Here is a 70,471-nt window from a genome sequence, read left to right on the forward strand (position 1 = left end):
CTTAGCTATTAGGCCAGAGTATGAGTCTAAGACCTTAGCTATTAGGCCAGAGTAAGAGTTAAGACCTTAACCAGTAGGCCAGAGTAAGAGTTAAGACCTTAACCTGTAGGCCAGAGTACGAGTCTAAGTCCTTAGTTATTAGGCCAGAGTAAGATTTAAGACCTTAACCATTAGGCCAGAGTACGAGTCTAAGACCTTAGCTACTAGGCTAGAGTACGAGTCTAAGACCTTAGCTATTAGGCCAGAGTAAGAGTTAAGACCTTAACCAGAAGGCCAGAGTAAGAGTTAAGACCTTAACCATTAGGCCAGAGTACGAGTCTAAGACCTTAGCTATTAGGCTAGAGTACGAGTCTAAGACCTTAGCTATTAGGCCAGAGTAAGAGTTAAGACCTTAACCAGTAGGCCAGAGTAAGAGTTAAGACCTTAGCTATTAGGCCAGAGTAAAAGTTAAGACCTTAGCTATTAGGCCAGAGTAAGAGTTAAGACCTTAACCAGTAGGCCAGAGTAAGAGTCTAAGACCTTAGCTATTAGGCCAGAGTAAGAGTTAAGACCTTAACCATTAGGCCAGAGTGAGAGTTAAGACCTTAACCAGTAGGCCAGAGTAAGAGTTAAGACCTTAACCATTAGGCCAGAGTACGAGTTAAGACCTTAGCTATTAGGCCAGAGTACGAGTCTAAGACCTTAGCTATTAGGCCAGAGTAAGAGTTAAGACCTTAACCAGTAGGCCAGAGTAAGAGTTAAGACCTTAACCATTGGACTAGAGTACGAGTCTAAGACCATAGCTATTAGGCCAGAGTAAGAGTTAAGACCTCAGCTATTAGGCCAGAGAAAGAGTTAAGACCTTAACCATTAGGCTAGAGTACGAGTCTAAGACCTTAGCTATTAGGCCAGAGTAAGAGTTAAGACCTTAACCAGTAGGCCAGAGTAAGAGTTAAGACCTTAACCTGTAGGCCATAGTACGAGTCTAAGACCTTAGCTATTAGGTCAGAGTAAGAGTTAAGACCTTAGCTATTAGGCCAGAGTAAGAGTTAAGACCTAAACCAGTAGGCCAGAGTAAGAATTAAGACCTTAACCTGTAGGCCATAGTACAAGTCTAAGACCTTAGCTATTAGGCCAGAGTAAGAGTTAAGACCTTAACCATTAGGCCAGAGTACGAGTCTAAGACCTTAGCTGTTAGGCCAGAGTAAGAGTTAAGACCTTAGCTATTAGGCAAGAGTACGAGTCTAAGACCTTAGCTATTAGGCCAGAGTAAGAGTTAAGACCTTAACCAGTAGGCCAGAGTAAGAGTTAATACCTTAACCAGTAGGCCAGAGTACGAGTCTAAGACCTTAGCTATTAGCCCAGAGTAAGAGTTAAGACCTTAGCTATGAGGCCAGAGTCAGAGTTAAGACCTTAAACATTAGGGCAGAGTACAAGTCTAATACCTTAGCTATTAGGCCAGAGTGAGAGTTAAGACCTTAACCTGTAGGCCAGAGTAAGTGCTAAGACCTTAGCTATTAGGCCAGAGTAAGAGGTAAGACTTTAGATATTTGGCCAGAGTAAGAGTTAAGACCTTAGCTATTAGGCCAGAGTAAGAGTTAAGATCTTAACCAGTAGGCCAGAGTAAGAGTTAAGACCTTAACCATTAGGCCAGAGTACAAGTCTAAGACCTAGCTATTAGGCCAGAGTAAGTGTTAAGACCTTAACCTGTAGGCCATAGTACGAGTCTAAGACCTTAGCTATTAGGCTAGAGTAAGAGTTACGACCTTAGCTATTAGGCCAGAGTAAGAGTTAAGACCTTAACCAGTAGGCCAGAGTAAGAGTCTAAGACCTTAGCTATTAGGCCACAGTAAGAGTTAAGACCTTAGCTATTAGGCCAGAGTACGAGTCTAAGACCTTAGCTATTAGGCCAGAGTAAGAGTTATGACCTTAACCATTAGGCCAGAGTACGAGTCTAAGACCTTTGCTATTAGGCCAGAGTAAGAGTTAAGACCTTAACCTGTAGGCCAGAGTAAGAGTTAAGACCTTAACCAGTAGGCCAGAGTAAGAGTTAAGACCTTAACCAGTAGGCCAGAGTAAGAGTCTAAGACCTTAGCTATTAGGCCAGAGTAAGAGTTAAGACCTTCGTTAATATGTCAGAGTACGAGTCTAAGAACTTAGCTATTAGGCCAGAGTAAGAGTTAAGACCCTAACCATTAGGCCAGAGTACGAGTCTAAGACCTTAGCTATTAGGCCAGAGTAAGAGTTAAGACCTTAACCAGTAGGCCAGAGTAAGAGTTAAGACCTTAGCTATTAGGCCAGAGTAAGAGTTAAAACCTTAACGAGTAGGCCAGAGTAAGAGTTAAGACCTTAACCAGTAGGACAGAGTAAGAGTTAAGACCATAACCTGTAGGCCAGAGTACGAGTCTAAGAACTTAGCTATCAGGCCATAGTACGAGTCCAAGACCTTAGCTATTAAGCCAGAGTAAGAGTTAAGACCTTAACCAGTAGGCCAGAGTAAGAGTTAAGACCATAACCATTAGGCCAGAGTAAGAGTTAAGACCTTAGCTATTAGGCCAGAGTAAGAGTTAAGACCTTAACGAGTAGGCCAGAGTAAGAGTTAAGACCTTAACCAGTAGGCCAGAGTAAGAGTTAAGACCTTAGCTATTAGGCCAGAGTAAGAGTTAAGACCTTAACGAGTAGGCCAGAGTAAGAGTTAAGACCTTAACCAGTAGGACATAGTAAGAGTTAAGACCATAACCTGTAGGCCAGAGTACGAGTCTAAGAACTTAGCTATCAGGCCATAGTACGAGTCCAAGACCTTAGCTATTAAGCCAGAGTAAGAGTTAAGACCTTAACCAGTAGGCCAGAGTAAGAGTTAAGACCTTAACCATTAGGCCAGAGTACGAGACAAAGACCTAGCTATTAGGCCAGAGTAAGAGTTAAGACCTTAACCTGTAGGCCATAGTACGAGTCTTAGACCTTAGCTATTAGGCCAGAGTAAGAGTTAAGACCTTAGCTATTAGGCCAGAGTAAGAGTTAAGACCTTAGCTATTAGGTCAGAGTACGAGTCTAAGAACTTAGCTATTAGGCCAGAGTAAGAGTTAAGACCCTAACCATTAGGCCAGAGTACGAGTCTAAGACCTTAGCTATTAGGCCAGAGTAAGAGTTAAGACCTTAACGAGTAGGCCAGAGTAAGAGTTAAGACCTTAACCAGTAGGCCAGAGTAAGAGTTAAGACCTTAGCTATTAGGCCAGAGTAAGAGTTAAGACCTTAACGAGTAGGCCAGAGTAAGAGTTAAGACCTTAACCAGTAGGACATAGTAAGAGTTAAGACCATAACCTGTAGGCCAGAGTACGAGTCTAAGAACTTAGCTATCAGGCCATAGTACGAGTCCAAGACCTTAGCTATTAAGCCAGAGTAAGAGTTAAGACCTTAACCAGTAGGCCAGAGTAAGAGTTAAGACCTTAACCATTAGGCCAGAGTACGAGACAAAGACCTAGCTATTAGGCCAGAGTAAGAGTTAAGACCTTAACCTGTAGGCCATAGTACGAGTCTTAGACCTTAGCTATTAGGCCAGAGTAAGAGTTAAGACCTTAGCTATTAGGCCAGAGTAAGAGTTAAGACCTTAGCTATTAGGTCAGAGTACGAGTCTAAGAACTTAGCTATTAGGCCAGAGTAAGAGTTAAGACCCTAACCATTAGGCCAGAGTACGAGTCTAAGACCTTAGCTTTTAGGCCAGAGTAAGAGTTAAGACCTTAACCAGTAGGCCAGAGTAAGAGTTAAGACCTTAACCATTAGGCCAGAGTACGAGTCAAAGACCTTAGCTATTAGGCCAGAGTCAGAGTTAAGACCTTAACTATTAGGGCAGAGTACGAGTCTAAGACCTTAGCTATTAGGCCAGAGTAAGAGTTAAGACCTTAACCTCTAGGCCAGAGAAAGAGCTAAGACCTTAGCTAGTAGGCCAGAGTAAGAGGTAAGACTTTAGCTATTAGGCCAGAGTAAGAGTTAAGACCTTAGCTATTAGGCCAGAGTAAGAGTTAAGACCTTAACCAGTAGGCCAGAGTAAGAGTTAAGACCTTAACCATTAGGCCAGAGTTCAAGTCTAAGACCTAGCTATCAGTCCAGAGTAAGAGTTAAGACCTTAACCATTAGGCCAGAGTACGAGTTAAGACCTTAGCTATTAGGCCAGAGTATGAGTCTAAGACCTTAGCTATTAGGCCAGAGTAAGAGTTAAGACCTTAACCAGTAGGCCAGAGTAAGAGTTAAGACCTTAACCTGTAGGCCAGAGTACGAGTCTAAGTCCTTAGTTATTAGGCCAGAGTAAGAGTTAAGACCTTTGCTATTAGGCCAGAGTAAGAGTTAAGACCTTAACCATTAGGCCAGAGTACGAGTCTAAGACCTTAGCTACTAGGCTAGAGTACGAGTCTAAGACCTTAGCTATTAGGCCAGAGTAAGAGTTAAGACCTTAACCAGAAGGCCAGAGTAAGAGTTAAGACCTTAACCATTAGGCCAGAGTACGAGTCTAAGACCTTAGCTATTAGGCTAGAGTACGAGTCTAAGACCTTAGCTATTAGGCCAGAGTAAGAGTTAAGACCTTAACCAGTAGGCCAGAGTAAGAGTTAAGACCTTAGCTATTAGGCCAGAGTAAAAGTTAAGACCTTAGCTATTAGGCCAGAGTAAGAGTTAAGACCTTAACCAGTAGGCCAGAGTAAGAGTCTAAGACCTTAGCTATTAGGCCAGAGTAAGAGTTAAGACCTTAACCATTAGGCCAGAGTGAGAGTTAAGACCTTAACCAGTAGGCCAGAGTAAGAGTTAAGACCTTAACCATTAGGCCAGAGTACGAGTTAAGACCTTAGCTATTAGGCCAGAGTACGAGTCTAAGACCTTAGCTATTAGGCCAGAGTAAGAGTTAAGACCTTAACCAGTAGGCCAGAGTAAGAGTTAAGACCTTAACCATTGGACTAGAGTACGAGTCTAAGACCATAGCTATTAGGCCAGAGTAAGAGTTAAGACCTCAGCTATTAGGCCAGAGAAAGAGTTAAGACCTTAACCATTAGGCCAGAGTACGAGTCTAAGACCTTAGCTATTAGGCCAGAGTAAGAGTTAAGACCTTAACCAGTAGGCCAGAGTAAGAGTTAAGACCTTAACCTGTAGGCCATAGTACGAGTCTAAGACCTTAGCTATTAGGTCAGAGTAAGAGTTAAGACCTTAGCTATTAGGCCAGAGTAAGAGTTAAGACCTAAACCAGTAGGCCAGAGTAAGAATTAAGACCTTAACCTGTAGGCCATAGTACAAGTCTAAGACCTTAGCTATTAGGCCAGAGTAAGAGTTAAGACCTTAACCATTAGGCCAGAGTACGAGTCTAAGACCTTAGCTGTTAGGCCAGAGTAAGAGTTAAGACCTTAGCTATTAGGCAAGAGTACGAGTCTAAGACCTTAGCTATTAGGCCAGAGTAAGAGTTAAGACCTTAACCAGTAGGCCAGAGTAAGAGTTAATACCTTAACCAGTAGGCCAGAGTACGAGTCTAAGACCTTAGCTATTAGCCCAGAGTAAGAGTTAAGACCTTAGCTATGAGGCCAGAGTCAGAGTTAAGACCTTAAACATTAGGGCAGAGTACAAGTCTAATACCTTAGCTATTAGGCCAGAGTGAGAGTTAAGACCTTAACCTGTAGGCCAGAGTAAGTGCTAAGACCTTAGCTATTAGGCCAGAGTAAGAGGTAAGACTTTAGATATTTGGCCAGAGTAAGAGTTAAGACCTTAGCTATTAGGCCAGAGTAAGAGTTAAGATCTTAACCAGTAGGCCAGAGTAAGAGTTAAGACCTTAACCATTAGGCCAGAGTACAAGTCTAAGACCTAGCTATTAGGCCAGAGTAAGTGTTAAGACCTTAACCTGTAGGCCATAGTATGAGTCTAAGACCTTAGCTATTAGGCCAGAGTAAGAGTTACGACCTTAGCTATTAGGCCAGAGTAAGAGTTAAGACCTTAACCAGTAGGCCAGAGTAAGAGTCTAAGACCTTAGCTATTAGGCCACAGTAAGAGTTAAGACCTTAGCTATTAGGCCAGAGTACGAGTCTAAGACCTTAGCTATTAGGCCAGAGTAAGAGTTATGACCTTAACCATTAGGCCAGAGTACGAGTCTAAGACCTTTGCTATTAGGCCAGAGTAAGAGTTAAGACCTTAACCTGTAGGCCAGAGTAAGAGTTAAGACCTTAACCAGTAGGCCAGAGTAAGAGTTAAGACCTTAACCAGTAGGCCAGAGTAAGAGTCTAAGACCTTAGCTATTAGGCCAGAGTAAGAGTTAAGACCTTTGTTAATATGTCAGAGTACCAGTCTAAGAACTTAGCTATTAGGCCAGAGTAAGAGTTAAGACCCTAACCATTAGGCCAGAGTACGAGTCTAAGACCTTAGCTATTAGGCCAGAGTAAGAGTTAAGACCTTAACCAGTAGGCCAGAGTAAGAGTTAAGACCTTAGCTATTAGGCCAGAGTAAGAGTTAAAACCTTAACGAGTAGGCCAGAGTAAGAGTTAAGACCTTAACCAGTAGGACAGAGTAAGAGTTAAGACCATAACCTGTAGGCCAGAGTACGAGTCTAAGAACTTAGCTATCAGGCCATAGTACGAGTCCAAGACCTTAGCTATTAAGCCAGAGTAAGAGTTAAGACCTTAACCAGTAGGTCAGAGTAAGAGTTAAGACCATAACCATTAGGCCAGAGTACGAGACACAGACCTTAGCTATTAGGCCAGAGTAAGAGTTAAGACCTTAACCAGTAGGCCAGAGTAAGAGTTAAGACCTTAACCTGTAGGCCAGAGTACGAGTCTAAGACCTTAGCTATTAGCCCAGAGTAAGAGTTAAGACCTTAGCTATGAGGCCAGAGTCAGAGTTAAGACCTTAAACATTAGGGCAGAGTACGAGTCTAAGACCTTAGCTATTAGGCCAGAGTGAGAGTTAAGACATTAACCTGTAGGCCAGAGTACGTGCTAAGACCTTAGCTATTAGGCCAGAGTAAGAGGTAAGACTTTAGCTATTTGGCCAGAGTAAGAGTTAAGACCTTAGCTATTAGGCCAGAGTAAGAGTTAAGATCTTAACCAGTAGGCCAGAGTAAGAGTTAAGACCTTAACCATTAGGCCAGAGTACAAGTCTAAGACCTAGCTATTAGGCCAGAGTAAGTGTTAAGACCTTAACCTGTAGGCCATAGTACAAGTCTAAGACCTTAGCTATTAGGCCAGAGTAAGAGTTACGACCTTAGCTATTAGGCCAGAGTAAGAGTTAAGACCTTAACCAGTAGGCCAGAGTAAGAGTTAAGACCTTAGCTATTAGGCCAGAGTAAGAGTTAAGACCTTAACGAGTAGGCCAGAGTAAGAGTTAAGACCTTAACCAGTAGGCCAGAGTAAGAGTTAAGACCTTAGCTATTAGGCCAGAGTAAGAGTTAAGACCTTAACGAGTAGGCCAGAGTAAGAGTTAAGACCTTAACCAGTAGGACATAGTAAGAGTTAAGAACATAACCTGTAGGCCAGAGTACGAGTCTAAGAACTTAGCTATCAGGCCATAGTACGAGTCCAAGACCTTAGCTATTAAGCCAGAGTAAGAGTTAAGACCTTAACCAGTAGGCCAGAGTAAGAGTTAAGACCTTAACCATTAGGCCAGAGTACGAGACAAAGACCTAGCTATTAGGCCAGAGTAAGAGTTAAGACCTTAACCTGTAGGCCATAGTACGAGTCTTAGACCTTAGCTATTAGGCCAGAGTAAGAGTTAAGACCTTAGCTATTAGGCCAGAGTAAGAGTTAAGACCTTAGCTATTAGGTCAGAGTACGAGTCTAAGAACTTAGCTATTAGGCCAGAGTAAGAGTTAAGACCCTAACCATTAGGCCAGAGTACGAGTCTAAGACCTTAGCTTTTAGGCCAGAGTAAGAGTTAAGACCTTAACCAGTAGGCCAGAGTAAGAGTTAAGACCTTAACCATTAGGCCAGAGTACGAGTCAAAGACCTTAGCTATTAGGCCAGAGTCAGAGTTAAGACCTTAACTATTAGGGCAGAGTACGAGTCTAAGACCTTAGCTATTAGGCCAGAGTAAGAGTTAAGACCTTAACCTCTAGGCCAGAGAAAGAGCTAAGACCTTAGCTAGTAGGCCAGAGTAAGAGGTAAGACTTTAGCTATTAGGCCAGAGTAAGAGTTAAGACCTTAGCTATTAGGCCAGAGTAAGAGTTAAGACCTTAACCAGTAGGCCAGAGTAAGAGTTAAGACCTTAACCATTAGGCCAGAGTTCAAGTCTAAGACCTAGCTATCAGTCCAGAGTAAGAGTTAAGACCTTAACCATTAGGCCAGAGTACGAGTTAAGACCTTAGCTATTAGGCCAGAGTATGAGTCTAAGACCTTAGCTATTAGGCCAGAGTAAGAGTTAAGACCTTAACCAGTAGGCCAGAGTAAGAGTTAAGACCTTAACCTGTAGGCCAGAGTACGAGTCTAAGTCCTTAGTTATTAGGCCAGAGTAAGAGTTAAGACCTTAACCATTAGGCCAGAGTACGAGTCTAAGACCTTAGCTACTAGGCTAGAGTACGAGTCTAAGACCTTAGCTATTAGGCCAGAGTAAGAGTTAAGACCTTAACCAGAAGGCCAGAGTAAGAGTTAAGACCTTAACCATTAGGCCAGAGTACGAGTCTAAGACCTTAGCTATTAGGCTAGAGTACGAGTCTAAGACCTTAGCTATTAGGCCAGAGTAAGAGTTAAGACCTTAACCAGTAGGCCAGAGTAAGAGTTAAGACCTTAGCTATTAGGCCAGAGTAAAAGTTAAGACCTTAGCTATTAGGCCAGAGTAAGAGTTAAGACCTTAACCAGTAGGCCAGAGTAAGAGTCTAAGACCTTAGCTATTAGGCCAGAGTAAGAGTTAAGACCTTAACCATTAGGCCAGAGTGAGAGTTAAGACCTTAACCAGTAGGCCAGAGTAAGAGTTAAGACCTTAACCATTAGGCCAGAGTACGAGTTAAGACCTTAGCTATTAGGCCAGAGTACGAGTCTAAGACCTTAGCTATTAGGCCAGAGTAAGAGTTAAGACCTTAACCAGTAGGCCAGAGTAAGAGTTAAGACCTTAACCATTGGACTAGAGTACGAGTCTAAGACCATAGCTATTAGGCCAGAGTAAGAGTTAAGACCTCAGCTATTAGGCCAGAGAAAGAGTTAAGACCTTAACCATTAGGCCAGAGTACGAGTCTAAGACCTTAGCTATTAGGCCAGAGTAAGAGTTAAGACCTTAACCAGTAGGCCAGAGTAAGAGTTAAGACCTTAACCTGTAGGCCATAGTACGATTCTAAGACCTTAGCTATTAGGTCAGAGTAAGAGTTAAGACCTTAGCTATTAGGCCAGAGTAAGAGTTAAGACCTAAACCAGTAGGCCAGAGTAAGAATTAAGACCTTAACCTGTAGGCCATAGTACAAGTCTAAGACCTTAGCTATTAGGCCAGAGTAAGAGTTAAGACCTTAACCATTAGGCCAGAGTACGAGTCTAAGACCTTAGCTGTTAGGCCAGAGTAAGAGTTAAGACCTTAACCTCTAGGCCAGAGAAAGAGCTAAGACCTTAGCTAGTAGGCCAGAGTAAGAGGTAAGACCTTAGCTATTAGGCAAGAGTACGAGTCTAAGACCTTAGCTATTAGGCCAGAGTAAGAGTTAAGACCTTAACCAGTAGGCCAGAGTAAGAGTTAATACCTTAACCAGTAGGCCAGAGTACGAGTCTAAGACCTTAGCTATTAGCCCAGAGTAAGAGTTAAGACCTTAGCTATGAGGCCAGAGTCAGAGTTAAGACCTTAAACATTAGGGCAGAGTACAAGTCTAATACCTTAGCTATTAGGCCAGAGTGAGAGTTAAGACCTTAACCTGTAGGCCAGAGTAAGTGCTAAGACCTTAGCTATTAGGCCAGAGTAAGAGGTAAGACTTTAGATATTTGGCCAGAGTAAGAGTTAAGACCTTAGCTATTAGGCCAGAGTAAGAGTTAAGATCTTAACCAGTAGGCCAGAGTAAGAGTTAAGACCTTAACCATTAGGCCAGAGTACAAGTCTAAGACCTAGCTATTAGGCCAGAGTAAGTGTTAAGACCTTAACCTGTAGGCCATAGTACGAGTCTAAGACCTTAGCTATTAGGCTAGAGTAAGAGTTACGACCTTAGCTATTAGGCCAGAGTAAGAGTTAAGACCTTAACCAGTAGGCCAGAGTAAGAGTCTAAGACCTTAGCTATTAGGCCACAGTAAGAGTTAAGACCTTAGCTATTAGGCCAGAGTACGAGTCTAAGACCTTAGCTATTAGGCCAGAGTAAGAGTTATGACCTTAACCATTAGGCCAGAGTACGAGTCTAAGACCTTTGCTATTAGGCCAGAGTAAGAGTTAAGACCTTAACCTGTAGGCCAGAGTAAGAGTTAAGACCTTAACCAGTAGGCCAGAGTAAGAGTTAAGACCTTAACCAGTAGGCCAGAGTAAGAGTCTAAGACCTTAGCTATTAGGCCAGAGTAAGAGTTAAGACCTTCGTTAATATGTCAGAGTACGAGTCTAAGAACTTAGCTATTAGGCCAGAGTAAGAGTTAAGACCCTAACCATTAGGCCAGAGTACGAGTCTAAGACCTTAGCTATTAGGCCAGAGTAAGAGTTAAGACCTTAACCAGTAGGCCAGAGTAAGAGTTAAGACCTTAGCTATTAGGCCAGAGTAAGAGTTAAAACCTTAACGAGTAGGCCAGAGTAAGAGTTAAGACCTTAACCAGTAGGACAGAGTAAGAGTTAAGACCATAACCTGTAGGCCAGAGTACGAGTCTAAGAACTTAGCTATCAGGCCATAGTACGAGTCCAAGACCTTAGCTATTAAGCCAGAGTAAGAGTTAAGACCTTAACCAGTAGGCCAGAGTAAGAGTTAAGACCATAACCATTAGGCCAGAGAAAGAGTTAAGACCTTAGCTATTAGGCCAGAGTAAGAGTTAAGACCTTAACGAGTAGGCCAGAGTAAGAGTTAAGACCTTAACCAGTAGGCCAGAGTAAGAGTTAAGACCTTAGCTATTAGGCCAGAGTAAGAGTTAAGACCTTAACGAGTAGGCCAGAGTAAGAGTTAAGACCTTAACCAGTAGGACATAGTAAGAGTTAAGACCATAACCTGTAGGCCAGAGTACGAGTCTAAGAACTTAGCTATCAGGCCATAGTACGAGTCCAAGACCTTAGCTATTAAGCCAGAGTAAGAGTTAAGACCTTAACCAGTAGGCCAGAGTAAGAGTTAAGACCTTAACCATTAGGCCAGAGTACGAGACAAAGACCTAGCTATTAGGCCAGAGTAAGAGTTAAGACCTTAACCTGTAGGCCATAGTACGAGTCTTAGACCTTAGCTATTAGGCCAGAGTAAGAGTTAAGACCTTAGCTATTAGGCCAGAGTAAGAGTTAAGACCTTAGCTATTAGGTCAGAGTACGAGTCTAAGAACTTAGCTATTAGGCCAGAGTAAGAGTTAAGACCCTAACCATTAGGCCAGAGTACGAGTCTAAGACCTTAGCTATTAGGCCAGAGTAAGAGTTAAGACCTTAACGAGTAGGCCAGAGTAAGAGTTAAGACCTTAACCAGTAGGCCAGAGTAAGAGTTAAGACCTTAGCTATTAGGCCAGAGTAAGAGTTAAGACCTTAACGAGTAGGCCAGAGTAAGAGTTAAGACCTTAACCAGTAGGACATAGTAAGAGTTAAGACCATAACCTGTAGGCCAGAGTACGAGTCTAAGAACTTAGCTATCAGGCCATAGTACGAGTCCAAGACCTTAGCTATTAAGCCAGAGTAAGAGTTAAGACCTTAACCAGTAGGCCAGAGTAAGAGTTAAGACCTTAACCATTAGGCCAGAGTACGAGACAAAGACCTAGCTATTAGGCCAGAGTAAGAGTTAAGACCTTAACCTGTAGGCCATAGTACGAGTCTTAGACCTTAGCTATTAGGCCAGAGTAAGAGTTAAGACCTTAGCTATTAGGCCAGAGTAAGAGTTAAGACCTTAGCTATTAGGTCAGAGTACGAGTCTAAGAACTTAGCTATTAGGCCAGAGTAAGAGTTAAGACCCTAACCATTAGGCCAGAGTACGAGTCTAAGACCTTAGCTTTTAGGCCAGAGTAAGAGTTAAGACCTTAACCAGTAGGCCAGAGTAAGAGTTAAGACCTTAACCATTAGGCCAGAGTACGAGTCAAAGACCTTAGCTATTAGGCCAGAGTCAGAGTTAAGACCTTAACTATTAGGGCAGAGTACGAGTCTAAGACCTTAGCTATTAGGCCAGAGTAAGAGTTAAGACCTTAACCTCTAGGCCAGAGAAAGAGCTAAGACCTTAGCTAGTAGGCCAGAGTAAGAGGTAAGACTTTAGCTATTAGGCCAGAGTAAGAGTTAAGACCTTAGCTATTAGGCCAGAGTAAGAGTTAAGACCTTAACCAGTAGGCCAGAGTAAGAGTTAAGACCTTAACCATTAGGCCAGAGTTCAAGTCTAAGACCTAGCTATCAGTCCAGAGTAAGAGTTAAGACCTTAACCATTAGGCCAGAGTACGAGTTAAGACCTTAGCTATTAGGCCAGAGTATGAGTCTAAGACCTTAGCTATTAGGCCAGAGTAAGAGTTAAGACCTTAACCAGTAGGCCAGAGTAAGAGTTAAGACCTTAACCTGTAGGCCAGAGTACGAGTCTAAGTCCTTAGTTATTAGGCCAGAGTAAGAGTTAAGACCTTTGCTATTAGGCCAGAGTAAGAGTTAAGACCTTAACCATTAGGCCAGAGTACGAGTCTAAGACCTTAGCTACTAGGCTAGAGTACGAGTCTAAGACCTTAGCTATTAGGCCAGAGTAAGAGTTAAGACCTTAACCAGAAGGCCAGAGTAAGAGTTAAGACCTTAACCATTAGGCCAGAGTACGAGTCTAAGACCTTAGCTATTAGGCTAGAGTACGAGTCTAAGACCTTAGCTATTAGGCCAGAGTAAGAGTTAAGACCTTAACCAGTAGGCCAGAGTAAGAGTTAAGACCTTAGCTATTAGGCCAGAGTAAAAGTTAAGACCTTAGCTATTAGGCCAGAGTAAGAGTTAAGACCTTAACCAGTAGGCCAGAGTAAGAGTCTAAGACCTTAGCTATTAGGCCAGAGTAAGAGTTAAGACCTTAACCATTAGGCCAGAGTGAGAGTTAAGACCTTAACCAGTAGGCCAGAGTAAGAGTTAAGACCTTAACCATTAGGCCAGAGTACGAGTTAAGACCTTAGCTATTAGGCCAGAGTACGAGTCTAAGACCTTAGCTATTAGGCCAGAGTAAGAGTTAAGACCTTAACCAGTAGGCCAGAGTAAGAGTTAAGACCTTAACCATTGGACTAGAGTACGAGTCTAAGACCATAGCTATTAGGCCAGAGTAAGAGTTAAGACCTCAGCTATTAGGCCAGAGAAAGAGTTAAGACCTTAACCATTAGGCCAGAGTACGAGTCTAAGACCTTAGCTATTAGGCCAGAGTAAGAGTTAAGACCTTAACCAGTAGGCCAGAGTAAGAGTTAAGACCTTAACCTGTAGGCCATAGTACGAGTCTAAGACCTTAGCTATTAGGTCAGAGTAAGAGTTAAGACCTTAGCTATTAGGCCAGAGTAAGAGTTAAGACCTAAACCAGTAGGCCAGAGTAAGAATTAAGACCTTAACCTGTAGGCCATAGTACAAGTCTAAGACCTTAGCTATTAGGCCAGAGTAAGAGTTAAGACCTTAACCATTAGGCCAGAGTACGAGTCTAAGACCTTAGCTGTTAGGCCAGAGTAAGAGTTAAGACCTTAGCTATTAGGCAAGAGTACGAGTCTAAGACCTTAGCTATTAGGCCAGAGTAAGAGTTAAGACCTTAACCAGTAGGCCAGAGTAAGAGTTAATACCTTAACCAGTAGGCCAGAGTACGAGTCTAAGACCTTAGCTATTAGCCCAGAGTAAGAGTTAAGACCTTAGCTATGAGGCCAGAGTCAGAGTTAAGACCTTAAACATTAGGGCAGAGTACAAGTCTAATACCTTAGCTATTAGGCCAGAGTGAGAGTTAAGACCTTAACCTGTAGGCCAGAGTAAGTGCTAAGACCTTAGCTATTAGGCCAGAGTAAGAGGTAAGACTTTAGATATTTGGCCAGAGTAAGAGTTAAGACCTTAGCTATTAGGCCAGAGTAAGAGTTAAGATCTTAACCAGTAGGCCAGAGTAAGAGTTAAGACCTTAACCATTAGGCCAGAGTACAAGTCTAAGACCTAGCTATTAGGCCAGAGTAAGTGTTAAGACCTTAACCTGTAGGCCATAGTATGAGTCTAAGACCTTAGCTATTAGGCCAGAGTAAGAGTTACGACCTTAGCTATTAGGCCAGAGTAAGAGTTAAGACCTTAACCAGTAGGCCAGAGTAAGAGTCTAAGACCTTAGCTATTAGGCCACAGTAAGAGTTAAGACCTTAGCTATTAGGCCAGAGTACGAGTCTAAGACCTTAGCTATTAGGCCAGAGTAAGAGTTATGACCTTAACCATTAGGCCAGAGTACGAGTCTAAGACCTTTGCTATTAGGCCAGAGTAAGAGTTAAGACCTTAACCTGTAGGCCAGAGTAAGAGTTAAGACCTTAACCAGTAGGCCAGAGTAAGAGTTAAGACCTTAACCAGTAGGCCAGAGTAAGAGTCTAAGACCTTAGCTATTAGGCCAGAGTAAGAGTTAAGACCTTTGTTAATATGTCAGAGTACGAGTCTAAGAACTTAGCTATTAGGCCAGAGTAAGAGTTAAGACCTTAACCTGTAGGCCAGAGTAAGAGTTAAGACCTTAACCAGTAGGCCAGAGTAAGAGTTAAGACCTTAACCTGTAGGCCATAGTACGAGTCTTAGACCTTAGCTATTAGGCCAGAGTAAGAGTTAAGACCTTAGCTATTAGGCCAGAGTAAGAGTTAAGACCTTAGCTATTAGGTCAGAGTACGAGTCTAAGAACTTAGCTATTAGGCCAGAGTAAGAGTTAAGACCCTAACCATTAGGCCAGAGTACGAGTCTAAGACCTTAGCTTTTAGGCCAGAGTAAGAGTTAAGACCTTAACCAGTAGGCCAGAGTAAGAGTTAAGACCTTAACCATTAGGCCAGAGTACGAGTCAAAGACCTTAGCTATTAGGCCAGAGTCAGAGTTAAGACCTTAACTATTAGGGCAGAGTACGAGTCTAAGACCTTAGCTATTAGGCCAGAGTAAGAGTTAAGACCTTAACCTCTAGGCCAGAGAAAGAGCTAAGACCTTAGCTAGTAGGCCAGAGTAAGAGGTAAGACTTTAGCTATTAGGCCAGAGTAAGAGTTAAGACCTTAGCTATTAGGCCAGAGTAAGAGTTAAGACCTTAACCAGTAGGCCAGAGTAAGAGTTAAGAAGTTAACCATTAGGCCAGAGTTCAAGTCTAAGACCTAGCTATCAGTCCAGAGTAAGAGTTAAGACCTTAACCATTAGGCCAGAGTACGAGTTAAGACCTTAGCTATTAGGCCAGAGTATGAGTCTAAGACCTTAGCTATTAGGCCAGAGTAAGAGTTAAGACCTTAACCAGTAGGCCAGAGTAAGAGTTAAGACCTTAACCTGTAGGCCAGAGTACGAGTCTAAGACCTTAGCTACTAGGCTAGAGTACGAGTCTAAGACCTTAGCTATTAGGCCAGAGTAAGAGTTAAGACCTTAACCAGAAGGCCAGAGTAAGAGTTAAGACCTTAACCATTAGGCCAGAGTACGAGTCTAAGACCTTAGCTATTAGGCTAGAGTACGAGTCTAAGACCTTAGCTATTAGGCCAGAGTAAGAGTTAAGACCTTAACCAGTAGGCCAGAGTAAGAGTTAAGACCTTAGCTATTAGGCCAGAGTAAAAGTTAAGACCTTAGCTATTAGGCCAGAGTAAGAGTTAAGACCTTAACCAGTAGGCCAGAGTAAGAGTCTAAGACCTTAGCTATTAGGCCAGAGTAAGAGTTAAGACCTTAACCATTAGGCCAGAGTGAGAGTTAAGACCTTAACCAGTAGGCCAGAGTAAGAGTTAAGACCTTAACCATTAGGCCAGAGTACGAGTTAAGACCTTAGCTATTAGGCCAGAGTACGAGTCTAAGACCTTAGCTATTAGGCCAGAGTAAGAGTTAAGACCTTAACCAGTAGGCCAGAGTAAGAGTTAAGACCTTAACCATTGGACTAGAGTACGAGTCTAAGACCATAGCTATTAGGCCAGAGTAAGAGTTAAGACCTCAGCTATTAGGCCAGAGAAAGAGTTAAGACCTTAACCATTAGGCCAGAGTACGAGTCTAAGACCTTAGCTATTAGGCCAGAGTAAGAGTTAAGACCTTAACCAGTAGGCCAGAGTAAGAGTTAAGACCTTAACCTGTAGGCCATAGTACGAGTCTAAGACCTTAGCTATTAGGTCAGAGTAAGAGTTAAGACCTTAGCTATTAGGCCAGAGTAAGAGTTAAGACCTAAACCAGTAGGCCAGAGTAAGAATTAAGACCTTAACCTGTAGGCCATAGTACAAGTCTAAGACCTTAGCTATTAGGCCAGAGTAAGAGTTAAGACCTTAACCATTAGGCCAGAGTACGAGTCTAAGACCTTAGCTGTTAGGCCAGAGTAAGAGTTAAGACCTTAGCTATTAGGCAAGAGTACGAGTCTAAGACCTTAGCTATTAGGCCAGAGTAAGAGTTAAGACCTTAACCAGTAGGCCAGAGTAAGAGTTAATACCTTAACCAGTAGGCCAGAGTACGAGTCTAAGACCTTAGCTATTAGCCCAGAGTAAGAGTTAAGACCTTAGCTATGAGGCCAGAGTCAGAGTTAAGACCTTAAACATTAGGGCAGAGTACAAGTCTAATACCTTAGCTATTAGGCCAGAGTGAGAGTTAAGACCTTAACCTGTAGGCCAGAGTAAGTGCTAAGACCTTAGCTATTAGGCCAGAGTAAGAGGTAAGACTTTAGATATTTGGCCAGAGTAAGAGTTAAGACCTTAGCTATTAGGCCAGAGTAAGAGTTAAGATCTTAACCAGTAGGCCAGAGTAAGAGTTAAGACCTTAACCATTAGGCCAGAGTACAAGTCTAAGACCTAGCTATTAGGCCAGAGTAAGTGTTAAGACCTTAACCTGTAGGCCATAGTATGAGTCTAAGACCTTAGCTATTAGGCCAGAGTAAGAGTTACGACCTTAGCTATTAGGCCAGAGTAAGAGTTAAGACCTTAACCAGTAGGCCAGAGTAAGAGTCTAAGACCTTAGCTATTAGGCCACAGTAAGAGTTAAGACCTTAGCTATTAGGCCAGAGTAAGAGTTATGACCTTAACCATTAGGCCAGAGTACGAGTCTAAGACCTTTGCTATTAGGCCAGAGTAAGAGTTAAGACCTTAACCTGTAGGCCAGAGTAAGAGTTAAGACCTTAACCAGTAGGCCAGAGTAAGAGTTAAGACCTTAACCAGTAGGCCAGAGTAAGAGTCTAAGACCTTAGCTATTAGGCCAGAGTAAGAGTTAAGACCTTTGTTAATATGTCAGAGTACGAGTCTAAGAACTTAGCTATTAGGCCAGAGTAAGAGTTAAGACCCTAACCATTAGGCCAGAGTACGAGTCTAAGACCTTAGCTATTAGGCCTGAGTAAGAGTTAAGACCTTAACCAGTAGGCCAGAGTAAGAGTTAAGACCTTAGCTATTAGGCCAGAGTAAGAGTTAAAACCTTAACGAGTAGGCCAGAGTAAGAGTTAAGACCTTAACCAGTAGGACAGAGTAAGAGTTAAGACCATAACCTGTAGGCCAGAGTACGAGTCTAAGAACTTAGCTATCAGGCCATAGTACGAGTCCAAGACCTTAGCTATTAAGCCAGAGTAAGAGTTAAGACCTTAACCAGTAGGCCAGAGTAAGAGTTAAGACCATAACCATTAGGCCAGAGTACGAGACACAGACCTTAGCTATTAGGCCAGAGTAAGAGTTAAGACCTTAACCAGTAGGCCAGAGTAAGAGTTAAGACCTTAACCTGTAGGCCAGAGTACGAGTCTAAGACCTTAGCTATTAGCCCAGAGTAAGAGTTAAGACCTTAGCTATGAGGCCAGAGTCAGAGTTAAGACCTTAAACATTAGGGCAGAGTACGAGTCTAAGACCTTAGCTATTAGGCCAGAGTGAGAGTTAAGACATTAACCGGTAGGCCAGAGTACGTGCTAAGACCTTAGCTATTAGGCCAGAGTAAGAGGTAAGACTTTAACTATTTGGCCAGAGTAAGAGTTAAGACCTTAGCTATTAGGCCAGAGTAAGAGTTAAGATCTTAACCAGTAGGCCAGAGTAAGAGTTAAGACCTTAACCATTAGGCCAGAGTACAAGTCTAAGACCTAGCTATTAGGCCAGAGTAAGTGTTAAGACCTTAACCTGTAGGCCATAGTACAAGTCTAAGACCTTAGCTATTAGGCCAGAGTAAGAGTTACGACCTTAGCTATTAGGCCAGAGTAAGAGTTAAGACCTTAACCAGTAGGCCAGAGTAAGAGTTAAGACCTTAGCTATTAGGCCAGAGTAAGAGTTAAGACCTTAACGAGTAGGCCAGAGTAAGAGTTAAGACCTTAACCAGTAGGCCAGAGTAAGAGTTAAGACCTTAGCTATTAGGCCAGAGTAAGAGTTAAGACCTTAACGAGTAGGCCAGAGTAAGAGTTAAGACCTTAACCAGTAGGACATAGTAAGAGTTAAGACCATAACCTGTAGGCCAGAGTACGAGTCTAAGAACTTAGCTATCAGGCCATAGTACGAGTCCAAGACCTTAGCTATTAAGCCAGAGTAAGAGTTAAGACCTTAACCAGTAGGCCAGAGTAAGAGTTAAGACCTTAACCATTAGGCCAGAGTACGAGACAAAGACCTAGCTATTAGGCCAGAGTAAGAGTTAAGACCTTAACCTGTAGGCCATAGTACGAGTCTTAGACCTTAGCTATTAGGCCAGAGTAAGAGTTAAGACCTTAGCTATTAGGCCAGAGTAAGAGTTAAGACCTTAGCTATTAGGCCAGAGTACGAGTCTAAGACCTTAGCTATTAGGCCAGAGTAAGAGTTAAGACCTTAACCTGTAGGCCAGAGTAAGAGTTAAGACCTTAACCAGTAGGCCAGATTAAGAGTTAAGACCTTAACCAGTAGGCCAGAGTAAGAGTCCAAGACCGTAGCTATTAGGCCAGAGTAAGAGTTAAGACCTTAGCTATTAGGCCAGAGTACAAGTCTAAGACCTTAAATATTAGGCCAGAGTAAGAGTTAAGACCTTAACCATTAGGCCAGAGTACGAGTCTAAGACCTTAGCTATTAGGCCAGAGTACGAGTTAAGACCTTAACCAGTAGGCCAGAGTAAGAGTTAAGACCTTAGCTATTAGGCCAGAGTAAGAGTTAAGACCTTAGCTATTAGGCCAGAGTAAGAGTTAAGACCTTAACCAGTAGGACAGAGTAAGAGTTAAGACCATAACGTGTAGGCCAGAGTAAGAGTTAAGACCTTAACGAGTAGGCCAGAGTAAGAGTTAAGACCTTAACCAGTAGGACAGAGTAAGAGTTAAGACCATAACCTGTAGGCCAGAGTACGAGTTAAGACCTTAACCAGTAGGCCAGAGTACGAGTCTAAGACCTTAGCTATTAGGCCAGAGTAAGAGTTAAGACCTTAGCTATTAGGCCAGAGTAAGAGTTAAGACCTTAACCATTAGGCCAGAGTAAGAGTTAAGACCTTTGCTATTAGGCCAGAGTACGAGTTAAGACCTAAACCAGTAGGCCAGAGTACGAGTCTAAGACCTTAGCTATCAGGCCATAGTACGAGTCCAAGACCTTAGCTATTAGGCCAGAGTAAGAGTTAAGACCTTAACCAGTAGGCCAGAGTAAGAGTTAAGACCTTAACCAGTAGACCAGAGTACGAGTCTAAGACCTCAGCTATTAGGCCAGAGTAAGACTTAAGACCTTAGCTATTAGGCCAGAGTAAGAGTTAAGACCTTAACCATTAGGCCAGAGTACGAGTCTAAGACCTTAGCTATTGGGCTAGAGTACGAGTCTAAGACCTTAGCTATTAGGCCAGAGTAAGAGTTAAGACCTTAACCAGTAGGCCAGAGTACGAGTCTAAGACCTTAGCTATTTATACCAGAGTAAGAGTTAAGACCTTAGCTATTAGGCCAGAGTAAGAGTTAAGACCTTAGCTATTTGGCCAGAGTAAGAGTTAAGACCTTAGCTATTTGGCCAGAGTAAGAGTTAAGACCTTAACCAGTGGGCCAGAGTAAGAGTTAAGACCTTAACCTGTAGACCAGAGTACGAGTCTAAGACCTTAGCTATTAGGCTAGAGTACGAGTCTAAGACCTTAGCTATTAGGCCAGAGTAAGAGTTAAGACCTTAACCAGTAGGCCAGAGTAAGAGTTAAGACCTTAACCAGTAGGCCATAGTACGAGTCTAAGACCTTTGCTATTAGGCCAGACTAAGAGTTAAGACCTTAACCATTAGGCCAGAGTAAGAGTTAAGACCTTAACCAGTAGGCCAGAGTAAGAGTTAAGACCTTAACCATTAGGCCAGAGTACGAGTTAAGACCTTAGCTATTAGGCCAGAGTATGAGTCTAAGACCTTAGCTATTAGGCCAGAGTAAGAGTTAAGACCTTAACCAGTACGCCAGAGTAAAAGTTAAGACCTTAACCATTGGACCAGAATACGAGTCTAAGACCTTAGCAATTAGGCCAGAGTAAGAGTTAAGACCTCAGCTATTAGGCCAGAGAAAGAGTTAAGACCTTAACAATTAGGCCAGAGTATGAGTCTAAGACCTTAGCTCAGAGGTCTTCAAACTTTTGGATGCCGAGACCCCCCTGTCAACTTTTTGAGGCGTAAGGACTAGGCCTGGGCGGTAAATTCCGTTCCGTTCGCGGAATTTGCGGAATTTGGGTAATTTCGCGTTCCGCGGAGAACGCGAAATTGCCCAAAAATCTGCGTTCCGCGACTTCGCGAAATTTTTTGCTTGTTCGCGTTCTCAATATGCGTGTTCGCGAGATATTTCACCCCGAGCACGCAAACAGCGATCGCGTACAGGAAAAAAGTATCGCGAACAACCAATTCCGCGTGTTCGCGGAATTTTTGCGTGTTCGCGGAGATTTTTTACCGTTTCGCGGAGATTTGCGTAACGCGATAACGCAAATTCCGCCCACCCCTAGTAAGGACCCCCTCCTGACAAAAATGTCTAAACCTGTTGACTAAATTGCGTGGGATGAAAATGTAAATGAGGTTATGTGATGCCGCGTATTTTGGGATAGCATTGCTTCATTATTTTGATATTTGTTACACACAGTAACGCTGAGGAAAGATTTCACCCAATCAGTACCCATTTATAACCAAAATACAGCAATTATCATCAGAAAGATTTCAAGTCAACCTTTGTGAAGGGCCTTCCACTCTGCAGCAATACGTACTGCCACATTAGAAGCTCACCTGGCCCTGACCGGAAGAAGCAGGGGTCCCTTAAAACCCTGGCGGTTTTGTGTAGAGTTAAGCCGTTTACCCATGCAGCTTTCCTCTCACCCCCTCCCTTCCATCCCTCTCTCCTCTCCTAACCCCGGATCCCTCTCTCACTTTGCAGGTCATTTTCTTTCACCCCTTTTTACAACTTCTGAACTCTCCCCATTCAACCTCTCACTTCACCTTTAATCACCTCTTGCCATTCTGTCCTTTCACTGCCCTCATCTCTAACAGTCTCTCACATTTATCTCATGGCCTCTCTGGCCCTGTCACCTCCCGTGCCCCTCAGCACTTCTCATTCACCTCGTCTCTTCATTCAAATTTTTGTCTATTTGTATCTTACACCTCTCCAGTCCCCCCATTCCTCTTTCACATCTCCCCTTTGTTCTAACAGAAGCCCTCACCTTTGGATCACACTCACTTCTTGCGTGTCCACACTTCTCTTCGGCAATTCACATTTCTCCTCATCCCTGACCTCATTTTGGGTGCGGATGCAAGTTCAGAATGGGATGAATGAATGTATGATTACTGATGGGCTTGTTTGAGTGAGTTGCATATTGAGTAGTGAGGGGGACAGGTGAGTGAAGTGTCACATGAGTGCAGGATGAGTAGTGTACTCGTGTGACTGCAGGTTGAGGTATAGTGTGAGCAGGACAAGTGCATTTTGAGTGCAGAGTGATCACTGTGAGTGCAAGGTGAGCGGGTGAATGGTGCAAGTGCATGGTGATCAGTGTGAGTGCATTGTGATCACTGTGAGTGCAAGGTGAGCGTGACAATAAAGGGCGAGAATGAGGAATGAGCTGTCTGAATGCAGGGTGCATTCCCTGACCCATGAAGTAACTCAGCATGTTATTGACGGGGGCGTAGACTTTAAGATCTAAGTTAAACTATTGCGGCATTAATCGGGGATCGAGGGTGAAGGGAATAAATAATGTGCTGATCCTGCAACAAACTTCCAGTCCTATGGTTAGGGTTACCAGCAGATTATTTTGATGGCCCAGTCGGTACAAAAAAAGCAGTCACCTAAAGCGGTATTTTCAGCGCTTATCTGTGCATACTTCCCAGGGCCGGCTTTAGTGCTGGTGGTGCCCTGTGCGACAATGTTTGTTGGTGCCCCCCCAATGACCACCCCCACCACGGATTCTCTCACTAGCACCCTTTAACAGTGACCAAGTCTCCATAACCCCACACTCTCAGATGCATTGAATTAGTTATATAGTGCCACTCATACCAGTGTAGGGTGTCCGAGCACTTTGCATCACACACACATTACACAGAGACAATCAATCATAAGTGTGTAAATCAGTGTATAGGAAATGTTACATAAGCCAAAGGACTAAAAGTATAGGAGTCACATGTCATCCATACTGGTAGGCAGTATAGTTCAAGAGTGCTTGGTGTGGAGAAGCACAAACTCAGAGTCGAAAAAGAAACAGCATAGTTGGGAGTTTCCTTTAATAATAAGAATTGATTTCTAGCCAAATTAACCCTTTTTGCAACATTAATCAATGGTCTAATAATGTATTCTTTGTAGTGTGCATGCTGTTCTAGGATGAAAGTTAATAGCTCACTATTCTATATTAGGACTTTAAGTTATAAATTGCAAGTAACAAAAGGATGTCTCTTTTGAAAGCAGTAACCTGCTGATCTCTTCACATCATACACACTCTGTAATCTACTTGGTACACGTTCTTTGCAGCAGGCATATTAACCCTCTGCACTAACTTCACCTAAGTCAAAACCTCAACTATACAAAATTCTGATCTCTCTCCAGGAAGATAATTAATCACACAAGTTATCTTGACATTTATGTGAGGCCTGGTAATTGCCGGGAAAGAAATGCTGCAGCAGGTGCTTCAAAAGCACAATAAACTTTCACTCACGGCGCCCACAGGAAGCCAACTTGGTATTCCTTTCCATGAAATGCATTCTCACACTACGGCAGTGAATGTAAAATCCAAATGTAAGGAATAGGCACAGTGGGGACCCAGGGGGTACTGGAACCAGCAAAAAAACCTAAGCCTCTGTAACCAGTTTACAAAGGCATGTTAAAATGCAAATGGTCTTTAAAGACCTGTGAAAAAACACGGGCGTGCCGGAGATAGGAATCCAGACACTGCCCAGCTGAGCCCCCAGCAGCTCAAGTTTCACTGCAGCAGCCGGGCTGATGACACAGGACGGGGAAAGTGTGGGGGGGGGGCTGAAGCCCTTGGGCCTGGGCAGAAGTGTGACTGGGAAGGCGCGACCCCCTTTGCATCACTCCACGGCCCCCCTGGGGGTCGCGCCCCACAGTTTGAAGACCCCTGCCTTAGCTATTAGGCCAGAGTAAGAGTTAAGACCTTAACCAGTAGGCCAGAGTAAGAGTTAAGACCTTAACCTGTAGGCCATAGTACGAGTCTAAGACCTTAGCTATTAGGACAGAGTAAGAGTTAAGACCTTAGCTATTAGGCCAGAGTAAGAGTTAAGACCTAAACCAGTAGGCCAGAGTAAGAATTAAGTCCTTAACCTGTAGGCCATAGCACAAGTCTAAGACCTTAGCTATTAGGCCAGAGTAAGAGTTAAGACCTTAGCTATTAGGCCAGAGTAAGAGTTAAGACCTTAGGTATTAGGCCAGAGTACGAGTCTAAGACCTTAGCTATTAGGCCAGAGTAAGAGTTAAGACCTTAACCAGTAGGCCAGAGTAAGAGTTAAGACCTTAACCAGTAGGCCAGAGTACAAGTCTAAGACCTTAGCTATTAGGCCAGAGTAAGAGTTAAGACCTTAGCTATTAGGCCAGAGTACGAGTCTAAGACCTTAGCTATTAGGCCAGAGTAAGAGTTAAGACCTTAACCAGTAGGCCAGAGTAAGAGTTAAGACCTTAACCAGTAGGCCAGAGTACGAGTCTAGGACCTTAGCTATTAGCCCAGAGTAAGAGTTAAGACCTTAGCTATTAGGCCAGAGTCAGAGTTAAGACCTTAACTATTAGGGCAGAGTACGAGTCTAAGAACTTAGCTATTAGGCCAGAGTAAGAGTTAAGACCTTAACCTCTAGGCCAGAGAAAGAGCTAAGACCTTAGCTAGTAGGCCAGAGTAAGAGGTAAGACTTTAGCTATTAGGCCAGAGTAAGAGTTAAGACCTTAGCTATTAGGCCAGAGTAAGAGTTAAGACCTTAACCAGTAGGCCAGAGTAAGAGTTAAGACCTTAACCATTAGGCCAGAGTTCAAGTCTAAGACCTAGCTATCAGTCCAGAGTAAGAGTTAAGACCTTAACCTGTAGGCCATAGTACGAGTCTAAGACCTTAGCTATTAGGCCAGAGTAAAAGTTAAGACCTTAGCTATTTGGCCAGAGTAAGAGTTAAGACCTTAACCAGTAGGCCAGAGTAAGAGTCTAAGACCTTAGCTATTAGGCCAGAGTAGAGTTAAGACCTTAACCATTAGGCCAGAGTACGAGTTAAGACCTTAGCTATTAGGCCAGTGTACGAGTCTAAGACCTTAGCTATTAGGCCAGAGTAAGAGTTAAGACCTTAACCAGTAGGCCAGAGTAAGAGTTAAGACCTTAACCAGTAGGCCAGAGTACGAGTCTAGGACCTTAGCTATTAGCCCAGAGTAAGAGTTAAGACCTTAGCTATTAGGCCAGAGTCAGAGTTAAGACCTTAACTATTAGGGCAGAGTACGAGTCTAAGAACTTAGCTATTAGGCCAGAGTAAGAGTTAAGACCTTAACCTCTAGGCCAGAGAAAGAGCTAAGACCTTAGCTAGTAGGCCAGAGTAAGAGGTAAGACTTTAGCTATTAGGCCAGAGTAAGAGTTAAGACCTTAGCTATTAGGCCAGAGTAAGAGTTAAGACCTTAACCAGTAGGCCAGAGTAAGAGTTAAGACCTTAACCATTAGGCCAGAGTTCAAGTCTAAGACCTAGCTATCAGTCCAGAGTAAGAGTTAAGACCTTAACCTGTAGGCCATAGTACGAGTCTAAGACCTTAGCTATTAGGCCAGAGTAAAAGTTAAGACCTTAGCTATTTGGCCAGAGTAAGAGTTAAGACCTTAACCAGTAGGCCAGAGTAAGAGTCTAAGACCTTAGCTATTAGGCCAGAGTAGAGTTAAGACCTTAACCATTAGGCCAGAGTACGAGTTAAGACCTTAGCTATTAGGCCAGTGTACGAGTCTAAGACCTTAGCTATTAGGCCAGAGTAAGAGTTAAGACCTTAACCAGTAGGCCAGAGTAAGAGTTAAGACCTTAACCATTGGACTAGAGTACGAGTCTAAGACCATAGCTATTAGGCCAGAGTAAGAGTTAAGACCTCAGCTATTAGGCCAGAGAAAGAGTTAAGACCTTAACCATTAGGCCAGAGTACGAGTCTAAGACCTTAGCTATTAGGCCAGAGTAAGAGTTAAGACCTTAACCAGTAGGCCAGAGTAAGAGTTAAGACCTTAACCTGTGGGCCATAGTACGAGTCTAAGACCTTAGCTATTAGGTCAGAGTAAGAGTTAAGACCTTAGCTATTAGGCCAGAGTAAGAGTTAAGACCTAAACCAGTAGGCCAGAGTAAGAATTAAGACCTTAACCTGTAGGCCATAGTACAAGTCTAAGACCTTAGCTATTAGGCCAGAGTAAGAGTTAAGACCTTAGCTATTAGGCCAGAGTAAGAGTTAAGACCTTAACCATTAGGCCAGAGTACGAGTCTAAGACCTTAGCTGTTAGGCCAGAGTAAGAGTTAAGACCTTAGCTATTAGGCAAGAGTACGAGTCTAAGACCTTAGCTATTAGGCCAGAGTAAGAGTTAAGACCTTAACCAGTAGGCCAGAGTAAGAGTTAATACCTTAAGCAGTAGGCCAGAGTACGAGTCTAAGTCCTTAGTTATTAGGCCAGAGTAAGAGTTAAGACCTTAGCTATTAGGCCAGAGTAAGAGTTAAGACCTTAACCATTAGGCCAGAGTACGAGTCTAATACCTTAGCTACTAGGCTAGAGTACGAGTCTAAGACCTTAGCTATTAGGCCAGAGTAAGAGTTAAGACCTTAACCAGAAGGCCAGAGTAAGAGTTAAGACCTTAACCATTAGGCCAGAGAACGAGTCTAAGACCTTAGCTATTAGGCTAGAGTACGAGTCTAAGACCTTAGCTATTAGGCCAGAGTAAGAGTTAAGACCTTAACCAGTAGGCCAGAGTAAGAGTTAAGACCTTAGCTATTAGGCCAGAGTAAAAGTTAAGACCTTAGCTATTAGGCCAGAGTAAGAGTTAAGACCTTAACCAGTAGGCCAGAGTAAGAGTCTAAGACCTTAGCTATTAGGCCAGAGTAAGAGTTAAGACCTTAACCATTAGGCCAGAGTGAGAGTTAAGACCTTAACCAGTAGGCCAGAGTAAGAGTTAAGACCTTAACCATTAGGCCAGAGTACGAGTTAAGACCTTAGCTATTAGGCCAGAGTACGAGTCTAAGACCTTAGCTATTAGGCCAGAGTAAGAGTTAAGACCTTAACCAGTAGGCCAGAGTAAGAGTTAAGACCTTAACCATTGGACTAGAGTACGAGTCTAAGACCATAGCTATTAGGCCAGAGTAAGAGTTAAGACCTCAGCTATTAGGCCAGAGAAAGAGTTAAGACCGTAACCATTAGGCCAGAGTACGAGTCTAAGACCTTAGCTATTAGGCCAGAGTAAGAGTTAAGAAATTAACCAGTAGGCCAGAGTAAGAGTTAAGACCTTAACCTGTAGGCCATAGTACGAGTCTAAGACCTTAGCTATTAGGTCAGAGTAAGAGTTAAGACCTTAGCTATTAGGCCAGAGTAAGAGTTAAGACCTAAACCAGTAGGCCAGAGTAAGAATTAAGACCTTAACCTGTAGGCCATAGTACAAGTCTAAGACCTTAGCTATTAGGCCAGAGTAAGAGTTAAGACCTTAGCTATTAGGCCAGAGTAAGAGTTAAGACCTTAACCATTAGGCCAGAGTACGAGTCTAAGACCTTAGCTGTTAGGCCAGAGTAAGAGTTAAGACCTTAGCTATTAGGCAAGAGTACAAGTCTAAGACCTTAGCTATTAGGCCAGAGTAAGAGTTAAGACCTTAACCAGTAGGCCAGAGTAAGAGTTAATACCTTAACTAGTAGGCCAGAGTACGAGTCTAAGACCTTAGCTATTAGCCCAGAGTAAGAGTTAAGACCTTAGCTATGAGGCCAGAGTCAGAGTTAAGACCTTAAACATTAGGGCAGAGTACGAGTCTAAGACCTTAGCTATTAGCCCAGAGTAAGAGTTAAGACCTTAGCTATGAGGCCAGAGTCAGAGTTAAGACCTTAAACATTAGGGCAGAGTACGAGTCTAAGACCATAGCTATTAGGCCAGAGTGAGAGTTAAGACATTAACCTGTAGGCCAGAGTACGTGCTAAGACCTTAGCTATTAGGCCAGAGTAAGAGGTAAGACTTTAGCTATTTGGCCAGAGTAAGAGTTAAGACCTTAACCATTAGGCCAGAGTACGAGTCTAAGACCTTAGCTATTAGGCCAGAGTAAGCGTTAAGACCTTAACCAGTAGGCCAGAGTACAAGTCTAAGACCTAGCTATTAGGCCAGAGTAAGTGTTAAGACCTTAACCTGTAGGCCATAGTATGAGTCTAAGACCTTAGCTATTAGGCCAGAGTAAGAGTTACGACCTTAGCTATTATGCCAGAGTAAGAGTTAAGACCTTAACCAGTAGGCCAGAGTGAGAGTCTAAGACCTTAGCTATTAGGCCACAGTAAGAGTTAAGACCTTAGCTATTAGGCCAGAGTACGAGTCTAAGACCTTAGCTATTAGGCCAGAGTAAGAGTTAAGACCTTAACCATTAGGCCAGAGTACGAGTATAAGACCTTTGCTATTAGGCCAGAGTAAGAGTTAAGACCTTAACCTGTAGGCCAGAGTAAGAGTTAAGACCTTAACCAGTAGGCCAGAGTGAGAGTCTAAGACCTTAGCTATTAGGCCACAGTAAGAGTTAAGACCTTAGCTATTAGGCCAGAGTACGAGTCTAAGACCTTAGCTATTAGGCCAGAGTAAGAGTTAAGACCTTAACCATTAGGCCAGAGTACGAGTATAAGACCTTAGCTATTAGGCCAGAGTAAGAGTTAAGACCTTAACCTGTAGGCCATAGTACGAGTCTAAGACCTTAGCTATTAGGTCAGAGTAAGAGTTAAGACCTTAGCTATTAGGCCAGAGTAAGAGTTAAGACCTAAACCAGTAGGCCAGAGTAAGAATTAAGACCTTAACCTGTAGGCCATAGTACAAGTCTAAGACCTTAGCTATTAGGCCAGAGTAAGAGTTAAGACCTTAGCTATTAGGCCAGAGTAAGAGTTAAGACCTTAACCATTAGGCCAGAGTACGAGTCTAAGACCTTAGCTGTTAGGCCAGAGTAAGAGTTAAGACCTTAGCTATTAGGCAAGAGTACAAGTCTAAGACCTTAGCTATTAGGCCAGAGTAAGAGTTAAGACCTTAACCAGTAGGCCAGAGTAAGAGTTAATACCTTAACTAGTAGGCCAGAGTACGAGTCTAAGACCTTAGCTATTAGCCCAGAGTAAGAGTTAAGACCTTAGCTATGAGGCCAGAGTCAGAGTTAAGACCTTAAACATTAGGGCAGAGTACGAGTCTAAGACCTTAGCTATTAGGCCAGAGTGAGAGTTAAGACCTTAACCTGTAGGCCAGTGTAAGTGCTAAGACCTTAGCTATTAGGCCAGAGTAAGAGGTAAGACTTTAGCTATTTGGCCAGAGTAAGAGTTAAGACCTTAGCTATTAGGCCAGAGTAAGAGTTAAGATCTTAACCAGTAGGCCAGAGTAAGAGTTAAGACCTTAAGCATTAGGCCAGAGTACAAGTCTAAGACCTAGCTATTAGGCCAGAGTAAGTGTTAAGACCTTAACCTGTAGGCCATAGTACGAGTCTAAGACCTTAGCTATTAGGCCAGAGTAAGAGTTACGACCTTAGCTATTAGGCCAGAGTAAGAGTTAAGACCTTAACCAGTAGGCCAGAGTAAGAGTCTAAGACCTTAGCTATTAGGCCACAGTAAGAGTTAAGACCTTAGCTATTAGGCCAGAGTACGAGTCTAAGACCTTAGCTATTAAGCCAGAGTAAGAGTTAAGACCTTAACCAGTAGGCCAGAGTAAGAGTTAAGACCTTAACCATTAGGCCAGAGTACGAGACAAAGACCTTAGCTATTAGGCCAGAGTAAGAGTTAAGACCTTAACCAGTAGGTCAGAGTAAGAGTTAAGACCTTAACCTGTAGGCCAGAGTACGAGTCTAAGACCTTAGCTATTAGCCCAGAGTAAGAGTTAAGACCTTAGCTATGAGGCCAGAGTCAGAGTTAAGACCTTAAACATTAGGGCAGAGTACGAGTCTAAGACCATAGCTATTAGGCCAGAGTGAGAGTTAAGACATTAACCTGTAGGCCAGAGTACGTGCTAAGACCTTAGCTATTAGGCCAGAGTAAGAGGTAAGACTTTAGCTATTAGGCCAGAGTAAAAGTTAAGACCTTAGCTATTAGGCCAGAGTAAGAGTTAAGACCTTAACCAGTAGGCCAGAGTAAGAGTCTAAGACCTTAGCTATTAGGCCAGAGTAAGAGTTAAGACCTTAACCATTAGGCCAGAGTGAGAGTTAAGACCTTAACCAGTAGGCCAGAGTAAGAGTTAAGACCTTAACCATTAGGCCAGAGTACGAGTTAAGACCTTAGCTATTAGGCCAGAGTACGAGTCTAAGACCTTAGCTATTAGGCCAGAGTAAGAGTTAAGACCTTAACCAGTAGGCCAGAGTAAGAGTTAAGACCTTAACCATTGGACTAGAGTACGAGTCTAAGACCATAGCTATTAGGCCAGAGTAAGAGTTAAGACCTCAGCTATTAGGCCAGAGAAAGAGTTAAGACCGTAACCATTAGGCCAGAGTACGAGTCTAAGACCTTAGCTATTAGGCCAGAGTAAGAGTTAAGAAATTAACCAGTAGGCCAGAGTAAGAGTTAAGACCTTAACCTGTAGGCCATAGTACGAGTCTAAGACCTTAGCTATTAGGTCAGAGTAAGAGTTAAGACCTTAGCTATTAGGCCAGAGTAAGAGTTAAGACCTAAACCAGTAGGCCAGAGTAAGAATTAAGACCTTAACCTGTAGGCCATAGTACAAGTCTAAGACCTTAGCTATTAGGCCAGAGTAAGAGTTAAGACCTTAGCTATTAGGCCAGAGTAAGAGTTAAGACCTTAACCATTAGGCCAGAGTACGAGTCTAAGACCTTAGCTGTTAGGCCAGAGTAAGAGTTAAGACCTTAGCTATTAGGCAAGAGTACAAGTCTAAGACCTTAGCTATTAGGCCAGAGTAAGAGTTAAGACCTTAACCAGTAGGCCAGAGTAAGAGTTAATACCTTAACTAGTAGGCCAGAGTACGAGTCTAAGACCTTAGCTATTAGCCCAGAGTAAGAGTTAAGACCTTAGCTATGAGGCCAGAGTCAGAGTTAAGACCTTAAACATTAGGGCAGAGTACGAGTCTAAGACCTTAGCTATTAGGCCAGAGTGAGAGTTAAGACCTTAACCTGTAGGCCAGTGTAAGTGCTAAGACCTTAGCTATTAGGCCAGAGTAAGAGGTAAGACTTTAGCTATTTGGCCAGAGTAAGAGTTAAGACCTTAGCTATTAGGCCAGAGTAAGAGTTAAGATCTTAACCAGTAGGCCAGAGTAAGAGTTAAGACCTTAAGCATTAGGCCAGAGTACAAGTCTAAGACCTAGCTATTAGGCCAGAGTAAGTGTTAAGACCTTAACCTGTAGGCCATAGTACGAGTCTAAGACCTTAGCTATTAGGCCAGAGTAAGAGTTACGACCTTAGCTATTAGGCCAGAGTAAGAGTTAAGACCTTAACCAGTAGGCCAGAGTAAGAGTCTAAGACCTTAGCTATTAGGCCACAGTAAGAGTTAAGACCTTAGCTATTAGGCCAGAGTACGAGTCTAAGACCTTAGCTATTAAGCCAGAGTAAGAGTTAAGACCTTAACCAGTAGGCCAGAGTAAGAGTTAAGACCTTAACCATTAGGCCAGAGTACGAGACAAAGACCTTAGCTATTAGGCCAGAGTAAGAGTTAAGACCTTAACCAGTAGGTCAGAGTAAGAGTTAAGACCTTAACCTGTAGGCCAGAGTACGAGTCTAAGACCTTAGCTATTAGCCCAGAGTAAGAGTTAAGACCTTAGCTATGAGGCCAGAGTCAGAGTTAAGACCTTAAACATTAGGGCAGAGTACGAGTCTAAGACCATAGCTATTAGGCCAGAGTGAGAGTTAAGACATTAACCTGTAGGCCAGAGTACGTGCTAAGACCTTAGCTATTAGGCCAGAGTAAGAGGTAAGACTTTAGCTATTTGGCCAGAGTAAGAGTTAAGACCTTAACCATTAGGCCAGAGTACGAGTCTAAGACCTTAGCTATTAGGCCAGAGTAAGCGTTAAGACCTTAACCAGTAGGCCAGAGTACAAGTCTAAGACCTAGCTATTAGGCCAGAGTAAGTGTTAAGACCTTAACCTGTAGGCCATAGTATGAGTCTAAGACCTTAGCTATTAGGCCAGAGTAAGAGTTACGACCTTAGCTATTATGCCAGAGTAAGAGTTAAGACCTTAACCAGTAGGCCAGAGTGAGAGTCTAAGACCTTAGCTATTAGGCCACAGTAAGAGTTAAGACCTTAGCTATTAGGCCAGAGTACGAGTCTAAGACCTTAGCTATTAGGCCAGAGTAAGAGTTAAGACCTTAACCATTAGGCCAGAGTACGAGTATAAGACCTTTGCTATTAGGCCAGAGTAAGAGTTAAGACCTTAACCTGTAGGCCAGAGTAAGAGTTAAGACCTTAACCAGTAGGCCAGAGTAAGAGTTAAGACCTTAACCAGTAGGCCAGAGTAAGAGTCTAAGACCTTAGCTATTAGGCCAGAGTAAGAGTTAAGACCTTTGTTAATATGTCAGAGTACGAGTCTAAGAACTTAGCTATTAGGCCAGAGTAAGAGTTAAGACCCTAACCATTAGGCCAGAGTACGAGTCTAAGACCTTAGCTATTAGGCCAGAGTAAGAGTTAAGACCTTAACCAGTAGGCCAGAGTAAGAGTTAAGACCTTAGCTATTAGGCCAGAGTAAGAGTTAAGACCTTAACGAGTAGGCCAGAGTAAGAGTTAAGACCTTAACCAGTAGGACAGAGTAAGAGTTAAGACCATAACCTGTAGGCCAGAGTACGAGTCTAAGAACTTAGCTATCAGGCCATAGTACGAGTCCAAGACCTTAGCTATTAAGCCAGAGTAAGAGTTAAGACCTTAACCAGTAGGCCAGAGTAAGAGTTAAGACCTTAACCATTAGGCCAGAGTACGAGACAAAGACCTTAGCTATTAGGCCAGAGTAAGAGTTAAGACCTTAACCAGTAGGCCAGAGTAAGAGTTAAGACCTTAACCTGTAGGCCAGAGTACGAGTCTAAGACCTTAGCTATTAGGCCAGAGTAAGAGTTAAGACCTTAGCTATTAGGCCAGAGTAAGAGTTAAGACCTTAACCATTAGGCCAGAGTACGAGTCTAAGACCTTAGCTACTAGGCTATAGTACGAGTCTAAGACCTTATCTATTAGGCCAGAGTAGGAGTTAAGACCTTAACCAGAAGGCCAGAGTAAGAGTTAAGACCTTAGCTATTAGGCCAGAGTAAGAATTAAGACCTTAACCAGTAGGCCAGAGTAAGAGTTAAGACCTTAACCATTAGGCCAGAGTACAAGTCTAAGACCTAGCTATTAGGCCAGAGTAAGAGTTAAGACCTTAACCTGTAGGCCATAGTACGAGTCTAAGACCTTAGCTATTAGGCCAGAGTAAGAGTTAAGACCTTAGCTATTAGGCCAGAGTAAGAGTTAAGACCTTAACCAGTAGGCCAGAGTAAGAGTCTAAGACCTTAGCTATTAGGCCACAGTAAGAGTTAATACCTTAGCTATTAGGCCAGAGTCAGAGTTAAGACCTTAACTATTAGGGCAGAGTACGAGTCTAAGACCTTAGCTATTAGGCCAGAGTAAGAGTTAAGACCTTAACCTCTAGGCCAGAGAATGAGCTAAGACCTTAGCTAGTAGGCCAGAGTAAGAGGTAAGACTTTAGCTCTTAGGCCAGAGAAAGAGTTAAGACCTTAGCTATTAGGCCAGAGTAAGAGTTAAGACCTTAACCAGTAGGCCAGAGTAAGAGTTAAGACCATAACCATTAGGCCAGAGTTCAAGTCTAAGACCTAGCTATCAGTCCAGAGTAAGAGTTAAGACCTTAACCTGTAGGCCATAGTACGAGTCTAAGACCTTAGCTATTAGGCCAGAGTAAAAGTTAAGACCTTAGCTATTAGGCGAGAGTAAGAGTTAAGACCTTAACCAGTAGGCCAGAGTAAGAGTCTAAGACCTTAGCTATTAGGCAGAGTAGAGTTAAGACCTTAACCATTAGGACAGAGTACGAGTTAAGACCTTAGCTATTAGGCCAGTGTACGAGTCTAAGACCTTAGCTATTAGGCCAGAGTAAGAGTTAAGACCTTAACCAGTAGGCCAGAGTAAGAGTTAAGACCTTAACCATTGGACTAGAGTACGAGTCTAAGACCTTAGCTATTAGGCCAGAGTAAGAGTTAAGACCTTAACCTCTAGGCCAGAGAAAGAGCTAAGACCTTAGCTAGTAGGCCAGAGTAAGAGGTAAGACTTTAGCTTTTAGGCCAGAGAAAGAGTTAAGACCTTAGCTATTAGGCCAGAGTAAGAGTTAAGACCTTAACCAGTAGGCCAGAGTAAGAGTTAAGACCATAACCATTAGGCCAGAGTTCAAGTCTAAGACCTAGCTATCAGTCCAGAGTAAGAGTTAAGACCTTAACCTGTAGGCCATAGTACGAGTCTAAGACCTTAGCTATTAGGCCAGAGTAAAAGTTAAGACCTTAGCTATTAGGCGAGAGTAAGAGTTAAGACCTTAACCAGTAGGCCAGAGTAAGAGTCTAAGACCTTAGCTATTAGGCAGAGTAGAGTTAAGACCTTAACCATTAGGCCAGAGTACGAGTTAAGACCTTAGCTATTAGGCCAGTGTACGAGTCTAAGACCTTAGCTATTAGGCCAGAGTAAGAGTTAAGACCTTAACCAGTAGGCCAGAGTAAGAGTTAAGACCTTAACCATTGGACTAGAGTACGAGTCTAAGACCATAGCTATTAGGCCAGAGTAAGAGTTAAGACCTCAGCTATTAGGCCAGAGAAAGAGTTAAGACCTTAACCATTAGGCCAGAGTACGAGTCTAAGACCTTAGCTATTAGGCCAGAGTAAGAGTTAAGACCTTAACCAGTAGGCCAGAGTAAGAGTTAAGACCTTAACCTGTAGGCCATAGTACGAGTCTAAGACCTTAGCTATTAGGTCAGGGTAAGAGTTAAGACCTTAGCTATTAGGCCAGAGTAAGAGTTAAGACCTAAACCAGTAGGCCAGAGTAAGAATTAAGACCTTAACCTGTAGGCCATAGTACAAGTCTAAGACCTTAGCTATTAGGCCAGAGTAAGAGTTAAGACCTTAGCTATTAGGCCAGAGTAAGAGTTAAGACCTTAACCATTAGGCCAGAGTACGAGTCTAAGACCTTAGCTGTTAGGCCAGAGTAAGAGTTAAGACCTTAGCTATTAGGCAAGAGTACGAGTCTAAGACCTTAGCGATTAGGCCAGAGTAAGAGTTAAGACCTTAACCAGTAGGCCAAAGTAAGAGTTAATACCTTAACCAGTAGGCCAGAGTACGAGTCTAAGACCTTAGCTATTAGCCCAGAGTAAGAGTTAAGACCTTAGCTATGAGGCCAGAGTCAGAGTTAAGACCTTAACCATTAGGGCAGAGTACGAGTCTAAGACCTTAGCTATTGGTCCAGAGTGAGAGTTAAGACCTTAACCTCTAGGTCAGAGTAAGAGCTAAGACCTTAGCTATTAGGCCAGAGTAAGAGGTAAGACTTTAGCTATTTGGCCAGAGTAAGAGTTAAGACCTTAGCTATTAGGCCAGAGTAAGAGTTAAGATCTTAACCAGTAGGCCAGAGTAAGAGTTAAGACCTTAACCATTAGGCCAGAGTACGAGTCAAAGACCTTAGCTATTAGGCCAGAGTAAGAGTTAAGACCTTAACCAGTAGGCCAGAGTAAGAGTTAAGACCTTAACCTGTAGGCCAGAGTACGAGTCTAAGTCCTTAGTTATTAGGCCAGAGTAAGAGTTAAGACTTTAGCTATTAGGCCAGAGTAAGAGTTAAGACCTTAACCATTAGGCCAGAGTACGAGTCAAAGACCTTAGCTAATAGGCTAGAGTACGAGTCTAAGACCTTAGCTATTAGGCCAGAGTAAGAGTTAAGACCTTAACCAGAAGGCCAGAGTAAGAGTTAAGACCTTAACCATTAGGCCAGAGTAAAAGTTAAGACCTTAGCTATTAGGCCAGAGTAAGAGTTAAGACCTTAACCAGTAGGCCAGAGTAAGAGTCTAAGACCTTAGCTATTAGGCCAGAGTAAGAGTTAAGACCTTAACCATTAGGCCAGAGTGAGAGTTAAGACCTTAACAAGTAGGCCAGAGTAAGAGTTAAGACCTTAACCATTAGGCCAGAGTACGAGTTAAGACCTTAGCTATTAGGCCAGAGTACGAGTCTAAGACCTTAGCTATTAGGCCAGAGTAAGAGTTAAGACCTTAACCAGTAGGCCAGAGTAAGAGTTAAGACCTTAACCATTGGACTAGAGTACGAGTCTAAGACCATAGCTATTAGGCCAGAGTAAGAGTTAAGACCTTAACCATTAGGCCAGAGTACGAGTCTAAGACCTTAGCTATTAGGCCAGAGTAAGAGTTAAGACCTTAACCAGTAGGCCAGAGTAAGAGTTAAGACCTTAACCTGTAGGCCATAGTACGAGTCTAAGACCTTAGCTATTAGGTCACAGTAAGAGTTAAGACCTTAGCTATTAGGCCAGAGTAAGAGTTAAGACCTAAACCAGTAGGCCAGAGTAAGAGTTAAGACCTTAACCTGTAGGCCATAGTACAAGTCTAAGACCTTAGCTATTAGGCCAGAGTAAGAGTTAAGACCTTAGCTATTAGGCCAGAGTAAGAGTTAAGACCTTAACCATTAGGCCAGAGTACGAGTCTAAGACCTTAGCTGTTAGGCCAGATTAAGAGTTAAGACCTTAGCTATTAGGCAAGAGTACGAGTCTAAGACCTTAGCTATTAGGCCAGAGTAAGAGTTAAGACCTTAACCAGTAGGCCAGAGTAAGAGTTAATACCTTAACCAGTAGGCCAGAATACGAGTCTAAGACCTTAGCTATTAGCCCAGAGTAAGAGTTAAGACCTTAACCATTAGGCCAGAGTACGAGTCTAAGACCTTAGCTATTAGGCTAGAGTACGAGTCTAAGACCTTAGCTATTAGGCCAGAGTAAGAGTTAAGACCTTAACCAGTAGGCCAGAGTAGGAGTTAAGACCTTAGCTATTAGGCCAGAGTAAAAGTTAAGACCTTAGCTATTAGGCCAGAGTAAGAGTTAAGACCTTAACCAGTAGGCCAGAGTAAGAGTCTAAGACCTTAGCTATTAGGCCAGAGTAAGAGTTAAGACCTTAACCATTAGGCCAGAGTGAGAGTTAAGACCTTAACAAGTAGGCCAGAGTAAGAGTTAAGACCTTAACCATTAGGCCAGAGTACGAGTTAAGACCTTAGCTATTAGGCCAGAGTACGAGTCTAAGACCTTAGCTATTAGGCCAGAGTAAGAGTTAAGACCTTAACCAGTAGGCCAGAGTAAGAGTTAAGACCTTAACCATTGGACTAGAGTACGAGTCTAAGACCATAGCTATTAGGCCAGAGTAAGAGTTAAGACCTTAACCATTAGGCCAGAGTACGAGTCTAAGACCTTAGCTATTAGGCCAGAGTAAGAGTTAAGACCTTAACCAGTAGGCCAGAGTAAGAGTTAAGACCTTAACCTGTAGGCCATAGTACGAGTCTAAGACCTTAGCTATTAGGTCACAGTAAGAGTTAAGACCTTAGCTATTAGGCCAGAGTAAGAGTTAAGACCTAAACCAGTAGGCCAGAGTAAGAGTTAAGACCTTAACCTGTAGGCCATAGTACAAGTCTAAGACCTTAGCTATTAGGCCAGAGTAAGAGTTAAGACCTTAGCTATTAGGCCAGAGTAAGAGTTAAGACCTTAACCATTAGGCCAGAGTACGAGTCTAAGACCTTAGCTGTTAGGCCAGATTAAGAGTTAAGACCTTAGCTATTAGGCAAGAGTACGAGTCTAAGACCTTAGCTATTAGGCCAGAGTAAGAGTTAAGACCTTAACCAGTAGGCCAGAGTAAGAGTTAATACCTTAACCAGTAGGCCAGAATACGAGTCTAAGACCTTAGCTATTAGCCCAGAGTAAGAGTTAAGACCTTAGCTATGAGGCCAGAGTCAGAGTTAAGACCTTAACCATTAGGGCAGAGTACGAGTCTAAGACCTTAGCTATTAGGCCAGAGTGAGAGTTAAGACCTTAACCTGTAGGCCAGAGTAAGAGCTAAGACCTTAGCTATAAGGCCAGAGTAAGAGGTAAGACTTTAGCTATTTGGCCAGAGTAAGAGTTAAGACCTTAGCTATTAGGCCAGAGTAAGAGTTAAGATCTTAACCAGTAGACCAGAGTAAGAGTTAAGACCTTAACCATTAGGCCATAGTACGAGTCAAAGACCTTAGCTATTAGGCCAGAGTAAGAGCTAAGACCTTAACCAGTAGGCCAGAGTAAGAGTTAAGACCTTAACCTGTAGGCCAGAGTGCGAGTCTAAGTCCTTAGTTATTAGGCCAGAGTAAGAGTTAAGACTTTAGCTATTAGGCCAGAGTAAGAGTTAAGACCTTAACCATTAGGCCAGAGTACGAGTCTAAGACCTTAGCTACTAGGCTAGAGTACGAGTCTAAGACCTTAGCTATTAGGCCAGAGTAAGAGTTAAGACCTTAACCAGAAGGCCAGAGTAAGAGTTAGACCTTAACCATTAGGCCAGAGTACGAGTCTAAGACCTTAGCTATTAGGCTAGAGTACGAGTCTAAGACCTTAGCTATTAGGCCAGAGTAAGAGTTAAGACCTTAACCAGTAGGCCAGAGTAAGAGTTAAGACCTTAGCTATTATGCCAGAGTAAAAGTTAAGACCTTAGCTATTAGGCCATAGTAAGAGTTAAGACCTTAACCAGTAGGCCAGAGTAAGAGTCTAAGACCTTAGCTATTAGGCCAGAGTAAGAGTTAAGACCTTAACCATTAGGCCAGAGTGAGAGTTAAGACCTTAACCAGTAGGCCAGAGTAAGAGTTAAGACCTTAACCATTAGGCCAGAGTACGAGTTAAGACCTTAGCTATTAGGCCAGAGTACGAGTCTAAGACCTTAGCTATTAGGCCAGAGTAAGAGTTAAGACCTTAACCAGTAGGCCATAGTAAGAGTGAAGACCTTAACCATTGGACTAGAGTACGAGTCTAAGACCATAGCTATTAGGCCAGAGTAAGAGTTAAGACCTCAGCTATTAGGCCAGAGAAAGAGTTAAGACCTTAACCATTAGGCCAGAGTACGAGTCTAAGACCTTAGCTATTAGGCCAGAGTAAGAGTTAAGACCTTAACCAGTAGGCCAGAGTACGAGTTAAGACCTTAACCTGTAGGCCATAGTACGAGTCTAAGACCTTAGCTATTAGGTCAGAGTAAGAGTTAAGACCTTAGCTATTAGGCCAGAGTAAGAGTTAAGACCTAAACCAGTAGGCCCGAGTAAGAATTAAGACCTTAACCTGTAGGCCATAGTACAAGTCTAAGATCTTAGCTATTAGGCCAGAGTAAGAGTTAAGACCTTAGCTATTAGGCCAGAGTAAGAGTAAGACCTTAACCATTAGGCCAGAGTACGAGTCTAAGACCTTAGCTGTTAGGCCAGAGTAAGAGTTAAGACCTTAGCTATTAGGCAAGAGTACGAGTCTAAGACCTTAGCTATTAGGCCAGAGTAAGAGTTAAGACCTTAACCAGTAGGCCAGATTAAGAGTTAAGACCTTAACCATTAGGGCAGAGTACAAGTCTAAGACCTTAGCTATTAGGCCAGAGTGAGAGTTAAGACCTTAACCTGTAGGCCAGAGTAAGTGCTAAGACCTTAGCTATTAGGCCAGAGTAAGAGGTAAGACTTTAGCTATTTGGCCAGAGTAAGAGTTAAGACCTTAGCTATTAGGCCAGAGTAAGAGTTAAGATCTTAACCAGTAGGCCAGAGTAAGAGTTAAGACCTTAACCATTAGGCCAGAGTACAAGTCTAAGACCTAGCTATTAGGCCAGAGTAAGTGTTAAGACCTTAACCTGTAGGCCATAGTACGAGTCTAAGACCTTAGCTATTAGGCCAGAGTAAGAGTTACGACCTTAGCTATTAGGACAGAGTAAGAGTTAAGACCTTAACTAGTAGGCCAGAGTAAGAGTCTAAGACCTTAGCTATTAGGCCACAGTAAGAGTTAAGACCTTAGCTATTAGGCCAGAGTACGAGTCTAAGACCTTAGCTATTAGGCCAGAGTAAGAGTTAAGACCTTAACCATTAGGCCAGAGTACGAGTCTAAGACCTTTGCTATTAGGCCAGAGTAAGAGTTAAGACCTTAACCTGTAGGCCAGAGTAAGAGTTAAGACCCTAACCATTAGGCCAGAGTACGAGTCTAAGACCTTAGCTATTAGGCCAGAGTAAGAGTTAAGACCTTAACCAGTAGGCCAGAGTAAGAGTTAAGACCTTAGCTATTAGGCCAGAGTAAGAGTTAAGACCTTAACGAGTAGGCCAGAGTAAGAGTTAAGACCTTAACCAGTAGGACAGAGTAAGAGTTAAGACCATAACCTGTAGGCCAGAGTACGACTCTAAGAACTTAGCTATCAGGCCATAGTACGAGTCCAAGACCTTAGCGATTAAGCCAGAGTAAGAGTTAAGACCTTAACCAGTAGGCCAGAGTAAGAGTTAAGACCTTAAGCATTAGGCCAGAGTACGAGACAAAGACCTTAGCTATTAGGCCAGAGTAAGAGTTAAGACCTTAACCAGTAGGCCAGAGTAAGAGTTAAGACCTTAACCTGTAGGCCAGAGTACGAGTCTAAGACCTTAGCTATTAGGCCAGAGTAAGAGTTAAGACCTTAGCAATTAGGCCAGAGTAAGAATTAAGACCTTAACCAGTAGGCCAGAGTAAGAGTTAAGACCTTAACCATTAGGCCAGAGTACAAGTCTAAGACCTAGCTATCAGTCCAGAGTAAGAGTTAAGACCTTAACCTGTAGGCCATAGTACGAGTCTAAGACCTTAGCTATTAGGCCAGAGTAAAAGTTAAGACCTTAGCTATTAGGCCAGAGTAAGAGTTAAGACCTTAACCAGTAGGCCAGAGTAAGAGTCTAAGACCTTAGCTATTAGGCCAGGGTAGAGTTAAGACCTTAACCATTAGGCCAGAGTACGAGTTAAGACCTTAGCTATTAGGCCAGTGTACGAGTCTAAGACCTTAGCTATTAGGCCAGAGTAAGAGTTAAGACATTAACCAGTAGGCCAGAGTAAGAGTTAAGACCTTAACCATTGGACTAGAGTACGAGTCTAAGACCATAGCTATTAGGCCAGAGTAAGAGTTAAGACCTCAGCTATTAGGCCAGAGAAAGAGTTAAGACCTTAACCATTAGGCCAGAGTACGAGTCTAAGACCTTAGCTATTAGGCCAGAGTAAGAGTTAAGACCTTAACCAGTAGGCCAGAGTAAGAGTTAAGACCTTAACCTGTAGACCATAGTACGAGTCTAAGACCTTAGCTATTAGGCCAGAGTAAGAGTTAAGACCTTAACCAGAAGGCCAGAGTAAGAGTTAAGACCTTAACCATTAGGCCAGAGTACGAGTCTAAGACCTTAGCTATTAGGCTAGAGTACGAGTCTAAGACCTTAGCTATTAGGCCAGAGTAAGAGTTAAGAAATTAACCAGTAGGCCAGAGTAAGAGTTAAGACCTTAGCTATTAGGCCATAGTACGAGTCTAAGACCTTAGCTATTAGGTCAGAGTAAGAGTTAAGACCTTAGCTATTAGGCCAGAGTAAGAGTTAAGACCTAAACCAGTAGGCCAGAGTAAGAATTAAGACCTTAACCTGTAGGCCATAGTACAAGTCTAAGACCTTAGCTATTAGGCCAGAGTAAGAGTTAAGACCTTAGCTATTAGGCCAGAGTAAGAGTTAAGACCTTAACCATTAGGCCAGAGTACGAGTCTAAGACCTTAGCTGTTAGGCCAGAGTAAGAGTTAAGACCTTAGCTATTAGGCAAGAGTACAAGTCTAAGACCTTAGCTATTAGGCCAGAGTAAGAGTTAAGACCTTAACCAGTAGGCCAGAGTAAGAGTTAATACCTTAACTAGTAGGCCAGAGTACGAGTCTAAGACCTTAGCTATTAGCCCAGAGTAAGAGTTAAGACCTTAGCTATGAGGCCAGAGTCAGAGTTAAGACCTTAAACATTAGGGCAGAGTACGAGTCTAAGACCTTAGCTATTAGGCCAGAGTGAGAGTTAAGACCTTAACCTGTAGGCCAGTGTAAGTGCTAAGACCTTAGCTATTAGGCCAGAGTAAGAGGTAAGACTTTAGCTATTTGGCCAGAGTAAGAGTTAAGACCTTAGCTATTAGGCCAGAGTAAGAGTTAAGATCTTAACCAGTAGGCCAGAGTAAGAGTTAAGACCTTAAGCATTAGGCCAGAGTACAAGTCTAAGACCTAGCTATTAGGCCAGAGTAAGTGTTAAGACCTTAACCTGTAGGCCATAGTACGAGTCTAAGACCTTAGCTATTAGGCCAGAGTAAGAGTTACGACCTTAGCTATTAGGCCAGAGTAAGAGTTAAGACCTTAACCAGTAGGCCAGAGTAAGAGTCTAAGACCTTAGCTATTAGGCCACAGTAAGAGTTAAGACCTTAGCTATTAGGCCAGAGTACGAGTCTAAGACCTTAGCTATTAAGCCAGAGTAAGAGTTAAGACCTTAACCAGTAGGCCAGAGTAAGAGTTAAGACCTTAACCATTAGGCCAGAGTACGAGACAAAGACCTTAGCTATTAGGCCAGAGTAAGAGTTAAGACCTTAACCAGTAGGTCAGAGTAAGAGTTAAGACCTTAACCTGTAGGCCAGAGTACGAGTCTAAGACCTTAGCTATTAGCCCAGAGTAAGAGTTAAGACCTTAGCTATGAGGCCAGAGTCAGAGTTAAGACCTTAAACATTAGGGCAGAGTACGAGTCTAAGACCATAGCTATTAGGCCAGAGTGAGAGTTAAGACATTAACCTGTAGGCCAGAGTACGTGCTAAGACCTTAGCTATTAGGCCAGAGTAAGAGGTAAGACTTTAGCTATTTGGCCAGAGTAAGAGTTAAGACCTTAACCATTAGGCCAGAGTACGAGTCTAAGACCTTAGCTATTAGGCCAGAGTAAGCGTTAAGACCTTAACCAGTAGGCCAGAGTACAAGTCTAAGACCTAGCTATTAGGCCAGAGTAAGTGTTAAGACCTTAACCTGTAGGCCATAGTATGAGTCTAAGACCTTAGCTATTAGGCCAGAGTAAGAGTTACGACCTTAGCTATTATGCCAGAGTAAGAGTTAAGACCTTAACCAGTAGGCCAGAGTGAGAGTCTAAGACCTTAGCTATTAGGCCACAGTAAGAGTTAAGACCTTAGCTATTAGGCCAGAGTACGAGTCTAAGACCTTAGCTATTAGGCCAGAGTAAGAGTTAAGACCTTAACCATTAGGCCAGAGTACGAGTATAAGACCTTTGCTATTAGGCCAGAGTAAGAGTTAAGACCTTAACCTGTAGGCCAGAGTAAGAGTTAAGACCTTAACCAGTAGGCCAGAGTAAGAGTTAAGACCTTAACCAGTAGGCCAGAGTAAGAGTCTAAGACCTTAGCTATTAGGCCAGAGTAAGAGTTAAGACCTTTGTTAATATGTCAGAGTACGAGTCTAAGAACTTAGCTATTAGGCCAGAGTAAGAGTTAAGACCCTAACCATTAGGCCAGAGTACGAGTCTAAGACCTTAGCTATTAGGCCAGAGTAAGAGTTAAGACCTTAACCAGTAGGCCAGAGTAAGAGTTAAGACCTTAGCTATTAGGCCAGAGTAAGAGTTAAGACCTTAACGAGTAGGCCAGAGTAAGAGTTAAGACCTTAACCAGTAGGACAGAGTAAGAGTTAAGACCATAACCTGTAGGCCAGAGTACGAGTCTAAGAACTTAGCTATCAGGCCATAGTACGAGTCCAAGACCTTAGCTATTAAGCCAGAGTAAGAGTTAAGACCTTAACCAGTAGGCCAGAGTAAGAGTTAAGACCTTAACCATTAGGCCAGAGTACGAGACAAAGACCTTAGCTATTAGGCCAGAGTAAGAGTTAAGACCTTAACCAGTAGGCCAGAGTAAGAGTTAAGACCTTAACCTGTAGGCCAGAGTACGAGTCTAAGACCTTAGCTATTAGGCCAGAGTAAGAGTTAAGACCTTAGCTATTAGGCCAGAGTAAGAGTTAAGACCTTAACCATTAGGCCAGAGTACGAGTCTAAGACCTTAGCTACTAGGCTATAGTACGAGTCTAAGACCTTATCTATTAGGCCAGAGTAGGAGTTAAGACCTTAACCAGAAGGCCAGAGTAAGAGTTAAGACCTTAGCTATTAGGCCAGAGTAAGAATTAAGACCTTAACCAGTAGGCCAGAGTAAGAGTTAAGACCTTAACCATTAGGCCAGAGTACAAGTCTAAGACCTAGCTATTAGGCCAGAGTAAGAGTTAAGACCTTAACCTGTAGGCCATAGTACGAGTCTAAGACCTTAGCTATTAGGCCAGAGTAAGAGTTAAGACCTTAGCTATTAGGCCAGAGTAAGAGTTAAGACCTTAACCAGTAGGCCAGAGTAAGAGTCTAAGACCTTAGCTATTAGGCCACAGTAAGAGTTAATACCTTAGCTATTAGGCCAGAGTCAGAGTTAAGACCTTAACTATTAGGGCAGAGTACGAGTCTAAGACCTTAGCTATTAGGCCAGAGTAAGAGTTAAGACCTTAACCTCTAGGCCAGAGAATGAGCTAAGACCTTAGCTAGTAGGCCAGAGTAAGAGGTAAGACTTTAGCTCTTAGGCCAGAGAAAGAGTTAAGACCTTAGCTATTAGGCCAGAGTAAGAGTTAAGACCTTAACCAGTAGGCCAGAGTAAGAGTTAAGACCATAACCATTAGGCCAGAGTTCAAGTCTAAGACCTAGCTATCAGTCCAGAGTAAGAGTTAAGACCTTAACCTGTAGGCCATAGTACGAGTCTAAGACCTTAGCTATTAGGCCAGAGTAAAAGTTAAGACCTTAGCTATTAGGCGAGAGTAAGAGTTAAGACCTTAACCAGTAGGCCAGAGTAAGAGTCTAAGACCTTAGCTATTAGGCAGAGTAGAGTTAAGACCTTAACCATTAGGACAGAGTACGAGTTAAGACCTTAGCTATTAGGCCAGTGTACGAGTCTAAGACCTTAGCTATTAGGCCAGAGTAAGAGTTAAGACCTTAACCAGTAGGCCAGAGTAAGAGTTAAGACCTTAACCATTGGACTAGAGTACGAGTCTAAGACCTTAGCTATTAGGCCAGAGTAAGAGTTAAGACCTTAACCTCTAGGCCAGAGAAAGAGCTAAGACCTTAGCTAGTAGGCCAGAGTAAGAGGTAAGACTTTAGCTTTTAGGCCAGAGAAAGAGTTAAGACCTTAGCTATTAGGCCAGAGTAAGAGTTAAGACCTTAACCAGTAGGCCAGAGTAAGAGTTAAGACCATAACCATTAGGCCAGAGTTCAAGTCTAAGACCTAGCTATCAGTCCAGAGTAAGAGTTAAGACCTTAACCTGTAGGCCATAGTACGAGTCTAAGACCTTAGCTATTAGGCCAGAGTAAAAGTTAAGACCTTAGCTATTAGGCGAGAGTAAGAGTTAAGACCTTAACCAGTAGGCCAGAGTAAGAGTCTAAGACCTTAGCTATTAGGCAGAGTAGAGTTAAGACCTTAACCATTAGGCCAGAGTACGAGTTAAGACCTTAGCTATTAGGCCAGTGTACGAGTCTAAGACCTTAGCTATTAGGCCAGAGTAAGAGTTAAGACCTTAACCAGTAGGCCAGAGTAAGAGTTAAGACCTTAACCATTGGACTAGAGTACGAGTCTAAGACCATAGCTATTAGGCCAGAGTAAGAGTTAAGACCTCAGCTATTAGGCCAGAGAAAGAGTTAAGACCTTAACCATTAGGCCAGAGTACGAGTCTAAGACCTTAGCTATTAGGCCAGAGTAAGAGTTAAGACCTTAACCAGTAGGCCAGAGTAAGAGTTAAGACCTTAACCTGTAGGCCATAGTACGAGTCTAAGACCTTAGCTATTAGGTCAGGGTAAGAGTTAAGACCTTAGCTATTAGGCCAGAGTAAGAGTTAAGACCTAAACCAGTAGGCCAGAGTAAGAATTAAGACCTTAACCTGTAGGCCATAGTACAAGTCTAAGACCTTAGCTATTAGGCCAGAGTAAGAGTTAAGACCTTAGCTATTAGGCCAGAGTAAGAGTTAAGACCTTAACCATTAGGCCAGAGTACGAGTCTAAGACCTTAGCTGTTAGGCCAGAGTAAGAGTTAAGACCTTAGCTATTAGGCAAGAGTACGAGTCTAAGACCTTAGCGATTAGGCCAGAGTAAGAGTTAAGACCTTAACCAGTAGGCCAAAGTAAGAGTTAATACCTTAACCAGTAGGCCAGAGTACGAGTCTAAGACCTTAGCTATTAGCCCAGAGTAAGAGTTAAGACCTTAGCTATGAGGCCAGAGTCAGAGTTAAGACCTTAACCATTAGGGCAGAGTACGAGTCTAAGACCTTAGCTATTGGTCCAGAGTGAGAGTTAAGACCTTAACCTCTAGGTCAGAGTAAGAGCTAAGACCTTAGCTATTAGGCCAGAGTAAGAGGTAAGACTTTAGCTATTTGGCCAGAGTAAGAGTTAAGACCTTAGCTATTAGGCCAGAGTAAGAGTTAAGATCTTAACCAGTAGGCCAGAGTAAGAGTTAAGACCTTAACCATTAGGCCAGAGTACGAGTCAAAGACCTTAGCTATTAGGCCAGAGTAAGAGTTAAGACCTTAACCAGTAGGCCAGAGTAAGAGTTAAGACCTTAACCTGTAGGCCAGAGTACGAGTCTAAGTCCTTAGTTATTAGGCCAGAGTAAGAGTTAAGACTTTAGCTATTAGGCCAGAGTAAGAGTTAAGACCTTAACCATTAGGCCAGAGTACGAGTCAAAGACCTTAGCTAATAGGCTAGAGTACGAGTCTAAGACCTTAGCTATTAGGCCAGAGTAAGAGTTAAGACCTTAACCAGAAGGCCAGAGTAAGAGTTAAGACCTTAACCATTAGGCCAGAGTAAAAGTTAAGACCTTAGCTATTAGGCCAGAGTAAGAGTTAAGACCTTAACCAGTAGGCCAGAGTAAGAGTCTAAGACCTTAGCTATTAGGCCAGAGTAAGAGTTAAGACCTTAACCATTAGGCCAGAGTGAGAGTTAAGACCTTAACAAGTAGGCCAGAGTAAGAGTTAAGACCTTAACCATTAGGCCAGAGTACGAGTTAAGACCTTAGCTATTAGGCCAGAGTACGAGTCTAAGACCTTAGCTATTAGGCCAGAGTAAGAGTTAAGACCTTAACCAGTAGGCCAGAGTAAGAGTTAAGACCTTAACCATTGGACTAGAGTACGAGTCTAAGACCATAGCTATTAGGCCAGAGTAAGAGTTAAGACCTTAACCATTAGGCCAGAGTACGAGTCTAAGACCTTAGCTATTAGGCCAGAGTAAGAGTTAAGACCTTAACCAGTAGGCCAGAGTAAGAGTTAAGACCTTAACCTGTAGGCCATAGTACGAGTCTAAGACCTTAGCTATTAGGTCACAGTAAGAGTTAAGACCTTAGCTATTAGGCCAGAGTAAGAGTTAAGACCTAAACCAGTAGGCCAGAGTAAGAGTTAAGACCTTAACCTGTAGGCCATAGTACAAGTCTAAGACCTTAGCTATTAGGCCAGAGTAAGAGTTAAGACCTTAGCTATTAGGCCAGAGTAAGAGTTAAGACCTTAACCATTAGGCCAGAGTACGAGTCTAAGACCTTAGCTGTTAGGCCAGATTAAGAGTTAAGACCTTAGCTATTAGGCAAGAGTACGAGTCTAAGACCTTAGCTATTAGGCCAGAGTAAGAGTTAAGACCTTAACCAGTAGGCCAGAGTAAGAGTTAATACCTTAACCAGTAGGCCAGAATACGAGTCTAAGACCTTAGCTATTAGCCCAGAGTAAGAGTTAAGACCTTAACCATTAGGCCAGAGTACGAGTCTAAGACCTTAGCTATTAGGCTAGAGTACGAGTCTAAGACCTTAGCTATTAGGCCAGAGTAAGAGTTAAGACCTTAACCAGTAGGCCAGAGTAGGAGTTAAGACCTTAGCTATTAGGCCAGAGTAAAAGTTAAGACCTTAGCTATTAGGCCAGAGTAAGAGTTAAGACCTTAACCAGTAGGCCAGAGTAAGAGTCTAAGACCTTAGCTATTAGGCCAGAGTAAGAGTTAAGACCTTAACCATTAGGCCAGAGTGAGAGTTAAGACCTTAACAAGTAGGCCAGAGTAAGAGTTAAGACCTTAACCATTAGGCCAGAGTACGAGTTAAGACCTTAGCTATTAGGCCAGAGTACGAGTCTAAGACCTTAGCTATTAGGCCAGAGTAAGAGTTAAGACCTTAACCAGTAGGCCAGAGTAAGAGTTAAGACCTTAACCATTGGACTAGAGTACGAGTCTAAGACCATAGCTATTAGGCCAGAGTAAGAGTTAAGACCTTAACCATTAGGCCAGAGTACGAGTCTAAGACCTTAGCTATTAGGCCAGAGTAAGAGTTAAGACCTTAACCAGTAGGCCAGAGTAAGAGTTAAGACCTTAACCTGTAGGCCATAGTACGAGTCTAAGACCTTAGCTATTAGGTCACAGTAAGAGTTAAGACCTTAGCTATTAGGCCAGAGTAAGAGTTAAGACCTAAACCAGTAGGCCAGAGTAAGAGTTAAGACCTTAACCTGTAGGCCATAGTACAAGTCTAAGACCTTAGCTATTAGGCCAGAGTAAGAGTTAAGACCTTAGCTATTAGGCCAGAGTAAGAGTTAAGACCTTAACCATTAGGCCAGAGTACGAGTCTAAGACCTTAGCTGTTAGGCCAGATTAAGAGTTAAGACCTTAGCTATTAGGCAAGAGTACGAGTCTAAGACCTTAGCTATTAGGCCAGAGTAAGAGTTAAGACCTTAACCAGTAGGCCAGAGTAAGAGTTAATACCTTAACCAGTAGGCCAGAATACGAGTCTAAGACCTTAGCTATTAGCCCAGAGTAAGAGTTAAGACCTTAGCTATGAGGCCAGAGTCAGAGTTAAGACCTTAACCATTAGGGCAGAGTACGAGTCTAAGACCTTAGCTATTAGGCCAGAGTGAGAGTTAAGACCTTAACCTGTAGGCCAGAGTAAGAGCTAAGACCTTAGCTATAAGGCCAGAGTAAGAGGTAAGACTTTAGCTATTTGGCCAGAGTAAGAGTTAAGACCTTAGCTATTAGGCCAGAGTAAGAGTTAAGATCTTAACCAGTAGACCAGAGTAAGAGTTAAGACCTTAACCATTAGGCCATAGTACGAGTCAAAGACCTTAGCTATTAGGCCAGAGTAAGAGCTAAGACCTTAACCAGTAGGCCAGAGTAAGAGTTAAGACCTTAACCTGTAGGCCAGAGTGCGAGTCTAAGTCCTTAGTTATTAGGCCAGAGTAAGAGTTAAGACTTTAGCTATTAGGCCAGAGTAAGAGTTAAGACCTTAACCATTAGGCCAGAGTACGAGTCTAAGACCTTAGCTACTAGGCTAGAGTACGAGTCTAAGACCTTAGCTATTAGGCCAGAGTAAGAGTTAAGACCTTAACCAGAAGGCCAGAGTAAGAGTTAGACCTTAACCATTAGGCCAGAGTACGAGTCTAAGACCTTAGCTATTAGGCTAGAGTACGAGTCTAAGACCTTAGCTATTAGGCCAGAGTAAGAGTTAAGACCTTAACCAGTAGGCCAGAGTAAGAGTTAAGACCTTAGCTATTATGCCAGAGTAAAAGTTAAGACCTTAGCTATTAGGCCATAGTAAGAGTTAAGACCTTAACCAGTAGGCCAGAGTAAGAGTCTAAGACCTTAGCTATTAGGCCAGAGTAAGAGTTAAGACCTTAACCATTAGGCCAGAGTGAGAGTTAAGACCTTAACCAGTAGGCCAGAGTAAGAGTTAAGACCTTAACCATTAGGCCAGAGTACGAGTTAAGACCTTAGCTATTAGGCCAGAGTACGAGTCTAAGACCTTAGCTATTAGGCCAGAGTAAGAGTTAAGACCTTAACCAGTAGGCCATAGTAAGAGTGAAGACCTTAACCATTGGACTAGAGTACGAGTCTAAGACCATAGCTATTAGGCCAGAGTAAGAGTTAAGACCTCAGCTATTAGGCCAGAGAAAGAGTTAAGACCTTAACCATTAGGCCAGAGTACGAGTCTAAGACCTTAGCTATTAGGCCAGAGTAAGAGTTAAGACCTTAACCAGTAGGCCAGAGTACGAGTTAAGACCTTAACCTGTAGGCCATAGTACGAGTCTAAGACCTTAGCTATTAGGTCAGAGTAAGAGTTAAGACCTTAGCTATTAGGCCAGAGTAAGAGTTAAGACCTAAACCAGTAGGCCCGAGTAAGAATTAAGACCTTAACCTGTAGGCCATAGTACAAGTCTAAGATCTTAGCTATTAGGCCAGAGTAAGAGTTAAGACCTTAGCTATTAGGCCAGAGTAAGAGTAAGACCTTAACCATTAGGCCAGAGTACGAGTCTAAGACCTTAGCTGTTAGGCCAGAGTAAGAGTTAAGACCTTAGCTATTAGGCAAGAGTACGAGTCTAAGACCTTAGCTATTAGGCCAGAGTAAGAGTTAAGACCTTAACCAGTAGGCCAGATTAAGAGTTAAGACCTTAACCATTAGGGCAGAGTACAAGTCTAAGACCTTAGCTATTAGGCCAGAGTGAGAGTTAAGACCTTAACCTGTAGGCCAGAGTAAGTGCTAAGACCTTAGCTATTAGGCCAGAGTAAGAGGTAAGACTTTAGCTATTTGGCCAGAGTAAGAGTTAAGACCTTAGCTATTAGGCCAGAGTAAGAGTTAAGATCTTAACCAGTAGGCCAGAGTAAGAGTTAAGACCTTAACCATTAGGCCAGAGTACAAGTCTAAGACCTAGCTATTAGGCCAGAGTAAGTGTTAAGACCTTAACCTGTAGGCCATAGTACGAGTCTAAGACCTTAGCTATTAGGCCAGAGTAAGAGTTACGACCTTAGCTATTAGGACAGAGTAAGAGTTAAGACCTTAACTAGTAGGCCAGAGTAAGAGTCTAAGACCTTAGCTATTAGGCCACAGTAAGAGTTAAGACCTTAGCTATTAGGCCAGAGTACGAGTCTAAGACCTTAGCTATTAGGCCAGAGTAAGAGTTAAGACCTTAACCATTAGGCCAGAGTACGAGTCTAAGACCTTTGCTATTAGGCCAGAGTAAGAGTTAAGACCTTAACCTGTAGGCCAGAGTAAGAGTTAAGACCCTAACCATTAGGCCAGAGTACGAGTCTAAGACCTTAGCTATTAGGCCAGAGTAAGAGTTAAGACCTTAACCAGTAGGCCAGAGTAAGAGTTAAGACCTTAGCTATTAGGCCAGAGTAAGAGTTAAGACCTTAACGAGTAGGCCAGAGTAAGAGTTAAGACCTTAACCAGTAGGACAGAGTAAGAGTTAAGACCATAACCTGTAGGCCAGAGTACGACTCTAAGAACTTAGCTATCAGGCCATAGTACGAGTCCAAGACCTTAGCGATTAAGCCAGAGTAAGAGTTAAGACCTTAACCAGTAGGCCAGAGTAAGAGTTAAGACCTTAAGCATTAGGCCAGAGTACGAGACAAAGACCTTAGCTATTAGGCCAGAGTAAGAGTTAAGACCTTAACCAGTAGGCCAGAGTAAGAGTTAAGACCTTAACCTGTAGGCCAGAGTACGAGTCTAAGACCTTAGCTATTAGGCCAGAGTAAGAGTTAAGACCTTAGCAATTAGGCCAGAGTAAGAATTAAGACCTTAACCAGTAGGCCAGAGTAAGAGTTAAGACCTTAACCATTAGGCCAGAGTACAAGTCTAAGACCTAGCTATCAGTCCAGAGTAAGAGTTAAGACCTTAACCTGTAGGCCATAGTACGAGTCTAAGACCTTAGCTATTAGGCCAGAGTAAAAGTTAAGACCTTAGCTATTAGGCCAGAGTAAGAGTTAAGACCTTAACCAGTAGGCCAGAGTAAGAGTCTAAGACCTTAGCTATTAGGCCAGGGTAGAGTTAAGACCTTAACCATTAGGCCAGAGTACGAGTTAAGACCTTAGCTATTAGGCCAGTGTACGAGTCTAAGACCTTAGCTATTAGGCCAGAGTAAGAGTTAAGACATTAACCAGTAGGCCAGAGTAAGAGTTAAGACCTTAACCATTGGACTAGAGTACGAGTCTAAGACCATAGCTATTAGGCCAGAGTAAGAGTTAAGACCTCAGCTATTAGGCCAGAGAAAGAGTTAAGACCTTAACCATTAGGCCAGAGTACGAGTCTAAGACCTTAGCTATTAGGCCAGAGTAAGAGTTAAGACCTTAACCAGTAGGCCAGAGTAAGAGTTAAGACCTTAACCTGTAGACCATAGTACGAGTCTAAGACCTTAGCTATTAGGCCAGAGTAAGAGTTAAGACCTTAACCAGAAGGCCAGAGTAAGAGTTAAGACCTTAACCATTAGGCCAGAGTACGAGTCTAAGACCTTAGCTATTAGGCTAGAGTACGAGTCTAAGACCTTAGCTATTAGGCCAGAGTAAGAGTTAAGGCCTTAACCAGTAGGCCAGAGTAAGAGTTAAGACCTTAGCTATTAGGCCAGAGTAAAAGTTAAGACCTTAGCTATTAGGCCAGAGTAAGAGTTAAGACCTTAACCAGTAGGCCAGAGTAAGAGTCTAAGACCTTAGCTATTAGGCCAGAGTAAGAGTTAAGACCTTAACCATTAGGCCAGAGTGAGAGTTAAGACCTTAACAAGTAGGCCAGAGTAAGAGTTAAGACCTTAACCATTAGGCCAGAGTACGAGTTAAGACCTTAGCTATTAGGCCAGAGTACGAGTCTAAGACCTTAGCTATTAGGCCAGAGTAAGAGTTAAGACCTTAACCAGTAGGCCAGAGTAAGAGTTAAGACCTTAACCATTGGACTAGAGTACGAGTCTAAGACCATAGCTATTAGGCCAGAGTAAGAGTTAAGACCTTAACCATTAGGCCAGAGTACGAGTCTAAGACCTTAGCTATTAGGCCAGAGTAAGAGTTAAGACCTTAACCAGTAGGCCAGAGTAAGAGTTAAGACCTTAACCTGTAGGCCATAGTACGAGTCTAAGACCTTAGCTATTAGGTCACAGTAAGAGTTAAGACCTTAGCTATTAGGCCAGAGTAAGAGTTAAGACCTAAACCAGTAGGCCAGAGTAAGAGTTAAGACCTTAACCTGTAGGCCATAGTACAAGTCTAAGACCTTAGCTATTAGGCCAGAGTAAGAGTTAAGACCTTAGCTATTAGGCCAGAGTAAGAGTTAAGACCTTAACCATTAGGCCAGAGTACGAGTCTAAGACCTTAGCTGTTAGGCCAGATTAAGAGTTAAGACCTTAGCTATTAGGCAAGAGTACGAGTCTAAGACCTTAGCTATTAGGCCAGAGTAAGAGTTAAGACCTTAACCAGTAGGCCAGAGTAAGAGTTAATACCTTAACCAGTAGGCCAGAATACGAGTCTAAGACCTTAGCTATTAGCCCAGAGTAAGAGTTAAGACCTTAGCTATGAGGCCAGAGTCAGAGTTAAGACCTTAACCATTAGGGCAGAGTACGAGTCTAAGACCTTAGCTATTAGGCCAGAGTGAGAGTTAAGACCTTAACCTGTAGGCCAGAGTAAGAGCTAAGACCTTAGCTATTAGGCCAGAGTAAGAGGTAAGACTTTAGCTATTTGGCCAGAGTAAGAGTTAAGACCTTAGCTATTAGGCCAGAGTAAGAGTTAAGATCTTAACCAGTAGACCAGAGTAAGAGTTAAGACCTTAACCATTAGGCCATAGTACGAGTCAAAGACCTTAGCTATTAGGCCAGAGTAAGAGCTAAGACCTTAACCAGTAGGCCAGAGTAAGAGTTAAGACCTTAACCTGTAGGCCAGAGTGCGAGTCTAAGTCCTTAGTTATTAGGCCAGAGTAAGAGTTAAGACTTTAGCTATTAGGCCAGAGTAAGAGTTAAGACCTTAACCATTAGGCCAGAGTACGAGTCTAAGACCATAGCTACTAGGCTAGAGTACGAGTCTAAGACCTTAGCTATTAGGCCAGAGTAAGAGTTAAGACCTTAACCAGTAGGCCAGAGTAAGAGTCTAAGACCTTAGCTATTAGGCCAGGGTAGAGTTAAGACCTTAACCATTAGGCCAGAGTACGAGTTAAGACCTTAGCTATTAGGCCAGTGTACGAGTCTAAGACCTTAGCTATTAGGCCAGAGTAAGAGTTAAGACATTAACCAGTAGGCCAGAGTAAGAGTTAAGACCTTAACCATTGGACTAGAGTACGAGTCTAAGACCATAGCTATTAGGCCAGAGTAAGAGTTAAGACCTCAGCTATTAGGCCAGAGAAAGAGTTAAGACCTTAACCATTAGGCCAGAGTACGAGTCTAAGACCTTAGCTATTAGGCCAGAGTAAGAGTTAAGACCTTAACCAGTAGGCCAGAGTAAGAGTTAAGACCTTAACCTGTAGACCATAGTACGAGTCTAAGACCTTAGCTATTAGGCCAGAGTAAGAGTTAAGACCTTAACCAGAAGGCCAGAGTAAGAGTTAAGACCTTAACCATTAGGCCAGAGTACGAGTCTAAGACCTTAGCTATTAGGCTAGAGTACGAGTCTAAGACCTTAGCTATTAGGCCAGAGTAAGAGTTAAGACCTTAACCAGTAGGCCAGAGTAAGAGTTAAGACCTTAGCTATTAGGCCAGAGTAAAAGTTAAGACCTTAGCTATTAGGCCAGAGTAAGAGTTAAGACCTTAACCAGTAGGCCAGAGTAAGAGTCTAAGACCTTAGCTATTAGGCCAGAGTAAGAGTTAAGACCTTAACCATTAGGCCAGAGTGAGAGTTAAGACCTCAACAAGTAGGCCAGAGTAAGAGTTAAGACCTTAACCATTAGGCCAGAGTACGAGTTAAGACCTTAGCTATTAGGCCAGAGTACGAGTCTAAGACCTTAGCTATTAGGCCAGAGTAAGAGTTAAGACCTTAACCATTGGACTAGAGTACGAGTCTAAGACCATAGCTATTAGGCCAGAGTAAGAGTTAAGACCTTAACCATTAGGCCAGAGTACGAGTCTAAGACCTTAGCTATTAGGCCAGAGTAAGAGTTAAGACCTTAACCAGTAGGCCAGAGTAAGAGTTAAGACCTTAACCTGTAGGCCATAGTACGAGTCTAAGACCTTAGCTATTAGGTCACAGTAAGAGTTAAGACCTTAGCTATTAGGCCAGAGTAAGAGTTAAGACCTAAACCAGTAGGCCAGAGTAAGAGTTAAGACCTTAACCTGTAGGCCATAGTACAAGTCTAAGACCTTAGCTATTAGGCCAGAGTAAGAGTTAAGACCTTAGCTATTAGGCCAGAGTAAGAGTTAAGACCTTAACCATTAGGCCAGAGTACGAGTCTAAGACCTTAGCTGTTAGGCCAGATTAAGAGTTAAGACCTTAGCTATTAGGCAAGAGTACGAGTCTAAGACCTTAGCTATTAGGCCAGAGTAAGAGTTAAGACCTTAACCAGTAGGCCAGAGTAAGAGTTAATACCTTAACCAGTAGGCCAGAATACGAGTCTAAGACCTTAGCTATTAGCCCAGAGTAAGAGTTAAGACCTTAGCTATGAGGCCAGAGTCAGAGTTAAGACCTTAACCATTAGGGCAGAGTACGAGTCTAAGACCTTAGCTATTAGGCCAGAGTGAGAGTTAAGACCTTAACCTGTAGGCCAGAGTAAGAGCTAAGACCTTAGCTATTAGGCCAGAGTAAGAGGTAAGACTTTAGCTATTTGGCCAGAGTAAGAGTTAAGACCTTAGCTATTAGGCCAGAGTAAGAGTTAAGATCTTAACCAGTAGACCAGAGTAAGAGTTAAGACCTTAACCATTAGGCCATAGTACGAGTCAAAGACCTTAGCTATTAGGCCAGAGTAAGAGCTAAGACCTTAACCAGTAGGCCAGAGTAAGAGTTAAGACCTTAACCTGTAGGCCAGAGTGTGAGTCTAAGTCCTTAGTTATTAGGCCAGAGTAAGAGTTAAGACTTTAGCTATTAGGCCAGAGTAAGAGTTAAGACCTTAACCATTAGGCCAGAGTACGAGTCTAAGACCTTAGCTACTAGGCTAGAGTACGAGTCTAAGACCTTAGCTATTAGGCCAGAGTAAGAGTTAAGACCTTAACCAGAAGGCCAGAGTAAGAGTTAGACCTTAACCATTAGGCCAGAGTACGAGTCTAAGACCTTAGCTATTAGGCTAGAGTACGAGTCTAAGACCTTAGCTATTAGGCCAGAGTAAGAGTTAAGACCTTAACCAGTAGGCCAGAGTAAGAGTTAAGACCTTAGCTATTAGGCCAGAGTAAAAGTTAAGACCTTAGCTATTAGGCCATAGTAAGAGTTAAGACCTTAACCAGTAGGCCAGAGTAAGAGTCTAAGACCTTAGCTATTAGGCCAGAGTAAGAGTTAAGACCTTAACCATTAGGCCAGAGTGAGAGTTAAGACCTTAACCAGTAGGCCAGAGTAAGAGTTAAGACCTTAACCATTAGGCCAGAGTACGAGTTAAGACCTTAGCTATTAGGCCAGAGTACGAGTCTAAGACCTTAGCTATTAGGCCAGAGTAAGAGTTAAGACCTTAACCAGTAGGCCAGAGTAAGAGTGAAGACCTTAACCATTGGACTAGAGTACGAGTCTAAGACCATAGCTATTAGGCCAGAGTAAGAGTTAAGACCTCAGCTATTAGGCCAGAGAAAGAGTTAAGACTTAACCATTAGGCCAGAGTACGAGTCTAAGACCTTAGCTATTAGGCCAGAGTAAGAGTTAAGACCTTTACCAGTAGGCCAGAGTAAGAGTTAAGACCTTAACCTGTAGGCCATAGTACGAGTCTAAGACCTTAGCTATTAGGTCAGAGTAAGAGTTAAGACCTTAGCTATTAGGCCAGAGTAAGAGTTAAGACCTAAACCAGTAGGCCCGAGTAAGAATTAAGACCTTAACCTGTAGGCCATAGTACAAGTCTAAGATCTTAGCTATTAGGCCAGAGTAAGAGTTAAGACCTTAGCTATTAGGCCAGAGTAAGAGTTAAGACCTTAACCATTAGGCCAGAGTACGAGTCTAAGACCTTAGCTGTTAGGCCAGAGTAAGAGTTAAGACCTTAGCTATTAGGCAAGAGTACGAGTCTAAGACCTTAGCTATTAGGCCAGAGTAAGAGTTAAGACCTTAACCAGTAGGCCAGAGTAAGAGTTAATACCTTAACCAGTAGGCCAGAGTACGAGTCTAAGACCTTACCTATTAGCCCAGAGTAAGAGTTAAGACGTTAGCTATGAGGCCAGAGTCAGAGTTAAGACCTTAACCATTAGGGCAGAGTACCAGTCTAAGACCTTAGCTATTAGGCCAGAGTGAGAGTTAAGACCTTAACCTGTAGGCCAGAGTAAGTGCTAAGACCTTAGCTATTAGGCCAGAGTAAGAGGTAAGACTTTAGCTATTTGGCCAGAGTAAGAGTTAAGACCTTAGCTATTAGGCCAGAGTAAGAGTTAAGATCTTAACCAGTAGGCCAGAGTAAGAGTTAAGACCTTAACCATTAGGCCAGAGTACAAGTCTAAGACCTAGCTATTAGGCCAGAGTAAGTGTTAAGACCTTAACCTGTAGGCCATAGTACGAGTCTAAGACCTTAGCTATTAGGGCAGAGTAAGAGTTACGACCTTAGCTATTAGGACAGAGTAAGAGTTAAGACCTTAACTAGTAGGCCAGAGTAAGAGTCTAAGACCTTAGCTATTAGGCCACAGTAAGAGTTAAGACCTTAGCTATTAGGCCAGAGTACGAGTCTAAGACCTTAGCTATTAGGCCAGAGTAAGAGTTAAGACCTTAACCATTAGGCCAGAGTACGAGTCTAAGACCTTTGCTATTAGGCCAGAGTAAGAGTTAAGACCTTAACCTGTAGGCCAGAGTAAGAGTTAAGACCCTAACCATTAGGCCAGAGTACGAGTCTAAGACCTTAGCTATTAGGCCAGAGTAAGAGTTAAGACCTTAACCAGTAGGCCAGAGTAAGAGTTAAGACCTTAGCTATTAGGCCAGAGTAAGAGTTAAGACCTTAACGAGTAGGCCAGAGTAAGAGTTAAGACCTTAACCAGTAGGACAGAGTAAGAGTTAAGACCATAACCTGTAGGCCAGAGTACGAGTCTAAGAACTTAGCTATCAGGCCATAGTACGAGTCCAAGACCTTAGCGATTAAGCCAGAGTAAGAGTTAAGACCTTAACCAGTAGGCCAGAGTAAGAGTTAAGACCTTAAGCATTAGGCCAGAGTACGAGACAAAGACCTTAGCTATTAGGCCAGAGTAAGAGTTAAGACCTTAACCAGTAGGCCAGAGTAAGAGTTAAGACCTTAACCTGTAGGCCAGAGTACGAGTCTAAGACCTTAGCTATTAGGCCAGAGTAAGAGTTAAGACCTTAGCTATTAGGCCAGAGTAAGAGTTAAGACCTTAACCATTAGGCCAGAGTACGAGTCTAAGACCTTAGCTTCTAGGCTATAGTACGAGTCTAAGACCTTATCTATTAGGCCAGAGTAGGAGTTAAGACCTTAACCAGAAGGCCAGAGTAAGAGTTAAGACCTTAGCTATTAGGCCAGAGTAAGAATTAAGACCTTAACCAGTAGGCCAGAGTAAGAGTTAAGACCTTAACCATTAGGCCAGAGTACAAGTCTAAGACCTAGCTATCAGTCCAGAGTAAGAGTTAAGACCTTAACCTGTAGGCCATAGTACGAGTCTAAGACCTTAGCTATTAGGCCAGAGTAAAAGTTAAGACCTTAGCTATTAGGCCAGAGTAAGAGTTAAGACCTTAACCAGTAGGCCAGAGTAAGAGTCTAAGACCTTAGCTATTAGGCCAGGGTAGAGTTAAGACCTTAACCATTAGGCCAGAGTACGAGTTAAGACCTTAGCTATTAGGCCAGTGTACGAGTCTAAGACCTTAGCTATTAGGCCAGAGTAAGAGTTAAGACATTAACCAGTAGGCCAGAGTAAGAGTTAAGACCTTAACCATTGGACTAGAGTACGAGTCTAAGACCATAGCTATTAGGCCAGAGTAAGAGTTAAGACCTCAGCTATTAGGCCAGAGAAAGAGTTAAGACCTTAACCATTAGGCCAGAGTACGAGTCTAAGACCTTAGCTATTAGGCCAGAGTAAGAGTTAAGACCTTAACCAGTAGGCCAGAGTAAGAGTTAAGACCTTAACCTGTAGACCATAGTACGAGTCTAAGACCTTAGCTATTAGGCCAGAGTAAGAGTTAAGACCTTAACCATTAGGCCAGAGTACGAGTCTAAGACCTTAGCTGTTAGGCCAGAGTAAGAGTTAAGACCTTAGCTATTAGGCAAGAGTACGAGTCTAAGACCTTAGCTATTAGGCCAGTGTACGAGTCTAAGACCTTAGCTATTAGGCCAGAGTAAGAGTTAAGACATTAACCAGTAGGCCAGAGTAAGAGTTAAGACCTTAACCATTGGACTAGAGTACGAGTCTAAGACCATAGCTATTAGGCCAGAGTAAGAGTTAAGACCTCAGCTATTAGGCCAGAGAAAGAGTTAAGACCTTAACCATTAGGCCAGAGTACGAGTCTAAGACCTTAGCTATTAGGCCAGAGTAAGAGTTAAGACCTAAACCAGTAGGCCAGAGTAAGAATTAAGACCTTAACCTGTAGGCCATAGTACAAGTCTAAGACCTTAGCTATTAGGCCAGAGTAAGAGTTAAGACCTTAACCATTAGGCCAGAGTACGAGTCTAAGACCTTAGCTGTTAGGCCAGAGTAAGAGTTAAGACCTTAGCTATTAGGCAAGAGTACGAGTCTAAGACCTTAGCTATTAGGCCAGAGTAAGAGTTAAGACCTTAACCAGTAGGCCAGAGTAAGATTTAATACCTTAACCAGTAGGCCAGAGTACGAGTCTAAGACCTTAGCTATTAGCCCAGAGTAAGAGTTAAGACCTTAGCTATGAGGCCAGAGTCAGAGTTAACACCTTAACCATTAGGGCAGAGTACGAGTCTAAGACCTTAGCTATTAGGCCAGAGTGAGAGTTAAGACCTTAACCTGTAGGCCAGAGTAAGAGCTAAGACCTTAGCTATTAGGCCAGAGTAAGAGGTAAGACTTTAGCTATTTGGCCAGAGTAAGAGTTAAGACCTTAGCTATTAGGCCAGAGTAAGAGTTAAGATCTTAACCAGTAGGCCAGAGTAAGAGTTAAGACCTTAACCATTAGGCCAGAGTACGAGTCAAAGACCTTAGCTATTAGGCCAGAGTAAGAGTTAAGACCTTAACCAGTAGGCCAGAGTAAGAGTTAAGACCTTAACCTGTAGGCCAGAGTACGAGTGTAAGTCCTTAGGTATTAGGCCAGAGTAAGAGTTAAGACTTTAGCTATTAGGCCAGAGTAAGAGTTAAGACCTTAACCATTAGGCCGGAGTACGAGTCTAAGACCTTAGCTACTAGGCTAGAGTACGAGTCTAAAACCTTAGCTATTAGGCCAGAGTAAGAGTTAAGACCTTAACCAGAAGGCCAGAGTAAGAGTTAAGACCTTAACCATTAGGCCAGAGTACAAGTCTAAGACCTTAGCTATTAGGCTAGAGAACGAGTCTAAGACCATAGCTATTAGGCCAGAGTAAGAGTTAAGACCTTAACCAGTAGGCCAGAGTAAGAGTTAAGACCTTAGCTATTAGGCCAGAGTAAAAGTTAAGACCTTAGCTATTAGGCCAGAGTAAGAGTTAAGACCTTAACCAGTAGGCCAGAGTAAGAGTCTAAGACCTTAGCTATTAGGCCAGTGTAAGAGTTAAGACCTTAACCATTAGGCCAGAGTGAGAGTTAAGACCTTAACCAGTAGGCCAGAGTAAGAGTTAAGACCTTAACCATTAGGCCAGAGTACGAGTTAAGACCTTAGCTATTAGGCCAGAGTACGAGTCTAAGACCTTAGCTATTAGGCCAGAGTAAGAGTTAAGACCTTAACCAGTAGGTCAGAGTAAGAGTTAAGACCTTAACCATTGGACTAGAGTACGAGTCTAAGACCATAGCTATTAGGCCAGAGTAAGAGTTAAGACCTCAGCTATTAGGCCAGAGAAAGAGTTAAGACCTTAACCATTAGGCCAGAGTACGAGTCTAAGACCTTAGCTATTAGGCCAGAGTAAGAGTTAAGACCTTAACCAGTAGTCCAGAGTAAGAGTTAAGACCTTAACCTGTAGGCCATAGTACGAGTCTAAGACCTTAGCTATTAGGTCAGAGTAAGAGTTAAGACCTTAGCTATTAGGCCAGAGTAAGAGTTAAGACCTAAACCAGTAGGCCAGAGTAAGAATTAAGACCTTAACCTGTAGGCCATAGTATGAGTCTAAGACCTTAGCTATTAGGCCAGAGTAAGAGTTAAGACCTTAACCAGTTGGCCAGAGTAAGAGTTAATACCTTAACCATTAGGCCAGAGTACGAGTCTAAGACCTTAGCTATTAGGCCAGAGTAAGAGTTAAGACCTTAACCAGTAGTCCAGAGTAAGAGTTAAGACCTTAACCTGTAGGCCATAGTACGAGTCTAAGACCTTAGCTATTAGGTCAGAGTAAGAGTTAAGACCTTAGCTATTAGGCCAGAGTAAGAGTTAAGACCTAAACCAGTAGGCCAGAGTAAGAATTAAGACCTTAACCTGTAGGCCATAGTACGAGTCTAAGACCTTAGCTATTAGGCCAGAGTAAGAGTTAAGACCTTAACCAGTTGGCCAGAGTAAGAGTTAATACCTTAACCAGTAGGCCAGAGTACGAGTCTAAGACCTTAGCTATTAGCCCAGAGTAAGAGTTAAGACCTTAGCTATGAGGCCAGAGTCAGAGTTAAGACCTTAACCATTAGGGCAGAGTACGAGTCTAAGACCTTAGCTATTAGGCCAGAGTGAGAGTTAAGACCTTAACCTGTAGGCCAGAGTAAGTGCTAAGACCTTAGCTATTAGGCCAGATTAAGAGGTAAGACTTTAGCTATTTGGCCAGAGTAAGAGTTAAGACCTTAGCTATTAGGCCAGAGTAAGAGTTAAGATCTTAACCAGTAGGCCAGAGTAAGAGTTAAGACCTTAACCATTAGGCCAGAGTACAAGTCTAAGACCTAGCTATTAGGCCAGAGTAAGTGTCAAGACCTTAACCTGTAGGCCATAGTACGAGTCTAAGACCTTAGCTATTAGGCCAGAGTAAGAGTTACGACCTTAGCTATTAGGCCAGAGTAAGAGTTAAGACCTTAACCAGTAGGCCAGAGTAAGAGTCTAAGACCTTAGCTATTAGGCCACAGTAAGATTTAAGACCTTAGCTATTAGGCCAGAGTACTAGTCTAAGACCTTAGCTATTAGGCCAGAGTAAGAGTTAAGACCTTAACCATTAGGCCAGAGTACGAGTCTAAGACCTTTGCTATTAGGCCAGAGTAAGAGTTAAGACCTTAACCTGTAGGCCAGAGTAAGAGTTAAGACCTTAACCAGTAGGCCAGAGTAAGAGTTAAGACCTTAACCAGTAGGCCAGAGTAAGAGTCTAAGACCTTAGCTATTAGGCCAGAGTAAGAGTTAAGACCTTCGTTAATATGTCAGAGTACGAGTTTAAGAACTTAGCTATTAGGCCAGAGTAAGAGTTAAGACCCTAACCATTAGGCCAGAGTACGAGTCTAAGACCTTAGCTATTAGGCCAGAGTAAGAGTTAAGACCTTAACCAGTAGGCCAGAGTAAGAGTTAAGACCTTAGCTATTAGGCCAGAGTAAGAGTTAAGACCTTAACGAGTAGGCCAGAGTAAGAGTTAAGACCTTAACCAGTAGGACAGAGTAAGAGTTAAGACCATAACCTGTAGGCCAGAGTACAAGTCTAAGAACTTAGCTATCAGGCCATAGTACGAGTCCAAGACCTTAGCTATTAAGCCAGAGTAAGAGTTAAGACCTTAACCAGTAGGCCAGAGTAAGAGTTAAGACCTTAACCATTAGGCCAGAGTACGAGTCTAAGACCTTAGCTATTAGGCCAGAGTAAGAGTTAAGACCTTAGCTATTAGGCCAGAGTAAGAGTTAAGACCTTAACCATTAGGCCAGAGTACGAGTCTAAGACCTTAGCTACTAGGCTATAGTACGAGTCTAAGACCTTATCTATTAGGCCAGAGTAGGAGTTAAGACCTTAACCTGAAGGCCAGAGTAAGAGTTAAGACCTTAGCTATTAGGCCAGAGTAAGAATTAAGACCTTAACCAGTAGGCCAGAGTAAGAGTTAAGACCTTATCCATTAGGCCAGAGTACAAGTCTAAGACCTAGCTATTAGGCCAGAGTAAGAGTTAAGACCTTAACCTGTAGGCCATAGTACGAGTCTAAGACCTTAGCTATTAGGCCAGAGTAAGAGTTAAGACCTTAGCTATTAGGCCAGAGTAAGAGTTAAGACCTTAACCAGTAGGCCAGAGTAAGAGTCTAAGACCTTAGCTATTAGGCCACAGTAAGAGTTAATACCTTAGCTATTAGGCCAGAGTACGAGTCTAAGACCTTAGCTATTAGGCCAGAGTAAGAGTTAAGACCTTAACCATTAGGCCAGAGTACGAGTCTAAGACCTTAGCTATTAGGCCAGAGTAAGAGTTAAGACCTTAACCTGTAGGAAAGAGTAAGAGTTAAGACCTTAACCAGTAGGCCAGAGTAAGAGTTAAGACCATAGCTATTAGGCCAGAGTAAGAGTTAAGACCTTAACGAGTAGGCCAGAGTAAGAGTTAAGACCTTAACCAGTAGGACAGAGTAAGAGTTAAGACCATAACCTGTAGGCCATAGTACGAGTCTAAGAACTTAGCTATCAGGCCATAGTACGAGTCCAAGACCTTAGCTATTAGGCCAGAGTAAGAGTTAAGACCTTAACCAGTAGGCCAGAGTACGAGTCTAAGACCTTAGCTATTAGGCCAGAGTAAGAGTTAAGACCTTAGCTATTAGGCCAGAGTAAGAGTTAAGACCCTAACCATTAGGCCAGAGTACGAGTCTAAGACCTTAGCTATTAGGCCAGAGTAAGCGTTAAGACCTTAACCAGTAGGCCAGAGAAAGAGTTAAGACATTAACCAGTAGGCCAGAGTAAGAGTTAAGACCTTAGCCTGTAGGCCATAGTACGAGTCAAAGACCTTAGCTATTAGACCAGAGTAAGAGTGAAAACCTTAGCTATTTGGCCAGAGTAAGAGTTACGACCTAAACCAGTAGGCCAGAGTAAGAGTTAAGACCTTAAACTGTAGACCAGAGTATGAGTCTAAGACCTTAGCTATTAGGCCAGAGTACGAGTCTAAGACCTTAGCTAATAGGCCAGAGTAAGAGTTAAGACCTTAACCAGTAAGCCAGAGTAAGAGTTAAGACCTTAACCAGTGGGCCATAGTACGAGTCTAAGACCTTTGCTATAAGGCCAGAGTAAGAGTTAAGACCTTAACCATTAGGCCAGAGTAAGAGTTAAGACCTTAACCAATAGGCCAGAGTAAGAGTTAAGACCTTATCCATTAGGCCAGAGTACGAGTTAAGACCTTAGCTATTAGGCCAGAGTACGAGTCTAAGACCTTAGCTATTAGGCCAGAGTAAGAGTTAGGACCTTAACCAGTAGGCCAGAGTAAGAGTTAAGACCTTAACCTGTAGGCCTTAGTACGAGTCTAAGACCTTAGCTATTAGGTCAGAGTAAGAGTTAAGACCTTAGCTATTAGGCCAGAGTAAGAGTTAAGACCTAAACCAGTAGGCCAGAGTAAGAATTAAGACCTTAACCTGTAGGCCATAGTACAAGTCTAAGACCTTAGCTATTAGGCCAGAGTAAGAGTTAAGACCTTAGCTATTAGGGCAGAGTAAGAGTTAAGACCTTAACCATTAGGCCAGAGTACGAGTCTAAGACCTTAGCTGTTAGGCCAGAGTAAGAGTTAAGACCTTAGCTCTTATGCCAGAGAAAGAGTTAAGACCTTAACCATTAGGCCAGAGTACGAGTCTAAGACCTTAGCTATTAGGCCAGAGTAAGAGTTAAGACCTTAACCAGTAGGCCAGAGTAAGAGTTAAGACCTTAACCTGTAGGCCATAGTACGAGTCTAAGACCTTAGCTATTAGGCCAGAGTAAGAGTTAAGACCTTAGCTATTAGGCCAGAGTAAGAGTTAAGACCGTAACCTGTAGGCCAGAGTAAGAGCTAAGACTTTAGCTATTAGGCCAGTGTAAGAGTTAAGACCTTAGCTTTCAGGCCAGAGTAAGAGTTAAGACCTTAACCATTAGGCCAGAGTACAAGTCTAAGACCTAGCTATTAGGCCAGAGTAAGAGTTAAGACCTTAACCTGTAGGCCATAGTACGAGTCTAAGACCTTAGCTATTAGGCCAGAGTAAAAGTTAAGACCTTAGCTATTAGGCCAGAGTAAGAGTTAAGACCTTAACCAGTAGGCCAGAGTAAGAGTTAAGACCTTAGCTATTAGGCCAGAGTAAGAGTTAAGATCTTAACCAGTAGGCCAGAGTAAGAGTTAAGACCTTAACCATTAGGCCAGCGTACAAGTCTAAGACCTAGCTATTAGGCCAGAGTAAGAGTTAAGACCTTAACCTGTAGGCCATAGTATGAGTCTAAGACCTTAGCTATTAGGCCAGAGTAAGAGTTACGACCTTAGCTATTAGGCCAGAGTAAGAGTTAAGACCTTAACCAGTAGGCCAGAGTAAGAGTCTAAGACCTTAGCTATTAGGCCACAGTAAGAGTTAAGACCTTAGCTATTAGGCCAGAGTACGAGTCTAAGACCTTAGCTATTAGGCCAGAGTAAGAGTTAAGACCTTAACCATTAGGCCAGAGTATGAGTCTAAGACCTTTGCTATTAGGCCAGAGTAAGAGTTAAGACCTTAACCTGTAGGCCAGAGTAAGAGTTAAGACCTTAACCAGTAGGCCAGAGTAAGAGTTAAGACCTTAACCAGTAGGCCAGAGTAAGAGTCTAAGACCTTAGCTATTAGGCCAGAGTAAGAGTTAAGACCTTCGTTAATATGTCAGAGTACGAGTCTAAGAACTTAGCTATTAGGCCAGAGTAAGAGTTAAGACCCTAACCATTAGGCTAGAGTACGAGTCTAAGACCTTAGCTATTAGGCCAGAGTAAGAGTTAAGACCTTAACCAGTAGGCCAGAGTAAGAGTTAAGACCTTAGCTATTAGGCCAGAGTAAGAGTTAAGACCTTAACGAGTAGGCCAGAGTAAGAGTTAAGACCTTAACCAGTAGGACAGAGTAAGAGTTAAGACCATAACCTGTAGTCCAGAGTACGAGTCTAAGAACTTAGCTATCAGTCCATAGTACGAGTCCAAGACCTTAGCTATTAAGCCAGAGTAAGAGTTAAGACCTTAACCAGTAGGCCAGAGTAAGAGTTAAGACCTTAACCTGTAGGCCATAGTACGAGTCTAAGACCTTAGCTATTAGGCCAGAGTAAGAGTTAAGACCTTAGCTATTAGGCCAGAGTAAGAGTTAAGACCTTAACCATTAGGCCAGAGTACGAGTCTAAGACCTTAGCTACTAGGCTATAGTACGAGTCTAAGACCTTATCTATTAGGCCAGAGTAGGAGTTAAGACCTTAACCAGAAGGCCAGAGTAAGAGTTAAGACCTTAGCTATTAGGCCAGAGTAAGAATTAAGACCTTAACCAGTAGACCAGAGTAAGAGTTAAGACCTTAACCATTAGGCCAGAGTACAAGTCTAAGACCTAGCTATTAGGCCAGAGTAAGAGTTAAGACCTTAACCTGTAGGCCATAGTACGAGTCTAAGACCTTAGCTATTAGGCCAGAGTAAGAGTTAAGACCTTAACCAGTAGGCCAGAGTAAGAGTCTAAGACCTTAGCTATTAGGCCACAGTAAGAGTTAATACCTTAGCTATTAGGCCAGAGTACGAGTCTAAGACCTTAGCTATTAGGCCAGAGTAAGAGTTAAGACCTTAACCATTAGGCCAGAGTACAAGTCTAAGACCTAGCTATTAGGCCAGAGTAAGTGTCAAGACCTTAACCTGTAGGCCATAGTACGAGTCTAAGACCTTAGCTATTAGGCCAGAGTAAGAGTTACGACCTTAGCTATTAGGCCAGAGTAAGAGTTAAGACCTTAACCAGTAGGCCAGAGTAAGAGTCTAAGACCTTAGCTATTAGGCCACAGTAAGATTTAAGACCTTAGCTATTAGGCCAGAGTACTAGTCTAAGACCTTAGCTATTAGGCCAGAGTAAGAGTTAAGACCTTAACCATTAGGCCAGAGTACGAGTCTAAGACCTTTGCTATTAGGCCAGAGTAAGAGTTAAGACCTTAACCTGTAGGCCAGAGTAAGAGTTAAGACCTTAACCAGTAGGCCAGAGTAAGAGTTAAGACCTTAACCAGTAGGCCAGAGTAAGAGTCTAAGACCTTAGCTATTAGGCCAGAGTAAGAGTTAAGACCTTCGTTAATATGTCAGAGTACGAGTTTAAGAACTTAGCTATTAGGCCAGAGTAAGAGTTAAGACCCTAACCATTAGGCCAGAGTACGAGTCTAAGACCTTAGCTATTAGGCCAGAGTAAGAGTTAAGACCTTAACCAGTAGGCCAGAGTAAGAGTTAAGACCTTAGCTATTAGGCCAGAGTAAGAGTTAAGACCTTAACGAGTAGGCCAGAGTAAGAGTTAAGACCTTAACCAGTAGGACAGAGTAAGAGTTAAGACCATAACCTGTAGGCCAGAGTACAAGTCTAAGAACTTAGCTATCAGGCCATAGTACGAGTCCAAGACCTTAGCTATTAAGCCAGAGTAAGAGTTAAGACCTTAACCAGTAGGCCAGAGTAAGAGTTAAGACCTTAACCATTAGGCCAGAGTACGAGTCTAAGACCTTAGCTATTAGGCCAGAGTAAGAGTTAAGACCTTAGCTATTAGGCCAGAGTAAGAGTTAAGACCTTAACCATTAGGCCAGAGTACGAGTCTAAGACCTTAGCTACTAGGCTATAGTACGAGTCTAAGACCTTATCTATTAGGCCAGAGTAGGAGTTAAGACCTTAACCTGAAGGCCAGAGTAAGAGTTAAGACCTTAGCTATTAGGCCAGAGTAAGAATTAAGACCTTAACCAGTAGGCCAGAGTAAGAGTTAAGACCTTATCCATTAGGCCAGAGTACAAGTCTAAGACCTAGCTATTAGGCCAGAGTAAGAGTTAAGACCTTAACCTGTAGGCCATAGTACGAGTCTAAGACCTTAGCTATTAGGCCAGAGTAAGAGTTAAGACCTTAGCTATTAGGCCAGAGTAAGAGTTAAGACCTTAACCAGTAGGCCAGAGTAAGAGTCTAAGACCTTAGCTATTAGGCCACAGTAAGAGTTAATACCTTAGCTATTAGGCCAGAGTACGAGTCTAAGACCTTAGCTATTAGGCCAGAGTAAGAGTTAAGACCTTAACCATTAGGCCAGAGTACGAGTCTAAGACCTTAGCTATTAGGCCAGAGTAAGAGTTAAGACCTTAACCTGTAGGAAAGAGTAAGAGTTAAGACCTTAACCAGTAGGCCAGAGTAAGAGTTAAGACCATAGCTATTAGGCCAGAGTAAGAGTTAAGACCTTAACGAGTAGGCCAGAGTAAGAGTTAAGACCTTAACCAGTAGGACAGAGTAAGAGTTAAGACCATAACCTGTAGGCCATAGTACGAGTCTAAGAACTTAGCTATCAGGCCATAGTACGAGTCCAAGACCTTAGCTATTAGGCCAGAGTAAGAGTTAAGACCTTAACCAGTAGGCCAGAGTACGAGTCTAAGACCTTAGCTATTAGGCCAGAGTAAGAGTTAAGACCTTAGCTATTAGGCCAGAGTAAGAGTTAAGACCCTAACCATTAGGCCAGAGTACGAGTCTAAGACCTTAGCTATTAGGCCAGAGTAAGCGTTAAGACCTTAACCAGTAGGCCAGAGAAAGAGTTAAGACATTAACCAGTAGGCCAGAGTAAGAGTTAAGACCTTAGCCTGTAGGCCATAGTACGAGTCAAAGACCTTAGCTATTAGACCAGAGTAAGAGTGAAAACCTTAGCTATTTGGCCAGAGTAAGAGTTACGACCTAAACCAGTAGGCCAGAGTAAGAGTTAAGACCTTAAACTGTAGACCAGAGTATGAGTCTAAGACCTTAGCTATTAGGCCAGAGTACGAGTCTAAGACCTTAGCTAATAGGCCAGAGTAAGAGTTAAGACCTTAACCAGTAAGCCAGAGTAAGAGTTAAGACCTTAACCAGTGGGCCATAGTACGAGTCTAAGACCTTTGCTATAAGGCCAGAGTAAGAGTTAAGACCTTAACCATTAGGCCAGAGTAAGAGTTAAGACCTTAACCAATAGGCCAGAGTAAGAGTTAAGACCTTATCCATTAGGCCAGAGTACGAGTTAAGACCTTAGCTATTAGGCCAGAGTACGAGTCTAAGACCTTAGCTATTAGGCCAGAGTAAGAGTTAGGACCTTAACCAGTAGGCCAGAGTAAGAGTTAAGACCTTAACCTGTAGGCCTTAGTACGAGTCTAAGACCTTAGCTATTAGGTCAGAGTAAGAGTTAAGACCTTAGCTATTAGGCCAGAGTAAGAGTTAAGACCTAAACCAGTAGGCCAGAGTAAGAATTAAGACCTTAACCTGTAGGCCATAGTACAAGTCTAAGACCTTAGCTATTAGGCCAGAGTAAGAGTTAAGACCTTAGCTATTAGGGCAGAGTAAGAGTTAAGACCTTAACCATTAGGCCAGAGTACGAGTCTAAGACCTTAGCTGTTAGGCCAGAGTAAGAGTTAAGACCTTAGCTCTTATGCCAGAGAAAGAGTTAAGACCTTAACCATTAGGCCAGAGTACGAGTCTAAGACCTTAGCTATTAGGCCAGAGTAAGAGTTAAGACCTTAACCAGTAGGCCAGAGTAAGAGTTAAGACCTTAACCTGTAGGCCATAGTACGAGTCTAAGACCTTAGCTATTAGGCCAGAGTAAGAGTTAAGACCTTAGCTATTAGGCCAGAGTAAGAGTTAAGACCGTAACCTGTAGGCCAGAGTAAGAGCTAAGACTTTAGCTATTAGGCCAGTGTAAGAGTTAAGACCTTAGCTTTCAGGCCAGAGTAAGAGTTAAGACCTTAACCATTAGGCCAGAGTACAAGTCTAAGACCTAGCTATTAGGCCAGAGTAAGAGTTAAGACCTTAACCTGTAGGCCATAGTACGAGTCTAAGACCTTAGCTATTAGGCCAGAGTAAAAGTTAAGACCTTAGCTATTAGGCCAGAGTAAGAGTTAAGACCTTAACCAGTAGGCCAGAGTAAGAGTTAAGACCTTAGCTATTAGGCCAGAGTAAGAGTTAAGATCTTAACCAGTAGGCCAGAGTAAGAGTTAAGACCTTAACCATTAGGCCAGCGTACAAGTCTAAGACCTAGCTATTAGGCCAGAGTAAGAGTTAAGACCTTAACCTGTAGGCCATAGTATGAGTCTAAGACCTTAGCTATTAGGCCAGAGTAAGAGTTACGACCTTAGCTATTAGGCCAGAGTAAGAGTTAAGACCTTAACCAGTAGGCCAGAGTAAGAGTCTAAGACCTTAGCTATTAGGCCACAGTAAGAGTTAAGACCTTAGCTATTAGGCCAGAGTACGAGTCTAAGACCTTAGCTATTAGGCCAGAGTAAGAGTTAAGACCTTAACCATTAGGCCAGAGTATGAGTCTAAGACCTTTGCTATTAGGCCAGAGTAAGAGTTAAGACCTTAACCTGTAGGCCAGAGTAAGAGTTAAGACCTTAACCAGTAGGCCAGAGTAAGAGTTAAGACCTTAACCAGTAGGCCAGAGTAAGAGTCTAAGACCTTAGCTATTAGGCCAGAGTAAGAGTTAAGACCTTCGTTAATATGTCAGAGTACGAGTCTAAGAACTTAGCTATTAGGCCAGAGTAAGAGTTAAGACCCTAACCATTAGGCTAGAGTACGAGTCTAAGACCTTAGCTATTAGGCCAGAGTAAGAGTTAAGACCTTAACCAGTAGGCCAGAGTAAGAGTTAAGACCTTAGCTATTAGGCCAGAGTAAGAGTTAAGACCTTAACGAGTAGGCCAGAGTAAGAGTTAAGACCTTAACCAGTAGGACAGAGTAAGAGTTA

Source organism: Triturus cristatus, chromosome 7 (assembly GCF_964204655.1).
Source record: "Triturus cristatus chromosome 7, aTriCri1.1, whole genome shotgun sequence".
Taxonomy (NCBI): domain Eukaryota; kingdom Metazoa; phylum Chordata; class Amphibia; order Caudata; family Salamandridae; genus Triturus; species Triturus cristatus.